The sequence below is a fragment of the Panicum virgatum genome, chromosome 1N (genome assembly GCF_016808335.1).
Source record: "Panicum virgatum strain AP13 chromosome 1N, P.virgatum_v5, whole genome shotgun sequence".
Taxonomy (NCBI): Eukaryota; Viridiplantae; Streptophyta; class Magnoliopsida; order Poales; family Poaceae; genus Panicum; species Panicum virgatum.
The window spans coordinates 6,413,301-6,484,557 of NC_053145.1; the positions used below are offsets into that span (position 1 = coordinate 6,413,301).

General features: G+C 45.2%; 3 protein-coding genes across 19 annotated transcripts; 1 reads left to right on the plus strand and 2 right to left on the minus strand.

Annotated features, from left to right (window-relative positions):
- Positions 1-8,368: 8,368 nt before the first annotated feature.
- On the minus strand, positions 8,369-19,754 carry LOC120653240 (serine/threonine-protein kinase EDR1-like). Its single transcript, XM_039931019.1, has 5 exons — positions 18,506-19,754; positions 18,345-18,422; positions 17,955-18,107; positions 10,458-10,769; positions 8,369-8,452 (listed from the first exon to the last, which is right to left on the minus strand). The coding sequence occupies exons 1-5, from the start codon at positions 19,118-19,120 to the stop codon at positions 8,369-8,371; spliced, it is 1,242 nt and encodes a 413-aa protein (XP_039786953.1). The 5' UTR covers positions 19,121-19,754.
- On the plus strand, positions 11,005-13,476 carry LOC120654855. Of its 13 annotated transcripts, none has more exons than XR_005667206.1 (6): positions 11,027-11,213; positions 11,306-11,345; positions 11,456-11,559; positions 11,639-11,730; positions 12,629-12,692; positions 13,219-13,476. XR_005667206.1 is itself a non-coding variant. In XM_039932534.1 (5 exons), the coding sequence occupies exons 1-5, from the start codon at positions 11,172-11,174 to the stop codon at positions 13,263-13,265; spliced, it is 300 nt and encodes a 99-aa protein (XP_039788468.1). In that variant the 5' UTR covers positions 11,025-11,171; the 3' UTR covers positions 13,266-13,476. The 13 variants fall into 13 exon arrangements, 4 of the variants coding, with proteins under 4 accessions (XP_039788468.1, XP_039788469.1, XP_039788467.1 ...); XR_005667203.1 differs by having other exon boundaries at positions 11,028-11,213; positions 13,126-13,476; XR_005667205.1 differs by having other exon boundaries at positions 11,029-11,213; positions 12,626-12,692.
- A 7,875-nt stretch (positions 19,755-27,629) lies between the features above and the next one.
- Positions 27,630-55,082, minus strand: LOC120654857. Of its 5 annotated transcripts, none has more exons than XM_039932541.1 (13): positions 54,692-55,082; positions 54,306-54,339; positions 54,102-54,218; positions 53,610-53,675; positions 30,080-30,202; positions 29,927-30,001; positions 29,773-29,857; positions 29,516-29,660; positions 29,250-29,325; positions 28,899-29,063; positions 28,613-28,788; positions 28,284-28,422; positions 27,630-28,179 (listed from the first exon to the last, which is right to left on the minus strand). In XM_039932541.1, exons 4-13 carry the CDS (start codon positions 53,628-53,630, stop codon positions 27,907-27,909), a joined length of 1,278 nt encoding a protein of 425 aa, XP_039788475.1. In that variant the 5' UTR covers positions 53,631-53,675; positions 54,102-54,218; positions 54,306-54,339; positions 54,692-55,082; the 3' UTR covers positions 27,630-27,906. The 5 variants fall into 5 exon arrangements, with proteins under 5 accessions (XP_039788475.1, XP_039788473.1, XP_039788472.1 ...); XM_039932539.1 differs by having other exon boundaries at positions 29,516-29,663; XM_039932538.1 differs by having other exon boundaries at positions 29,516-29,663; positions 54,102-54,172; positions 54,274-55,067.
- Positions 55,083-71,257: the final 16,175 nt, after the last annotated feature.

The following is a 71,257-nucleotide window of genomic DNA, read 5'->3' on the forward strand; positions in this document are numbered from 1 at the left end:
CTTCTTTGGTTTCTCCGCCTTCGCTAGATGTCCTCCACGTGGTCAGTAGCTCATCCCTTGGGGTAGGTCCGGTTTTGCGAAACCGGCAAACGGGCCCTGGTTTTGACGATGGAGCCAGAAAACGATCTTGGGCCCCGGTTTTGACGCTCGAACCGGGAAATGATAGTTGGGCCTCTACTTAGGGTGATTTTACAGCTCACAACACCATCCCGCACCTAAGGTCACACCTATGGGCAAGCCTAACTTGGGCCTCAACCCAAGCCACCTGCCGACCCACTTGGTAGGGATTTTGTCACGCCACGGTCACACTTGGGCGCCGCCTCTCAGTCCACTCGAGAGGGCTTTCCTCCAAGTCCATTCTGGAGGTGCTTGCTCATCCTTGGGCAAGTCTTCGGTGTTGGCAAGCGCTCATCACAGCCAGGACGAAAGACCAGACTCAGTACACTTGAGTCCCTCATGTTGTTTGCGGACTATCCGGTGTGGCTACAGTAGGAGCTGCGATGGCTCCTCCTCGTACGGTTATCCCCTCACCTTCGGTAGATCCTAACCGAAGGACTGCTTTGAGTACGGCAGGAGTAGAGTATTTCACACCGCTGCAAGAATTAGAGGGGTTTGTTCCTCCTTTTACCATGGTGTCTTACGGAAGTGGGACCATTCCACCGATCGGTTCAGGGGTGCCTAAGGGTCCTGTCCCAAATTCCACCTATGACCAGATTTGGTATGCACAAAACCCTAGTACATCTATTCCTAATGGTCCTAAGTCCGGTAGTTCTGCATCGGATATTAGGGAACAAATTTGGCAGGATTTAAGGGCAGCATTTAAGAAGAAAACGGGGATCAACATAACAAATGTAGCTAATTCTTATAAGAAACCTTATAATTGTGCGTTTGACATTCATATGTTTCCTCCGGGGTTTAGAGCACCGGATTTTGTCAAATTTTTCGGTGCGGACAATAAGAGTACTAGGGAGCATATTAGTCAATTTTTGGCACAATTAGGGGATTTATTTGGGACCGAAGCCTTTCGGATTCGGTTATTTTCTTTATCACTTACAGGAAGTGCGTTTGCTTGGTATTCCTCTTTGCCTCCCAACTCAATTAACTCATGGGATGAGATAGAGGCTAAATTTCATGATCATTTCTTTTCAGATGAATACGAGTTAGAATTCACCGATCTATCAAAGATCCAGCAAGGTCGGGAGGAATCGGTTCATGATTATCTTAAGAGATTTAGAGATACTAGAAACCGTTGCTTCCAATAAACTGCTTCCGATAGGGAATTGACCGGGTTAGCCCTTGAGGGATTAAGGCCTTATATTAAGGAAAAACTAGCGGGCACACGGTTTTGTTCTTTGTCTGTGTTACTTCAACAAGCTTTGGCTGTGGAAAGCTGAAGTAGAGAGGTTCAAAGGGCTGCTCGCCACAATGTGAATCTTGTGGAATATGATTCGGCTAGTTTCGATGATGATTCTAAGGATGTTTATGCAGCTCAATTCACCTGGTCCAATAATGATAAACCATTTACTTGTTCATCATTGAAGCCGGTTGTCAAGAATTGGCAAGAAGAAGTGAAATTTACATTTGATATTGCTAAATACGATAAAATATTTGATGAGTTGCTTAAGAATGGGAAAATTACATTATCACATATTATTCCTTCTCCTAATGATTTGAAAAGAAAGGCTTATTGTAAATGGCATAATTCTTATTCTCATGCAACTAATGATTGTAATGTTTTCCGTCGACAGGTACAATCGGCTGTCAATGAAGGCCGTTTAAGTTTTCCTGAGATGCAAGTTGATAAGCAGCCGTTCCCTATTAATACACTTGATTTGAGTGGCAAGAAAGTTCTGGTTCGGCCGGAAGTGGCCAATACAATCAAGGATAAAGCTTATCATCGGGGATTCCAGGGTACTCGATGAAAGTTCGAAAATTCTGCACAGGGAAGTGGTCTCGCAGTGCACTCCAGACGGGAAGGAGACATTGAAGATCACTAGCAGATTCTCAGGCGCTGGGGGGCAGCAGTCCCTGGTCACGCCGCCGGATAGTCCAGTGATCCGCACCGGACAGTCCGGCGGTTGCCACCAGATAGTCCGGCGCCCACCAGAGACCGACAAGGACATTCAAGCTGAGGCAACCGGAGGTCGGGAAGTGGAAGCATCAAGGCTACATGGGTCTTGGTAAGCAATACAGTTCCGGTCCTACATTCGAGCAACTTCTCAATAAATACATCAAGCAAAAGGCCGTCAACAAGGATCGGCCAATGAAACGCCCACGATCACCTCCAAAGAAGCAAATGCCGATCCACAATAAGAAGCCAACGGAAACGGCTCCTAGTGTGGTAAAGTTGGTTCCCCCAACAATGCCGCCAACTATGTGGGGACCGTAGCAGTAGTTTGTGCCAAATCCGGCTTGGAGCACCATGGTTATGTACCCGCCACAAATACATGATCCTGCTTATTATCAAAATTGGGGGGTGCAGCACTCTTCGGTCTTTGATCGGTTAGCTCCTCCACCTTATGACCGATTGGGCATGCCACAATCGGGTTCATGGATGCAAGATCAGCAGTTGTGCCAGAATTATCGGCACCAAGTGTCGACAAATCCGGCAGGGGGCATGGGGGGCAGCAACAGCTATCCAAGTTTGTGGTACCCCCGCCGCCTCAAAATTTACAAAATTTGCAGCAAAAGCCGGTCCAGCCATCACCTAGATCGGTTCAGGCGCCAGTATAACAAGATTCGGTAAGATCTACTACTGGTGATGTTATTAAAGTTGGGACTAATAATTTGGTTTTCAATGGTGATTATAAAGGACTGATGATTTTTGGCAAATCGGTCAATTCTGTGAATTCTGTGGCTTCTTCTCCAACTAAGACGGCCAATAAACATGAAGCAAGTAGCAGTAAGGCCGTCACTAAGCTACCACCAGATCTGAAGTACTCCATGCCTCGATGGTGCAAGGTTGTCAGTATCCCGATACGTATCGTGGTATCTTACGATACTACGATACTATTCAGGCTAAACGATACGTATCCCACCTAGTATCCTTTTCGGGTAGTATCTAAGTAGTATCCTTAGTATCCCGATACCGTATCGTAATATCCTTAGTATCCCGATACAAATGCGATACTATACGATACCAGAGCAGCAAGCTATATGTCTTTGTAGCATCAATTGTGGAGTTAGCTTGCGGACTACCAAGCAAGTGCGGGCGTCTGACAAAGCATCGTGTCGTTTGGTCATGGTCTCGTGGGACTAGTATATGGTATTTCAAACCACTATCAGCAGAGCAGTACGTCATTGAAGTCGAGAAAAAGGGTGGTTGGCTAATGGATGATGCTCTACTTCAAAAATGTTGTCCTTTTCAAACAAATATATCTCTATTTTTATGTTATAGTATTATTTTTCCTTTTTTAAAAGAAAAGGGGACAACATGCACAATTAATATGAACAAAATTAAAATTATCTTTAAAAAAGAAATCTCATAGTATCCCGATACTATGATACGATCCTACTATTCGATACTGTTCGGACAAAAACGATACTACCTAGTATCCCGATACTAACAACCTTGCGATGGTGTCCTTCCGGTTGACACATTCGCAAAAGAGGAAGTTGCAACGTTTGCGAGCAAAGGAGAAGAAGGCACAAGAGGCAGAAAGAATCTTTAATGAAACACATCCTATGCAGCCTCCAAGACAGTGGGTCCCAATGGCCGTTAAATCCTTGAACAAACGGCCAAGGGTTTAACAGTCCCCACACCAGACTGTCCGGCGCATGTCACCGGACTGTCCGGCGCACCGGACTATCCGGTAGCTCCTGACGGACTGTTCGGCAAGGAACAGAAGGAAGAGGTGCTGCTTTCTGGTGATTCTGAGGCAGTGCCTATGGCCACGGAAGAATCTGCTGCTGCTAATGGTGCTACTTCAGAGGAGGTGCTAGAAGAGGAGATGGTCGATTATGAAACTTCTCCCTAGCACACAGGTATGGATATCAATGTAATTATTTTTTCCGCCGATTATGATTATATCGGTGAGGATGAAGAGGATATGGCTCAGTTTAATTTTGGGCCCAAGGAAGCGAAGTTTGTAAAGCCGACAGAATCGGTTAATCATTTAAAGCCTCTATATGTTCGTGGTCATATCGATGGGGTTCCAATCTCGCGCATGTTGGTCGATGGAGGTGCGGTGGTTAATTTAATGTCATATTAGTTGTACAAGAAGCTTGGGAAGCTTGACTCCGAGCTGGTGAAGACCAACATGACCCTTAATGGTGTGGGGACAATAGCCCCATTGAGCCTAAAGGGTTTACTTTGATGGAACTCACCATTGGAAGCAAGACAATCGCTGATGCGTTCTTTGTTGCTGAAGTGGAAGGTAATTTTAGTTTAATCCTTGGTAGAGATTGGATTCATGCCAACAAGTGTGTGCCTTCTACATTGCATCAATTTTTAATCCAATGGGTGGGCGATGAAGTGGAGATTGTTCATGCTGATCCATCGACTTGCATTGCTGTTGCCGATGCTCATGTTATATGGGCACAAGATAATGCCAAGTGTTTGACGGGTCTTGATTTGTCGGATTATCAATTCATAAGTGTGACAAAGCAAGGTTTTGTACCCATTGAGCTAAAGCCGGTGGAGAATCGGCTAAGTAATATCATGTGACTTGATGGATACATATGCAGGGAGTACCAGCAGAAAAGACAGCAAAGCATGATGTTGTCCAGACCCGGCATGTACGCCGGACAGTCTGGTGCTACCCACCGGACGATCCGGTGCAGCGCCGGACAGTCCGGTGAGTTGCATCGGACCATCCGGCGATGATCAGGGAGCCTTCAATTGTAATTTTCTTTCTGATTTTTTTGTAATAGAAGAGTTTAGAGATATGGATAAGTTAGGATAGGGGTTACGTCGGCTGATCCTTTGGAGCAGGGAGACATTGGTAATGGAATTATTCCAAGGCCAACATTTGTAAACAAGACCCTGAAATCCGATTCTAGGAATAAATTGATCGGATTAATAAAAGAATATGCTGATTGTTTTGCTTGGAGTTATACTGAAATGTCTGGGTTAAGCTGTGATTTAGTTGAACATTGGTTGCCCATTAAGCCTGGTTTTCAGCCTTATAAGCAGAAACCACGACCATTCGATCCTGACATATATCCTCGTATCAAACATGAAATCCATCGGCTTTTGGAAGCCAATTTTATTTGCACTTTCAGGTATGCCGATTGGGTTTCTAACATTGTACCAGTGGAAAAGAAGGGGACCGATAAACTCCGGGTATGTATTGATTTTCTCAATCTTAATAAAGCTACACCTAAAAATGAGTATCCTATGCCTATAGCTGACATTTTGATTAATAATGCTTCTAGTCATAAAGTTATTAGTTTTCTTGATGGCAATGCCGGACACAATCAAATTTTTATGGCCGAACAAGATGTACCTAAAACGGCTTTTGATGTCCCGGTTTTGTTGGTTTATTTGAGTGGGTTGTAATGACTTTTGGGCTTAAAAATGCTGGTGCTACTTATCAAAGGGCTATGAATTTAATCTTTCATGAACTATTAGGAACTATCCTAGAAGTTTATATTGACGATATAGTTGTTAAATCGGTTGCTTTTGAATCTCATTTAGCCGATTTACGTAAAGCCTTTGAAAAGATGCGCCGGTATGGTTTAAAGATGAACACACGCAAATGTGCTTTTGGTGTGTCGGCTGGTAAGTTTTTAGGCTTCATCATTCATGAGCATGGCATAGGAGTTGATCCTAACCGAATAGAAGCTATTCGGAAGTTAGTAGCTCCGGCTTGTAAACTTGATAAGCAGAAGTTTCTGAGCAAGGTGAATTATTTAAGGCGGTTTATTTCTAACCTTGCTGGAAAGTTGAATGTTTTCACTCCTATTCTTCGGTTGAAGAACGATGCTGATTTCACTTGGGGGGCAGAACAGCAAAAGGCCTTTGAGGGGATCAAGGAGTATTTATCTTCGGCGCCAGTTCTCAAAGCTCCACGAGTTGGTTTCCCTTTTAGATTATATATTGCTGCTGAAGATGAAGTCATTGGTGCTGTTTTGACTCAAGAGACTGAAGGTAAGGAGCATGTTGTGACATATTTGAGTCGGAGACTTATTGATGCTGAAACGAGGTACACTTTGATTGAGAAATTATGTTTATGTTTATATTATGCGTGTACCAAGTTGAGGTATTACTTGTTATCTAGTTCTTGTACGATTGCTTGTCAAACCGATGTTATTAAATATATGTTGCATAATCCTATTATGAGTGATCGGATCGAAAAGTGGGCTTATGCATTGATAGAATATGATTTGGCTTATGAACCTTTGAAATCTATGAGAGACCAAATTGTTGCTGATTTCATAGTAGAACATCGGATTAATGACTCTTGTGAACTAGATGCAACTTACGTTACTTTTGTTCCATGGAAGCTATATTTTGATGGATCGGTTTGTTCCAAGGTATTGGTGTGGTACTTGTTTCTCCTGCAAATGCATGTTTTGATTTCTCAAGCCGATTAGAGTTTCATTGTACAAATAATCAAGCCGAATATGAAGCATTGTTGTTCGGCTTAGAATTGTTGCATTCCATGGGGATAAAACATGTGGTGGCTTTTGGTGATTCTTAATTAGTAGTCCAACAAGTTTCGGGAGAGTTTCAATGTTTTGATGGGGTTTTGAATTCATATCTCGAAAGGTGTTGGGACATTATTCGCTCATTTGATGAATTCAATATCTGTCATATTTTTAGAACTAGTAATTCTAGAGCAAATGATCTGGCATGGAAAGCATCTGGTTATCAGCAAACAAAGGGAGGTTTCATGTCTCTGAACAACCGATGCTTGATACAGTTTGTGCAGCAGCTTTGCGCACATCGGACAGTCCGGTGGGACTCACCGGACTATCCGGTGCTGCGCCGGACTGTCCGGTGGCCCACGCCGGACTGTCCGGTGTTACCAGCACCTGCACAGTTTTGACTCTGGATGCGGTCAGTTCTGGTGATTGGAGGTTGCCTTTTATCACTTATCTATGTGATCCTAGTGTCAGAACTGACATGAAGGTTCGGCAGATCGCATGCAGGTATGTTCTAATTGGTGATGATTTGTATCGCCGAACAATTGCTGGTGTTTTGCTCAAATGTCTAGGTCCCGATGATTCTGTGCTAGCTATGGCTGAAGTACATGAAGGGATTTGTGGTACTCATCAATCGGCTTTGAAGATGAAGTGGCTTTTGAGGAGAGCTGGGTTCTATTGGCCTAACATGATTGTTGATTGTTTTAAGTATTACAAGGGGTGCTAGATGTGTCAGAAGTTTGGTGATTTGCAGTTGGCTCCTGCAGCTAAGTTGCATCCCATCATCAAGCCTTGGCCGTTCCGAGGATGGGGTTTGAACTTCATTGGTGAGATTCATCCGTCGTCTTCTAAAGGGCATCGGTTCGTGCTTATGGCTACTGATTATTTTACTAAATGGACTGAAGCCTTTGCCTTGAAGAATATGATGCATAGTGAGGTAATTGAGTTTATTACTGAACATATTATTCATAGATTCGGTATTCTCCAAACTTTGACTACAGACCAAGGTGCTTCTTTTATGTCTAAAGAGGTACGTGATTTTGCCAAATTATACAAAGTTAAATTGCTCAATTCATCTCCTTATTATGCTCAGGCCAATGGTCAGGCCGAATCAAGTAATAAAGTAATTATCAATCTTATTAAGAAGAAGATCGCCGACCATCCTCGGTGTTGGCATGAGGTCTTGTCTGAAGCTTTGCGGGCTCATAGGATATCTAAACATAGTGCTACTAAAGTGTTTCCTTTTGAGCTTGTTTATGGTCAGGATGTTGTGCTACCTGTAGAGGTAAACTTGGATGCGTACAGGTGTGCTAAGCAAAATGATTTAAATGTCGGTGAATATCATGACTTGACGATGGACAATATTGATGAAATCACCGACAAGAGATTGATGGCTCTGAAGGAGATAGAGAAGGACAAGACCATGGTGGCGAAGGCATATAACAAGAAGGTCAGGGCCAAATCTTTCCGGATTAGAGAACTCGTGTGGAAGACGGTGCTACCACTGAAGACGAAGGACAGAAGATTTGGCAAGTGGTCTCCAAGCTGGGAAGGTCCATTCAGAATAGTAAGGGTAGTGCCTGGTAATTCATATATGTTAGAAGATTTGCAAGGTAAGCAACTGTCCAAAGCATTGAACGGTCGCTTCTTGAAAAAATAATACCCAAGCATGTGGCAAGATGCTTGAGAAAGGCCGATGTGTTGCATCGGGGGTTAATTAGCTTCGGAATTGTGTAGGCTATGAGATATCTGTTGATTCTCGAAGTTGTATCTGGTGCTTTCAGCTCATGACCTTCACTGAAACCAGGGGGCATATGTTGAGCACCAAATTGGGCAGGTGCCCGCCACCGGACTGCCCGGTGGCCTGAGGCGGATAGTTCGGTGTAGTCGAATCCGAGTCCAATCTCGCGGATTGTGCGGGATCTCGCGGTTTTCGACTTGTACAAGGGTGAAGACCACCCTCCCCTATAAATATGAAGGGGTTAGGCCGATTGACGCATCCACAATCGAATCAATCTATTACTTTTTATGCAAGTCTTTATCCCAAACCCTAATTCTCCTTTCAACCTCTAATTTCGCCTCTCGTCGACTCTACGCCGACTCGAGAAGCTCTAGGTGGCCTGCCGACGCTAGAGCAACCCCTAGCATCTAGCCTCCCTGACGGGGTCCTTCCCGAGGGGTTGGATCTAGGTCCTACCCGACTCCCTGCCGGCCATCGGACTATCCGGCGAGGGTGTAGCGAAAATGGCCTCTCATGCCATATTTCAATATAATGTTTTGGCGATTGATGACACACGCAACACTTGAACTAATGTGTTTGCTTAGATGATATACTCAGGCTTTTAGGTTCAAGTGATGACAAAGAGAAGAGAGGCGAAGCTAGGCCCGAAGGGCCGCCCCTACGGGGGTTCCGCTAAAAGAAATCAAGTCACCGGTTGAACCGACGCCAAGCAAATTACACACGTCGGTGCATTGACTTGAGCACGTCTGGGAGTTTTAGTATCACCGGTTAAACCGACGTAAGGCAAAATGTACTCATCGGTGCAATGACAGAGATGGCCTGCGGGCTAGGGTTTGGCACCGGATGAACCGACGATAGGAAGTTTGAATACGTCGGTGCAATGGCAGAAGCAGACCAAGAAAAATGCATACATCGGATGAACCGATGATGCACCGGTTAATGGCGTCGGTGCAGTTGTCCAGAGAGTTTGTTTTTCAAGGATCAGAGGACAGTTGCACTCACCGGTTAAGCCGACGCTAATATTACATACACCGGTCGATTGCGTCGGTTGATTGCCCGTACACGTAACGGCTAGTTTTCAGTGGGCAGTTTAGTATCACCGGTTAAACCGACGATGGCAATTTGGGGAGCATCGGATTAACCGGTGTTAAGCACATTTCTGGCAGCTTTTCTCCAGCGGCTATATTTGCTTGTGCTGCCTATATATACCCCCAAGGCCGCACCATTTGTGAGTGCTGGAGTTCAAGGAAGTATACAAGAGCTAAAGATCATCTCCAGCCACCATAGAGCTTCATTGTACATCATATAGGCTTAAGCACACTTGTGAGAGTGCTTAGTGCTTGTTTAGGCTTAGTTCTTGAGAGAACTAGCTTGAGAGAAAGTCTTGCTGCGGCAAGCAACTTGTGTACTCGTCGTGTGACCCTCCGACTTGGTGTGGAGTGGCAACGACACTTTGTGCGGGGAAGGAGGCCCCTACTTGGGTTAAAGCTCCAAGATAGTGAAGACGGTGCCGTGGTGACGCTTCGAGATAGACGGTGGCGGTGACCTCGTCTTTGTGACTTGGCGTCACTTAGCCTTTGCTTGTCGGGAGCCTTGGAGGCGTGGCAAGACGGTGATCAAGCGAAGAGACTCGGCATCCCACTTGTTCTTTGTGAGCAAGTGGCCGTGGACGTAGGGAGGGACTTTGGTGTCCTAACCGAACCACGTTAAATCGTGTGTCTTGGTGTCTTCACGGGAGTTTGCATATCCTCTCCCTTACCGCTTTACTTACCGCATTACGTTTCCGCATTTACTCTTTCTTGCTTACCTTTACTTTCCTAGTTAGTTTGATTAGGATTGGCTATAGGTTGCAAGTCTTTTGGGGTAAGTAGAGGGTAGCATAGATAAACCTTAGTCACAACTAGCATGTGTAGGACGTGTTAGGTTTATCTTATGCAATTAGATTGAGCCCTAGGATAGAAAAGCGATTAGCGACCCTATTTACCCCCTCCCCCTCTAGGGTCGGACACCCCGGTGATCCTTACAGAGGGCAGCAGGCCCTGCGGCGCCCCGTGTTGCGTGCGCGAGCCCCAGGGGCTTTGTGGTGATTGGTGCAAAACAGCACCAACACTACTGATTTGTAACTTACCTTGCAAATGGGACGAGATGGATCATTAACATTCACTAGCAAGTTGTCACATTTCAAATCAAAGTGGACAATGTCCTTGGAGTGTAAGTACTCCATTCCAATGGCTGCATCCATTGCAACCATTATCCGTTTGCGCCAATCAAGATGCTTGCCTTTTCGAAGGAGGACTTTCTTGAGGGATCCATTGACCATGAATTCTGTTACAGTAGCTAATGTTTCCCCAGGTCCATTATTTACAACTCCATAAAACGCCAGAATATTTGGGTGGTGAAGTTTCGAGATGATGGCTGCTACTCTCCAAAATTCTGCAATCTTCATGTTTGCACGTATTGTATTTCTTGTGATGGATAAAACAACACTCCATATCTTTGTTTTATTACCATTTAGTGAGAGTAATTTCTACATAGAATCTCTGATTATGAATCCTGTATCAAGATAATAACTCTCAGACCCCATACTAGCTGAGCTGTTTGGTTCGGTCCTTTTTGGCCCGTAACCACTCACGGAGCGATTCGATACCGTTGCCTGGCGTTTGGTTAGCCCATTCTATCGAATACGGGCCAGTTCTATCCCGTTCCGGCTCCTCAGCGGCGTCATCCGATCCGATACCCGACCCCGACATCGGCCTCCGCTCGTCCCCTCCCCGGCTCCCCCTCCCCTCGCGACCTCACGCGAACGGCGAACCTCGTGCTCGCAGCCTCTGCACGAGATGAGATGAGGTGGCCTCTGCGCCTCCGGCCTCTACGCTCCGCGCCGGTGAGCATCTCCCTCCCCATCCCCATCTGGCCCTCTCGCCTTCCCCTCTCTACTCTATCCTTGCTTCAAACCCTAACATGTTTAATCCGTAGCACCGGGGCTCCGAGTCTCCCCTTCTGTCGCATCTCTCCGGTGAGGACCTCCCTTCCATGTCTTCGTCTCCTTCTCCCTCTCCCACTCGTCTCTACCCCAATCATTTTTCTCCAAACCCTAACCCTTGCTTGATTTCTTGATTTTGAAAGGGCCTTGCTTGCTGATAGACAACTTCTTGATTTTGCTTGTCTTACCCGAAGCACCTGGACTCCATGTCCTGCTTCATTTTGCTCAACCAGTTCAAGCCGCCCAGGTAAGCCAAAAAATAAAATGCCCCTGAATATGTTTATTACAAACTTTTTCCTAATAACAAAGTGTTACTTCTTTGTCAGTTGTAGTCTATCCAGTGGTCTTGTCAAGAACTAGATGGTGTGGACTGTTTGTTTAATGTTTTTCATCCACTTTGCATCGCACATTTTATCAGGTATTCTGTTTTATATGTTTTCTACTATGGCTCTGCAGTCTGCTTGAGTGGATAATCTGATGGATTAGTAATTAACACTAACATTTAGAATTGAGAGTTGGTATATCCACGAGTGAATACAGAACACATATTCAGTATCTACAACCACCAAGGCAGCCAGTTTGATGTTTCACCTTGCAAGTTGTTGATGAATCGATGTTGTTTAGGTTACTTTAGACATTAATTAAATTAAAGAAGGTTAGGGTTGTCACGAAAAGAATCAAGGCGGCAGCAGCAGCCCGTGTGGCTGGCAGCAATAACGATGGCATATGGGATTTTTGGCGCAATGACTGGTGATCTATGTCTTACCTCATTCATCAATTCATTTGGGTGTATTACACTATGAGTATCAGCTGCTATACTGTCACTAAAACTAGAGAAATAGTCTACCTCAATGCTATGTGTTCTTTTTGTTTTGCTTTGAAAAGTAATAGCAATCTATATGCCTTACAAAGAGTCTTCAAGGTACTTGACTAGTATAGTTTTGCCCAATTAGTAATGTGTTGTCTTCATTTTTAAGGAACATGGATCAAGTCCTAAGGCCAAATGCTTCCATTACAACTATGAGCCATATTTAGTTCAACTCTGCTATTCAAATTTGGCTGTACAGTTTTGTTTCAATTTTACATGATAATATGCTGAGCTCTTGTTCTTATTGTTTCTACTTTTCAACTCAATAATGTATCTCAATACTCTGGTTTTCTTGCACAAATTTTTATTGTTTTACTTAGTCAGACAATGTTGTTAACTTGAGGCTCCAATATGCATATAGAGCCTTTTTTTTTCTCCTTTTGATAGTGATACTTCCCTCTGTTACATATGATCTGTACTCATGTTTTTATCTGGTTCTTTGCAGCAGGAGCATGACTGTCGACCACTTCTCCCCTCACCTGAACTGATGCACCTATGCTTTGATACCAAAGGTATGAAATTGTGGATTTCTTCCTCCCTCTCTTATCTCCCTCAGATCCACTTCTTGGTTGTTCCTTTCCATTTGTGTGGTCAACGCATAGAAAACAGGGTCAATCATGCCTCCCAGTTCTGAATGATTCCATATGAAATATCTAGTATGCAATAAGTGACACCCTACTTGATATCTATTAACTAAACATGACCATTGGTCGTTACAAAGTTCGCTAGTGACTGAAGTGAACACCCATTATTATTTCCAGAAAACCTGACCAAGAGGTAGAACTGTAAAGAGGCTATGTGCTTGTATATGCTCCTTAGTATGGCTGCAGTTTACTTTTCACTCACTAACATGCAGGGATGGTTTGAATTGTGGCTAACTGAATCCATGTAATATTCTGTATTTCTTTGCTTTCACTCATATTTGTATTTTTTTTCCTTCATTAGATAGCCTCAAAGAAAAAGGTGAGGGCTGTGTGTGTTGTTTGCTGCCTGCCATCAAAATTTTCACTTTTGACAAGTCAATGTTCTTTTGGGAAGCACTTGAAGGTCGAGAGATGGTGTTCTACGAAAATGTTGAAGTTTAAAGCATGGATAATGCCTTATGGAAGTGCACAACCCTAGCTATAAATTTGTTATCATTTATCGAATTTTGATTTGCAAAATAATGTAATTTTCTAGAAGGCCTCTCTTGCACATGCAAGTTTGTGAAGATTTTGAATTTTTTTTTGATTTTTTTCTCAAGAAAAGTTTATTGTGATTCATATGTAAAGCGTCATATGCTTGTCCTTTGTTGCTTGTGTAAGTGTGTTGCATACTGTGTTGCACAGTAGCTCAATAGCGTTTGTAGCAGTAGAAGCAGTGGCTCCCGCAGCTAATTTCGGTACGTACCAAACAGTGTAAAGGGCATGGATCGCATTTCTCGACCCAACCAAACAGAATCGGTTAATCATTGCGCTGCAAACGATAGCACCCGGAGCTGATTCCATTACCGTTCCCATTACCTTTCGTGAACCAAACAGCACCCTAATGTTTGCGGTCAAGCATAGCAGCTGAGGGCCTATTTGGTAGCAAAGTTTTTCAATACTGTAGTTTTCAAATTCTATGGTTTGTAGTTGTACATGACAAAAATACTATGGTTTTCCAATACTACAGTAAAAACGTGGTATCGGGTTTCTTAAAAGACATGTCCCTCCTCGCTCGAGAGCGATTCACGGTACTTCTCTCGCTCGGGAGCAATTCACGGGTACGGCCTTGCTGCTCGTCCGTTGACCTCTGAGCCGGGTGTAGCTGCTTTCCCGCAGACGCTTCAGAGTGAAGGAGCTCATGTTGCGGCACGCTGGCTGCTCAGCGCATGATTCGCGCGGTCGAGGTGGTAGAGAGGGAGAGGGCACTAGCTAGCGCTCCTGCCCACTGCTTGCCTCCTCCGACCAGCTGCTGCACCAGCTCGCTCAACAAATGGTGGGCCTCCAGTAAACATGGCCCCAACAGTCATGGACTCATGGACAAAGGTGGTGTTGCAAGCTGTATACCTTGACAGAAAAAAAGGGGACACTGGGTAGGCTGGTAGGGTCATGGACCGCTACGCCTGTAGGCAATCGATTGCCCATCTCCTCAGCCTCCTCAGTCCTCACCGCGGTGCACCATCCCATCGTAGTAGATCGCACGACGCGCGGCACGAGGAATTTAATCTATTATTGGCTCCCACTTTTATTTTGGTTTAACTTCCCACCATTAATATATAACCCACTTGTCTATCTCCCAAACTTTTTTAATTTTGTGTCAAAGCTGATTTACAGACCACTCCCTCTCTCTTTCCTCTTCGAGTGTGTTTAGTTGGTGAAAAAATTTGAGTTTTGCTACTGTAGCACATTTCGTTGTTACTTGACAAATAATATCCAATCATAAACTAATTAGATTTAAAAGATTCATCTCGTGCTAATCAGTTAGAATATGTAATTAGTTATTTTTTCCAACTGTATTTAATATTCCATGCATGTGTTAAAAAATTCGATGTAACAGATACTGTAGGAAATTTTTTTGGAACTAAACAGGACTGTCCTTTTCCTCCACCTCATTATTGAGCCTGCTTTTAACCCACCATAATAATACTTGCTCTCGCTCTCTCCCTCTGATGCCGAGGCTGCCTCTCTCTACTGGCGATCCCCCTGTAGAGGCGTGCGCTCCCTCCCTCTCTGTTATGATGCCGAGGCTGGGCTGTTCCATTGGAGCAGCCGGCGGACGTCGTGCTATCCCATCAGCGTCTACTGGCCCTCGCCCCGGCCGTGCGACGGCCGTGCGACGTCTATCTCCGCTCCCCCGTCCACTAGCTCTCCCCTCCCTCCACTGCCTGTTCAATCTCGCCTCAAAGCCCAAACCGTAGCAGCAGCTTGGTTTTGCTCTGTTCTTCCCTCTACTTCCTACGCCTTCCCAGACCAGAACATAGACAGTTGTGAGGTCGGCATCTTTCTTCTGCTTCCGTTCCTCTCTCCTGCCCTGTGGTGTCCTGATTTTCAATTTTTTATTCTGCCTAACCTGCTGTTTTTTGGGTCCTTGCCTTCGCCTAATCTGCAAGATTTCGATGTGGCTGCCTGTAGGTGCCGCGATTGCATCAGGAGACCTAGGAGGGTAAGGGTTAAATAGCAGTAGCCGGATTGAAGCCTTTCAAGATGGGTTCATCTCATCTTGTTTGATCCTGCTTTTTTTTCCCATCCACATGCAGTGTTTGATCCTGTTTTTTTTCCCATCCACATGCAGCAGCCCTTTACTGAGCGTGATTAGGATGTATCTCCCTTCATTTTTTTGGACAGGTTCAACTGAGGAGTGCACAAAAAAATGACCCCGTAGTGAATGAGGTTCTTATTTTCTCCTTCAATCAGTTTGTGGTTTATACCATTTCTTTTTACCCCCGTGGGTGCTCTGTTCCTTAGCTTAGTTACGTTATGGTGATTTTATATGTATGAGACATTTTTAGTTTCTGCCTGCAAAGTAGTTGTTCAGTCTATAGATTTAATACGAGGCGACCTTGCTTGTATGTATTATAAACTTTTACTTTCAAGACATTTTTTATATGTATGATTTTAGCATCGCAGATCTGGTATTATAAAGGGACAGTAACCATATTTTTGCAAAGAAGATAGATGCAGCTAGGCTACTCTTTATGTGAAGTATACGCATGTTGGACAGGGTTTAATATAGTTATTATGCCTTTTGCTGGTTACTATTTTTTTCATCTTGCAATGTGCCATTGGCATGTAATTAGTCTTACCCATACCTGTTTCTAGATGATTCAAAATTCAACCATGTACCCATAAAAGTATGCCTAATGCCCATACCTGCCTTTTGCTGGTTACTACATGCAATGTATTCAGCTGTTTTATAACTTGATGCCCAGCATCAATTAACTCTCTTTTGGTTTTGGATACTTTTATGGCTGCAAATTGTGTTATTTCCTACTTTCTCTTTAATATATTACTACTCACCTTTATTTGTATTAGCATTCTGAGCTACCTACTAAAATGTTTGGCAGCTACTAATGCTGATCCTCAGTTGTAACATATGGCTTGATAGAACCTATTGGCTGCACATTCCATTCAATCAACAGTAATGTCGCAGCTGTTAAGATATATATATATATATATATATATATATATATATATATATATATATATATATATATATATATATATATATATATATATATATATGCATGAGACAATTGCTATGTGTTTGCTTGTCGTTCAAAGCATTGCTGTACTAGATTCCTAATCTTTGAATAGCAATCTTTGTTACTACTATATTTAGTTGCTACGTACATTTATATATTTCTATCTGAAATTTTAAGCTATATTTACTTATATAGAGAGATGTTTTTATTAAGAAACAAGAAACTGATTATATTATATCGCGCGCATTATGTTCTAGTTTCTCAAAACCATACATCGTTTGGTTGCTCAGTATTTCACATGAGTCCTCTCCCTCTCTCTCGCCACGGCACTTCCATATGCAGGGTGATGGGAGCGCGCGAGCAGCATCGGACGGGGGCATGGCCGGCCGGGGGAGGGAGGAAGGGGCGCCGGGGGTTCTGGCCACGGGGGAAGGCGGCGCCGACGGGGGTTGGGGCGTCGTCAGCCGGATGCGGGTGCCATGGGCGCGGCCTGCCGGTCGCAGGAGGAGGGCGCCAGCGGAGGCGGACACCGCCTGGACGACGGGGCCGCGGACGCCGCCGGGACGACGGGGCCACCGTTGCCGCTGGGAGGATGGGGCCGCGGGCGCGGCCTGCCGTTCGTAGGAGGTGGCGCAGGCGGTGGCGGACGCCAGAGGACAAGGCCGCGCGGCCGGGGAGACGGGGCCGCGGCGGGAGTCAGGTCATCGCAGAGGAGCGGCAGGAGGTGGGAGCCGGCCGCCAACATCCATGCAGATGTGGCCGCGGAGCAAGGCGACGACGCGCGGTGGATCGGGATCGGGGAGGAGGCGAGCGGCGCCAGGAAGAGGCCGGCGACGAGCGGCGGGGCAGCGCCAGGGATTAGGCGGGCCATGCAAGCGCCGGGGCCGCACCGGAGCGAAGCAGGCGATGCGCGTGCGGCAGGGGTTGAGGAGGAGGTGGGCGGCACCGGTAGAAGGCCGGCGACGCATGGTGGCGTGGGGCCGGGGACGAGACGGGCGGGGCAGCGCCGGTAGGAGGCCGGCGGGGCGGCGCTCGCGAGGAGGCGGAGTGGAGCGGCGGAAGCAGAAGGCTGCCATGGCGTGCGGTGTCCAGACGGCAGGGAGGCGCGGGGAAGGAGACGTGCGCCTGGGATGGGATGCGAGGCGAAACAGTGCGAGAGGAGGAATTTCCAATACTCCAAAATTACTGTGGTATTGGCAATACTATGGTTTCAGATACAGAGTTTTGGATGGACCTTCCAAACACCTTTTGCCCAAAAATACCATAGTATTCCCCAATACCATAGTATTGCTCAAAAACTGTGAAAATACTGTGGTACCAAACAGGCCCTGAGTGTTTTTCTTGTATGGCCCGGCGTCCGGGTCCAATAATGTGCAGTTTAGGTTGTTTAGAGGAGAACTTTGCGGAATCAGTGATCTATAATCTTATTTCTCGGTTCAGATAATGAATCAGTACAGAGGTAGCTTAATGGTAACACGATACACTTGCAGAATCATGATGGTGTTTTGTTACCTAAGATTGCAAAGCTATAGGTTCTCTCCTAAAGTGACCATGGACCAGCCCCTTTGCTGCGACTTTAAAAAATGCTGATGAATTTATATAGGCTTACCAGCTTATCTGCTTGAGGTGATGGTAACATAAAACAACTATTCTTTATCTGTTTAATAGCAACATCGGTCCCCTTCCATCTTCCATGGAAAACTGTTCCGAATGCACCGGATCCCATCTCACGGAGATCTTCGAGGTCCTCGTTGCTTATTATCTGCCATATATATCATCAATTTCAGGAGTAAGTACTGCATAATTTTGTATTTAATGAGGGAATCTAGGAATGCCTTTGGATATTTCATGATAAATCCTATCTTTTGAAGGGACACATTGAATTTCGTATTAATCAGTTATCATTTTTACCATTTTCTATTTATCCTTGGTTGTTTTCCTACCAGTGGGTTTGAGCTTCAAGTGGCCATGTTAGAGAGTAAGAAAGGTCACTACAAACCTGGACATTACTTGTAAGTTCCCTGCCCACCGCTACATTATTCAGAAGACTTTGTTCACCGTTCTTGGTTTCATGTTCCTACCGGAAAAAAAAAATATATTGAGAAGTTATGCAGCAGGGTTTATTTTTTCTTTCAAATTAGCATATGAAAAGAGATGTGCAGTCATAAGCTCTGAGATCAATGGTGTGCTGTTATCCTTGGTTTCTTGTGCCAGAACTATGATATGAGGACTCTTCCTATCAGCACCAACTGACCGAGACTTGATTGTTTTTGATGATTGCTCATTGGGCCTTTCTTGTTGTCTCTCGCTCAAAGCACGAACTAGAGTATTTGGTTTCAGCTCAGATGTCTTGTCTGAAGATGTAAAAGAGCTAGAAAGTAATGTTTCACCGCTATCGCTGGTAGTAGGCTTCGATGAATGATCTTTCTTTTGAATGCTATTGCACATAATGGGAACTGCAGACTGTTGCTTCTTCGTGCTGTTGGTTGCAACTGACTTCTCCTGAATATGCAATTTTGAACTGATGCCTGCACCATCGTGGCATGACATAGGAGAAGCAGACTCCGGTCTATCTTCGGTCATCTCCATCTTATTCTGCAATTGGAAGTTGATGCTCTTCCTTAGTGGTTCTGCTGCTGCATGAGACATACCTTCTTCTTGGATGCTATGCCTTTCTGCTCTCATCTTGTTATTGTCAGAGCCGGCTTGTTGATTCGCTGTTTTCTGGGAGCCCCTTGATGAAGGTTCAGGTACTTCAAACACGGACCGATCCATATTTGGCGCTGGACTGTTGCTGTTTGAGCTCAATGATGATATATTCACGCTGCTGTTTTCTAGCGGTATCAGCAGGCCTTCCCTAGGTGATTCTTTTTTGCTGAGCTCCTACAGCTTGATGGCCCTTTTCCATCATGCTTGTAGTAGTTCGCTGCAGTTGTGGTTGATGCCTTGAAATGGCCTGACGACTACCACCTGGCTCCCGGTTACCTGCACACGCAGATTGGGATGGCACAGTTGGACCAAAGTGAACAGCTGTTACCTTCCTACTGGGGGTGGCAAGGTTGCCTTGGCTGTTTTGCGCCTTGTCTTTTTTGGCCATCCGTGTTAGGAAGCTTGGAGTCCACTTGATGCTTTTGGCGGTTCGACAATGATCCTTCGTGATGGCTTACCTTTGATGTGTAGCTAGTGAATCTTCCTCTTCCGTGCCTGCCAGAAGTCCATCCTCATCTAGATCATTGGTTGAGTTGCTGCCAAGGCTCTGCATTCTTGATGCCGGTGTAGGTCTGGTGAGGCCATTGACGAGGGCAATGAAATGTGCTTCCTTTTCTGCATCGGATGAGAGTGAGTGCGTGACAAGGAGGTGCGCATTGTGCTCATCGCTGTTAGCAGATAAAAGGTACTACATGGTCAGCCTCTCTCTGCTTGCTTCTAGCACTACACACTCATCGATCATATTCCGAAGGTCGTCGTCGGAAGCGATGGAGATGAGCATGCTCAGTTGCTCCCCGCGGAGATGGTACTTGATCGTGTGATCCCACCTGCCTGATCAGCTTCGTTGTCTTGCAGGTCAGCTCGCTCCATGACATGTCCCGGTTAATCTGAACCAGATGCCTCTCACCGCCCACGTACCGGAGCTCGCTGTCGCTTGGCCTTGGTAAGAACGTGCCTCCATAGCTGCAAAAGAACTTGGTACAGGTCTGCCGGGAGCTGCTTGCATGATCCTTGGCTGCTCCTGGTGCCACTGAATGGAGGATATGTTGGCAGCTGCTTTTGCGGTTTTTGTTCACGAATGTTGAACAGTTGCTCTCTCCAGTCCATATGGCCTGCTTTTGCCAACCGGAAATCCTTCTCGCCAACACTACGTCTGACGGTACGGTGTGCTGAAGTTGGTAGTTCAGTGCATGTCTTCGAACTGTCCTGCAGACAAAACTAGCTGGAACCTTCAATCCATAGGTCGACGACCTTCAATGGAGTCCTGTCCGGTCCATAACAGGAAGGAACACAGACCTTTTCTTTTGAGCGGTGAGTACAAAAAAGATGGCAACAAAGAATCAAAACCATCATAAAACAGAAAGGGAGCACATGAAGATTCATAAGCGCTTTTTTTCTGTAATTTTTCCAGGTTGGGAGTTTGGTGCCCAAAACAAACATGAAAGCTTTATAGAATTATTAGTACATGAATCAAAGTGGGAGAGCACGACGCAGCAAGAGAGCTGAAGAGAGGCTACTGACCTGTATGGGTTTCAGCTGACGGGCTGCCTGCAGAGCTCCGAGTTGAACATACATACGTAGTCAAGGTCTGTTTTGCTTCAGCTGTGTTCCTTTCTTTTCCTATAACTTTAAGCTGTGTTGAGGCAGGCAAGCAGGCCGGCTGCTAGATTAATATGGGCGGCGGCGGCGCAGAAGAGTGGACAGGAGTTGTTGGCTGACTCAGCTTTGAGTAGAGTACTAGAGCATATGCATTTGATTGATTGATTGGGTCGGCAGACTGTCGTTAATGAAAAGGATTATTCATTCGAACCGAAGCTGGAGTGCGTGCCTTGAGGTTCAGTTAGCACATGACCGGGGGCAACGGGCGGCTCATCTCTGTCAGGGTCACTGTCTGTGTGACGTGGCCAGGTGGACTTGTATGGTGACGGCAGTGGCCGGCGCCCACGGGCACATGCGCTGCGCTGGGCCTCCCGTCCAATGTGCGGCGGATTTTTTTTCAAACAAAAAAGTTGATGCAGTAAAAGTTGTACAAATATATTTCTCTCGCACGGTCCAAGTTACATTTTGCCAATTTAATTGGCAGGATTTCTCTTATTTTCATTTCAAGGGGCACTTCTCTTTTCTTTTCTATATTTACATTTGATTAAATACTAATTCTAACGCTTATATACACATATATGTATATGAGCTCAAATAGAATTGTTGAGCACTCTTGATTAAAATATTTCAGCTTCACAAAGACACTCTTGATTAAAACAATTTTTTTTCCAACCAGAAGAAAAATCATTATAGGCTTATAAGAGAAAAATGCTCCAAGGTAACCAAAAAAAGTTTTATATATAGAAACAAAAAAAATAAATTGGTAAAACCAAAAAAATATAAATGAACCAAAGAAAGAAAATAAGATACCAAGACCTAGAAATAAAGGGATACACGTAGCAAGCATTAGAATTATAAAACAAAATAAAGTAAATAAAAAACGGAAATTGATCCTCTCTAGACAATGATTAGAACGATGTATATAAAACATAAATTAAATAAATAATGATAGAAAGGGCCAAGGATTGGAATGAAGCGGAAGGAAAAAAAACAAAGGGAAAGGGAGAAAAAAAAGAGGAAATGTGCGTACGTTCGTGTTCCATGCGCCAAACAAACTATGCACACAGCAAGTTGGGCCTCCATGCTCCAGGTGACGGGTTTCAAGAACGTTTGGGCCGGCTGCAAGAAAGAAAATGCCCACTGCCGCAGCAGGCAGAGCACCGCCGCCGCCGCCGCCGCCCCCTCTCCCTCTCCCTCAAGCCCTAAACCCTCCCCACGCCATCCATGGCCGCCGTGCAATCAACGGCTCCGCCCGCCGCCGGCGCCCCGAACCCCAGCAAGCGCAAGAGGCCGCCACCCAAGGGAAACAAGAAGAAGAAGAAGATGACGCCCGCGCGCTCCGACCAGGACGACTCCGTCCGCCGCCGCCGCCGCAACAAGCCCAGCGCCAAGTTCCTCAAGCTGCTCCGGAAGCGGGCCCGCGACTACAACTCCGACGACGAGGAGGAGGAGGAGGATGACAGGCGGGAGGAGCACCCGCCGAGCCGCCGCCGCGATGACGACGACGAGGGCCTCTCCCACCACTCCGAGCAGGAGCAGGAGGACAAGGAGGAGGAGGAGGATGAGGAAGAGGGGCCATCCAGCTCGGGCGTCACCAGGTTCGAGGAAGGCTGCAGGGCGTTCCGCGTCGCCTTCCTCAAGATCATGGGCAAGAAGCTCCCCGACGACCCCCTGGTAAGGTTCATTTGTTCCGGATAGGTTTCTGCATTTCGTCCTTTGTTGTTACCTGCCATACGATACGACGGAGGAACAGCAGAGAAGGACACAGGAGAAGAAGAACAATTGTCATGTGGATCGTCTCTGCTAACATGTTCCCCTCAGGGCCCGATTATGTCGGCGCACAAGAAATTGGTCGCTGCCAAGTTAGCCTAAGAGGTGGAGGAGCGCAAGCCACAGTGGGAGATTCGCAAGGAGAAGCGAGTGGTATGCCTCCCACCTCCCATGTTTCATACTACTCTCCTTGAGACATGCCTATATATACTCTAATAAGCCATCAATTTGCTCGTCTGGGGAAATTTAGGCTGCAGAGAAGGGCCATGTCCTACCTAAAGACCACTTGGACAGCAAAGAGAAGGACCTCATCAAGATTGCAACCAAGGGGGGTAATGCTCTTTTCTAAATACCATTTTCTTTTGGGTTATGCATATTTCAGGCTACAGTTCCTCGCCGAATTCAATGTGTTGCTGACTAAAACTGTGCCTTTTTTTTTACATGATGATGAACTGTCCGGCTGCTGGTCGATCAGTTGTCCAGCTGTTCAATGCGGTGAGAACACAAATCTTATCTCAGTCTCGAAAGTACCTGTAGCTTTGCTAGTTGCTTTTCTTCATTGCTACAAGCTGGGCTGTCATTGCTAGTGACTTTTCTTCGTTGCAACAAACTGAGATGTTATTGGAATTGCCTTTTATTTCCAGGTGAGCAAGGCACAGAAACCTCGGAAAGATTTGAACCCATCAAGCACTAGAGACGCCAAAAGTATATATTTTAACCTTACCTAACTAGTATGCTATATAGCTGTTCTTCCTATACATCTCTGGACTCTGTGATTTACTCTGTTCATAGTTGTATTCTACATCTACAAGAACTCAAATGTTTCTGTGCCATCTAGAGGATTATGCATTTTTTGGAAACCATATAACATGTTTCTCACTATTCACTAACCTTCTGACAGTCTTAGTTATTTATGTTTATTTTTTGTATTTTAATTTGTGATGTTTTAATTACAGAAAACTAATGTCCATAGTTAGGTCTCATCTGGATTAAACTCATATCGGGTTGGTTTGTATTCTTGTTCTTTGAGCAGTATAGGACTATGATAGCTAGACTTACAAAAACCACAAAGTATTTATGATGAGAAGCCTTATAGAACCTGCTGCCATGTGAAGTGCAAGATTTCCCATGCAAATATTTAGGACTGCCACTTACTATCAAGAAGTTGACTAAGGAGCAACTTCAGCCAATAATTGACCGAATAGCAGACCAATTGCCGGGGTGGAAGGCGGACCTCATGACCCGGGCAGGGAGAGTGGTACAGGTTCAGTTTGTCCTGACAGCAATGCTGGTTTATGTGGCTATGGCGATGGAACTGCCGAACTGGGCAATAAAAGCCATCGATAAGATCAGAAGAGGTTTTCTCTGGCGAGGAAGGAAAGAAGCACGAGGTGGACATTGTTTAATTTCCTGGCCAAAAGTCTGCAGACATCTGGAGCTTGGGGGGCTGGGTATCTCGGATCTGAAAAGACTGAATTGTGCTTTGAGAGCACGTTGGCCATGGCTCAGGAAAACGGAACCAAACAAGCCTTGGGCAAATCTGCCTATCCAGGTCAGCAAAGATGTGGAGTGTCTCATTTCCATGGCTGTCATTACTGAAGTAGGAGATGGGACAAATACTTTGTTCTGGAAGGACAGGTGGTTAGACGGCCATAGCATACAAGAGCTTGCACCCAGGGTGTTTGCTTTAGTTTCCAATAGAAGGGCTAATAAGCGGACGGTGCGGGAGGCTCTAACCAATGAAAAATGGTTAGAAGATATCCAGGGTGCAATTTCGGTGGAAGGATTATTGGAATTCCTTGAGGTTTGGGACCTAATCAGTTTGGTTGAACTGCAAGTTGGGACTCCTGATAAACACATTTGGAGATTATCTAACTCAGGAGAATATTCTGCAAAATCAGCCTATGAGGTCCTATTCCAGGGTGCTGTTTACTTCAGACCTGCAGAGAGAATATGGAAGTCTCACGCTCCTCCCAAATGTCGTTTTTTCATGTGGCTGGTCGCCCACAATCGCTGCTGGACAGCCGACAGGCTAGCTCGACGAGGCCTCCCTCATCCAACCAGTTGTTTGTTGTGCGATCAAGAGGAAGAAAATATCCAACATTTGCTTGTCGGGTGTGTGTTTTCAAGACAATTCTGGTTCTCTCTCTTCCAGCGGTTTGGCCTCACCGCACTTGCCCCTCAGCCTCAAGACATTTGTTTTGATGATTGGTGGGAGAAAGTGGAAGCATCGGTCGCGAGGGATTTAAGGCAAGGTCTGAACTCTCTAGTCATTCTTGGAGCATGGAGCATTTGGAGACACCGAAACAACTGTGTTTTTAACGGGGCCAGCCCGAGTGTCGCTGCGGCCATCACACTGGCCTTTGAAGAAGCGCACCTGTGGAGCTTGGCAGGAGCCAGGGGCCTTACCCTACTTGCTATCCAGGGTGAGGGCTAGAGGTGTGGGTTGGTCGTAGTGTTTTTAGTTAACAGGTGATTATTAGCAAAGGTCTTAAGAGGTGTGTGGGGTGTGTTTTGGGTCTATGTATGACTCTTTTCTTCTTCTATCAATATAATGATACGCAGCTCTCCTGCGTGTTCGAGAAAAAAAAAAGGAAAAAAAATTCTATGAACGAAATTAGATGCACACTTGCTTGATCTCTCAAGAAAACACAAACTTAGAGGTGCTAACAATGACAGCATCTGCTGCATTTAATTGCAGTGCAGTATACTATGTTTTAATGGTGTATTGAATTTTGTTGTACACATTATGTTTAATTTAACGTGTTTCATTTTAAGATACACCAGCCACTCTGATCATATCCAAATATTCTGAATGGTTTCCTGATAATTCCTGGCAGTTATAGCAAAGGAAAGAAAAAGCACCTTCCTTGCGGAACTGGAGAAGCCATCTCATCAAGATAACAAGAACAAGGCATCTTTAAATTCCTCCAAGGTACCTGCTACAGTTTTTTTTCTTGGGTGACTCCTTATGTGCGCTATGTTGCTGATGGCTCACTGACATGTGAGCCAAGACATGTCCCATGCTTACAGAGAGTGGCATAATTGTAGAACATACACTTTAATTGCTTCTCTTCTTACTTAAAATCACATTCTTAGTTTAAAACTTTAATTGCTTCTGATGCTGAGATAAGTTCCCGTGTCTTCAGAAGTGAAGTTAGTGCTGGTGCACCTCAATGGCATATCTGCTATGCTTATTTTACATGGCAAACAGTTATGTTTGACACATTGCGTTCTAATGAAATTGATCAGCAGAATGGCTGCTCAAGCAGTAATCACATGCCATTTGCTAAAACACACCACCACTTTTTCCACATCTATATGTGTTGGCCGATGCCATGAAATTTATTGTATATTGACATTGATTTCAAGCGATAGCTATAGGGCACTTGTGCAATGGAAATCTTATTGTGGCTCGACATTAGTTTCAAGCAAATTTTATAGCGCCCTACCCATTCTACACTTGAATCTTGGCCCTTCGTATTGTGGATATCAAATAATCTCCCTTGTTTGTTGAGGCTTTGGATTGTTGCGATTAGGATTTTTGCCATGTGGCATTAGGAGCTCAGGATATGTTGAATACTTGAATGGCAGGATTATTACCAATCACAATATATCTTTATGGTGTATAATCAATTATCAATGAAATCATAGTTGTTAAAGCTGGATTATTTATCAAACTATTAACTGTCTAACTTGCTAGTTCATTGCTTGAACAAATCTGTCACAACAAGAGTAGCCGCACTTAAATCATTTTTTAAAAAGGTAATACTTAGCTGCTGGATGCCACTCGGCTTTTGTAATTTTTTGCTTAATAGTTAACTGGATGGGATGGCTGACTATAGCTGGCAGTCATAACCATTGGAGGAGGAACTGGTGTAGTAGCAGTAACCATGAGCACCATCTTCTCTGTTCTGTGCTTCTCGATCTCTCCCTGGAAAAGGCGACATGGCTAGGGCTTTTTATTTGACTTCACTTTACCAAAACCACCCAGGTGGTCGTGCACCTTGTTCAACAGCCTCGAATTGAACTGTTAAATTAAAATTTTAGTTGTGGATTAATTCTGGTTTAGGGCACCCTAGATCTGGTGTTAAGTTTGGACATGGTTTGCTTTTAGAAAATATGATAGAAACATTTGTTGTTTGCCATGTGGAAGTCTCTATCTTTTTTGCTAGAACTATAGATGTCAGGCGAAAATTTTGGTTTCACATATTGTAGTCACATTGTGTGGTTATTCTTAGCCTAATGAGAGTCTGAGCAGCAGCAGAATTTAGCTACTAGCTTATGCAATATTCGCATTCTAAGTGACTTAACCTTAATACCTTAGCTTTATCTCGTAAGTCATACTTGATCTGCCTTTTCTAGCATACTGGCAAAGATGAAGATGAACCAGCATGGGCGCCTCTGCGTGACACATACATGCTTGGTTCTAAATTGAAGGACTGGGATAAAATGAAGGTAATTTCTCCTGATTTATATTTTCTGTTGGCATTGGTGCAGCCAGCACTGGTTATTCAACTATGTGCAATTAATTTGCCTCTCTTTCTATTTTTTTAATCTGATCAGCTTTTTTATGCTATTTGAGTAGGATTCTGCTGCGGAGAATGAGGAAACAAAGATTCCTTTAAGCGAATCATCTGACGAGGAGTAGGGGCGGCGCATAATCTGGTTTAGTGGAATCAGCGCTTATCCCATGCTGGATAATGTTATCCTCCCGTTGCTTGTAAAGCGAGTTGAGACGGGTTCTGGACATTCAAAGAGCACTTGTATTCAAATTATGAATGAAATCACACTCCCATTCATTTGGGGAATTTTTGCTGCATTGCATTTGTTCTAAATATGGGCTGCAAATCTGTAAAAAAAAAAACATAACTCACACTTGTAAATCACAAAAACTACAACATGAAGCAATCAGGATTCGGGAGCCTGTTCACTAGGGCCTACTGTTCACACTTGTAGTATACTGCAAACTACTAGATAGTTATTCATGCTCTGTGCTCCTGTTCGCTGATGAGAGTTTTACTGATCTGAAATGTTCACAATATATGATGCTAGATACTCGGTATAACTCGTCACTTACCTGAATTTCACATGAGATATGCGGATATGCCTCTATCAGATGAATCAGGAGGTCATAAATTCATAAAACAAGCCTTCAGAAAACCTACTGCAATCAGATTAGAAATATATGATGATACCACAACACTAATTATGCTTTGGAGTTCAGTACCTTAGCATATATACTTAAAGTTTATTGATAACTGGTTCTATTACAGAACTAGGCAAAGGCAATATACCAAGACGAGGACTGCAAAAAAAAAAAGTCCGTTCAGTTCATCACTCCAGCTAACACAGCAATGGCAGGATCTAGACCTGCAGTTCATAGTGTCATACGCATACAGGACAGTAGCTGCCTTCGGCGTGCGAATTTCCACGCTTCGGGTTCCTCACTTGGACAAGCCGCCGTTGGAGTGATCCCATGGTCAGACATCGACGCCGGCGCCGGCGCAGCTCGTCACCTCGCTGGTCATCCGGTTGTCGAAGCTCTCGAGGCTAAGGCTCTGCAGCGACGAGTTCTGGACCTGCACCGTGGGGGACAACCCCGTGAAGCATCTGTCGTCCGCGGGTACCTCCAGGACGGGCAGCACGTCAGGAACCCTGCACTGCTGTGGGTTCAGGACCGGTGATGAGAGCCCAAGGCTGCCTAGCCCACACGACAGCGCGCCACAGGCCACCACGTCCTCCGCCAGCTTCACCTGCACAACATGGACGAAATGATTTCAGATCGAGAAGTTAACAGAATGATCACCACGGTTCTCCAATGAATGATCTGATAATTTATACGATAGACAATGATCACCTTGGCCCTGACATCTGATTTCAGCTTCCGGTTGTCTCTGACTGTGACTGCAGTGGTGAGTTGCTGATTGGCGTCTGTCAGCTGCTCAACATGGTCAACCTGCTCCGAACACTGATCAGACTCACGGTATGACACCATCCTATAATTTGAAGTAAAAATTGTAGGTTACTTAGTCTCTCATTTTTGCTCAACATTCACTGGAGACAAAAAAGAATGAAAGGAAGGAAGAAATAAAATCGATGCTACATTATGCTAGTACAAATAATTATAGAATGCCAATAGCGAATAAGAGAAAAGGCTGGAAAATATTGTCCATATTCTAAACGTACCGTTGCATTCTCTTCACGTCCTGTGGGTTTGTACCTTGTTCGAAAGGAGCACCCTCGAATTTGGTATCATAATCTAAACTACTCGTGCCCCTCAAAGTTTGGCTCCTTTTCAGAGATATCTTGGATGATGATGCTGGACTTGCCAGCGCGCCACGGGCCACCATGTCCACCGCCAGCTTCACCAGCACGACATGGACGAAACCATTTCAGATCGAGAAGTTAACGGAATGATCACCACGGTTTTGCAACGAATGCTATGATAATTTATACGATAAACAATGATCACCTTGACTCTGAGGGCCCTGACATCTGATTTCAGGATCCTGTTGTCTGTGACTGTGACTGAGGTGGTGAGTTGCTGATTGGCGTCTGTCAGCTGCTCAACCTGGTCAACCTGCTCCGAAGGACCCTTCCGCCTCAAATAAGAGGTTCTAGACCTCTTCGGATTTTCCTATATTCATATCAAACCACATCTAAATGGTTAAAATGCTAGAACATCTTGTAATTTGTGATGGACGGAGTAAGTCGGAATGAAACTCAAGGAAATTTACCACAATTATGCTGATTTTTTTGGTTCAAATGAGCGTCTATGGAAGCTCAACAATTGCACTAGCACCATGAGAATTGCAGTGTTTACCTGTGTCTCAAGGTCAGCCAAGTGGGCTTGCTTCCTCTTCCTCGAACACTGATCAGACTCACGGTTTGACATCATCCTGTAATTTGAAGCAAAAATTGTAGGTTACTTAGTCCCTCATTTGTGCTCAACATTCACTGGAGACAAAAAGAATGAAAGAAAGGAAGAAATAAAATCGATCATACATTCTGCTAGTACAAATGATTATAGAATGCCAATAGTGAATTAAGAGAAAAGGCTGGAAAACATTGTCCATATTCTGAACGTACCGTCGCATTCTCTTCACGTCCTGTGGGTTTGTACTTTGTTCAAAAGGAGCACCCTCGAATTTGGTATCATAATCTGAACCACTCGTGCCCCCCAAAGTTTGGCTCTTTTTCAGAGATATATTGGTAGATGATGTTGGACTTGCCACTGCTTACAAATGATTTAATTGGTGTGAGGTGGCTAGAACAGTGAAATACTGCTTTGAACTATCTATTGCCTATTGAATCATTAGCGAATAGGCTGTTTGGAATACACATACCACAGATTGCTGATTGGGACTCCATTGTCGTGGAGACTGCAGGATGCCTCACATTGTGGTTAGGAATGCTTCCGTTGCGGGTTTTCTGCTCAGATAAATCAAATCAATCTCGGCAATCGCTTATGTTAATATACTTATCACATGTGCAACTTACTCTTGGGCTGACAAGGATCCATAAGTAGATGCATATCTGCACGGTGGAAATGACAAGCCCAACGATATTTGGCACCTTCAATTTTAATCACAATTAGGGGGTAATTCTAAAAAAAAGGTGATTCTAAAAGAAAGCCCTCGGATTGAAAGTTACCACAATTGCTGTGTCCACGCAGAAGGCAAAAGACTGAGCGACCTTCAAACAACAAGTTAACAACCTGAAGACCGGGACTACGAAGTTGACGGTCTGCACAGTGTGGTTCTTTAACGCGTTTATCTAAAAAGACACGAACAGCAAATTAAGAACAAAAGGGTAGACTACCCGCACTCGTTACGGGATCCATCCCGCTACCCATGCATGCAGGAATGTATAGAGTAAAAACTGCTGCAGCCGTTAATTCTAAGGTTTTTTACTTGGGCTGGGCCGTAGGAGAATGACTTTTGGTCATACTAGTTAACATGCACGCGCGTATAAAGAAAAAAATTTGTAGCCCAAATAATCCATAAAAGAATATTTATAGAAGAGGAATGACAATATCTATTTGAGAAGTCAGCTATATATAATTGAGTTCCATGTAGTTAATAAGTTATATGAAAATTTACAATAAAAATATTTGTCTAGGGAGTGATTTTGCCTCTCTTAAAATTCAGCGAATTCGGCACAAAAGGAGAACGAAATGATAGTGATAATCATTGATCACTTTCACTTTGACAGAACAAAATTTTCAACATTGAGGGGAACATGCTAGAAAAAGCAGTTGCCCACATATAAGATAGTAGCAATTCAGTATCAACAAATATCTTTTCTTATTAGTAAACAACATAAATTCCAATTGAAAATGAGAACACAACGAATACAAGTAGACATTACTTTGCAAAAGCTGTAATACCACGACCTTGTGTGCTTCTTTGCTTATCTATCTACCATATTCCTAGGTGCGATTTCTGGTTTAGAAACATGCATGGGAGCATGTCAGACTTGAAATAGATTGGCAACTATGTTTAAGCCATGGGCCAGCAGGTTGCCCATTCTTGATATGTGAGCAAGAAACATTTCCTAATTTTCCTCGGCCTATTATCACTAAAGGATTACATATTACTTCAACTCTATTTTAATAAAAAATGTTCCCTATTGCCATTTATACACTCGCTTTTCACCACAGCTAGAAGCAACATGAATACTTTAATGTTTTATTAAACCACTATTCATTTCTACTAAAAAAGTGTGCAGATCAAATTTATTATTGTTTTCACTTGAAAATTCCAACCAATTATAGCCAATGTTTAAATCATAATCACAAAAGATCGTATTAGTTATTATAAAGAAAAATTACATAATAAAATAAATAGTCCTGTGATTATAAAGAAATATCCTGTGATTATAAAGAAATAACACAATTTAAAAAGCACAATTATGTTACCATGGAAATCTTGATTGTAATCAGGCTTGGCATCTGTGTTGCAGAGCTACCTAGAAATGAAAAAAAAAAAGCTAGAACCAGACCACATTGTTTTAAGTTTCATATATCAAGTTCTTGCCACATAAAAGTGAAACTTTTGTTCACTCATTGGCTCTAAAATACGTAAAAGAGTACATGAGAAATAGTTACAAATGATTTACTGAACTTGAGAGATATGGGGCTTGTGGGTTCATTTGTATCAACTGCCAACCCAAAAAGTTGAAAATAATATGCATTCGCTAATATTATGGGAACTATAGCAGACAAATACTCGAACCTGGTCATCAACTGGATAAATCACAAACAAAAATAAATAACTCATACAAAAAGAGGGAGGGATTCGTTACCTGCTATCGAATGAGTGAGATAGCATAGAGGGAGGTTTAAAAACCCTGAATTTTTGACCCGTAACTAAATTTACCAGCACCCACAAAAAAACCTGAAATTTCACTGAGAAATTGAACCATGGCAGAGGCCGATCCCGTCGCACACTCGTATGACCGCACGGGCGAGGATGCGGCGGAGAGAGAGGAGAGGGAGCGGAGAGGCTCCGGGCAGCGAGGTGAAGTCGACGGGGAGGCAGCGCAGATCCGGGGGCGGCGGCGCGGGTCCGGGGGCGGCGAGGTGAAGTCGACGAGGCGGCGGCGAGGTGAAGTCGACGAGGCGGCGGCGCGGATTCGGGGCGGAGACGGCGAGCGGAAGGGGAGGAGGCTGTGGCGGTGGCGGCGCGCGCGGCTTCCGGGCGGGGAATCGCTTGTAAAAGTATAGAATGTCGCTCGTAAAGTATAGTGTAGATAGAAATATTATTACCACGTTATACAGGCTTGTGGCGTACTTAGCTGTGGCTACCGCCGATGCAACACCTCCAATGTAAGGAAAACATTTTAAACCTGCTAATGCTGCAGCACACATCGCCGTTAGGATAGCCATTGTATCAATCAGCAACATGACATAGCCACACGTCGGATAGCTGGCACCCGAATCAATATGGCAACACAGTATGATGCATGCAGTGTTGAGCATGCAACATTCATGCTGACCGAGAGGAGAGCAGGTGCGGATTTAGGGGGGGGGGGGGGGGGGGCTCTAGCCCCCCTACTGCCCAAAACCTCAACTGAAATCAAAGGAGAAAAGTGAGAAGAAAAGAAAAAAAATGAAGAGAAAGAGAGAAAATGAGTGGAGATGAGAATGAGGAAGAACCAAGCCCTCCTAAATTTGTAATCTGCGTCCGCCACTGGAGGAGAGCAAACCCCTTATCTCCTCCAGCTCTCAAATCTTTGGTGGCATAAGAAGCCAACAATGAGTAATTCAGAAAACCAAAAACGTAGGGCAGGATGGTTACGATCTTGACTGTGCTTCTCCAAGCCCTCCGAACATTTACCCTACGCTCATAGATTAATTTACCATTAATTGGTTTAAAACTAGAACAAAAAATGGCGCAAAGATCCTCATAAAGATGCAAATGGGGATTTAATTTTAGACTCACATGTGTGATAAGGTCAAAAACAACGTCATGATGTTAACTGCAAAGTTTGACAAGAGTGATTTGTCAAAAACCTTTATAAAATGTAACTAGCTACAATGTATAGGATGGATGAACTATACCTGAGATGACCATCCTTCCCTGGAGCAACTCCATTCTACAATGAGTCAGTAGCTACAGTGGTGAGAGGTGTCACTGTGGAGAAGTGATGGATAGAAAGCCTAAAGTGACCACGTAATATAATGCATAGATCATTCTACTTTAGGTTCTTTGCTATACTGATATACTACACACATGAGGCATCAATGCATGCATGATCAATTCTTGGATACTTGGCAAAGCCATCACATGGTGGCCAAAATTTCTCCTTGCCAAAACTACTGCAAGTGCAACCCACCGCCACCTATTGCCATTCAATGTGGGTCGGAAGTGTCCGGCTCATCGTGGCCTCCGAGATTGCACTGTTGCACATGCTGCGCGATTATGCGAGACCACTTAGGTAGCTAGCATCGCGAAAGTACGAGCTCCCAGTCCCATGCTCCCAGCCGGCAGAAAAAGGCTCATCGCCGCCGGGGAGAATTCAGGAAATAGCACAGATGTGGAACGGTGTTCAGTGAATAGCACCTGCATCCTGGCAATTCAGAGAACAGCACTGGTTTACCAAATGGATTTTGAGAACAGCACTGCATCTACGTTTCCTCTTCTTTCGATGTTTTATGCACATACAAATGGACAAAACTATCCCTACTGCATTTCAAGGCCTCCTTCGCATTCATATAGAACAACACAAATAAATAGACATATATGAGTTCCATTTTACTCCCTCCGTCTCAATTTATAGGTCGTTTGATTTTTTTCGCATTAAGTTTGACTAATTCTTCTTATTCAAAATATTTGTAAGAATGTGAAAACTTTCAATTCATAGCTAAAGACTTCAAGTATATTATATGCTAAACTAAATCATAATGAAAATAAATAATAATTGTGAAGCTTTTTAAATAAGACGAGCCGATCAAACTTAGTGTCGAAAAATTCAAATATGATTTAATACTCAAATCCCTCGAGGTCAGTCTGGTGGTATTTTGTTAGGTATTAACCTCCAAGTGTTTTCTATAGGAGCAGTAGTTGTGGGAGATTTTCATATCAAGATCCAATTAAAAAATAAAGAGGGTGGTTTTGAGTGGGTACTTATTGCTACTTACGGGGCGGCACAGGAGGACTTGAAAGAAGCTTATCTCACTGAGCTAGTGCAATTTTGTAGCTTAGAGGTAAAACCTTTATTGATAAGGGGAGATTTCAATATTATTAGAAAACCTTCAGAGAAGAATAATGACAGGTACAATGCTAAGTGGCCTTTTCTTTTCAATGCTTGCATTGAGAGCCTAGATTTGAGAGAGTTGGCTTTTTTCTGGACGTCAATTCACATGGGCGAACTCTTTAGAATCTCCAACTTTTGAGAGACTAGCGTAGATGTACGTTCAACACGCACGTAGTATGGAATGACCGGCCGAGTAATTGAAGAAGGAGAAAAAAAAGAAAGGAATTAAAAAAGAGACAAATGATTGATGTCCTTCCTTTCTCATTAATTCTAATATAAGGAAAGTACCCAGTGGGTATGGGTACAAATTGAGGTGAGAAAATAAATCACTTTAGGGTGAAAACATTTTCCTTCTATCAGTTTTATACCCTTTTCCGCCTTTTCCAACCTGTGTAGTGGGGCCAACGTGAGGGGTACGGTGGGACCATTGTAGGTAAATTTTTTTCCTAAAACTCGCTCTTTTATAGTGTAGATTAGATAGAGTGCTAGTTAGCACTAACTGGGAACTTAAATTCCATCTTGCAACGGTTCATGCTTTAACTAGAGATATATCTGACCACACACCACTTCTTTTAGACTCTGGAACTCATGCTATTTGAGGTAACCAACGCCTAGAGATGGCAATGGGTACCCGAAACCCGAAAACCCGATGGGTTTTACCCGATATCGATGCGGGTATGGGAGCATTCTTTCACCCGTGGGTGTGTTAACGGGCAAGAACATGTACCCGTCGGGTATGGCGGGTGCGGGTACGGCTGAGCGCTACCCATACCCGTCTACCCGCGGGTAACTTATACCCGCCCCAATATTAACGACCTAGTAAGAATCCGTACAATTTGGCCCAAAAACTATCCTAGGCCTCTTGTTAGTGTTGACTTGGCTTTTATGATGAACTAATGGTATATTATGTGATGAACTTATTTGGTATTGATCTACCATTCCAATTACATTTTGTGAATTATGATGTCTGTTGGCGGGTGGCTAATGGGCATGGGTTACCCGACGGGTAAAATTACCCTGACGGGTGCGGGTGTGGGTAAAATATCCTACTCGCGAGCGGGTGTGGGTTTTTTATCAGGTAAAATTTTGTTTCGCGGATGCGGGTATGGGGTGGCACTACCCGGCGGGTACGTACCCGTTGCCATCTCTACCAACGCCCCTTCCAATTTGAACTATCATGGTTGTTAAATGAAGGGTTTGCTGAAAAAGTTTCAGAGGTATGGAATAGCGAGACAAGGGGCGCCAATTCTTTGCAAAGATGGCAATCTAAAATAAGGCGTACTAGGCAGTATTTGAGGGGTGGGCACAAAATTTAAGAGGAAAAACAAAAAAGGAGAAAGCTGCTATCAGAGTCTTGATTGACTCCTTTGATACTAAAGCTGAGCACACTGTGCTCTCCCAATTTGAGCAGGATACTCTCTCTTGCTTAAGGAACAGAATTGCTCATTTGCTGAGGCAGGAAGAAATAGCTTGGTTTCAACGATCGAAGACTAAAAATCATTTAGAAGGTGACAATAACACTAAGTATTTCCAGCTAATCGCTAGCGGCAAGCATAGAAAAACTCGTATTTTCCGGTTAGAAGGAAACAACAAGATCATAAAAGATGAGACTGAGTTAAGAGACCGTATCACCTCTTATACCAAAATTTGTTTGGTCCTTCGGAGAAAATAACTTTTCGATGATGGAACATTGAGTAGATGATATTCCACAGGTCTCTACTCTAGAGAATCTTATCCTGACATCTCCTTTTACGGAGGAGGAATTAAAGCAGGCCATTTTTCAAATGAAGCATAACAAAGTACCGGGTCCGGATGGTTTCCCAGCTGAATTCTATCAAGTTTTTTGGGAATTCATAAAGGGTGATTTGATGGCCTTATTCCATGACTTTCATTCGGGAAATTTACCTCTGTTCAACCTCAATTTTGGGATCATTACCTTGCTCCCTAAGTGCCAAGAGGCAGTTAAAATCGAGCAGTATAGACCAATCTGCCTTCTAAATGTGAGTTTTAAGATTTTCACAAAAGTTGCAACTAATAGAATAAATAAGGTTGCACAAAAGGTTACACGCCCATCTCAAACTTCCTTCTTACCAGGTAGATTAATTTTAGAAGGTGCAACGGTTCTCCATGAGACATTACACGAAATGCATAGAAAAAAATTGAGTGGGGTCATTTTTAAGGTAGATTTTGAGAAGCCATATGATAAAGTAAAGTGGTCTTTCCTGCAACAAACCCTTAGAATGAAAGGATTCTCACCTTTGTGGTGCCGATGGGTCCAACATTTTATCTCTAGGTGTAGTGTGGCAGTGAAAGTAAATAGTGAAATTGGTCGCTATTTCCAGACAAAGAAAGGTCTAAGACAAGGTGACCCTCTTTCTCCCATTCTTTTCAATCTTGTGGTGGATATGTTGGCCATTTTCATCGCTAGAGCAAAAGCAGATGAGCAACTCCAAGGACTCATTCCCCATTTGATAGACGATGGACTTTCAATCCTCCAATATGCAGATGATACAATCCTTTTTTTCAAGATGATCTAGTGCAAGCAAAAAAATTTAAAGATCTTGCTTTGCGTCTTTGAACAACTTTCAGGGCTAAAAATTAACTTTCACAAAAGTGAGCTTTATTGTTTTGGAAAAGCAAATGATCGTGTAGACCAATATTCACAAATTTTGGGTTGTGGTGTTGGTAAATACCCGTTTAAGTACTTGGGTTTACCAATGAATTTTCGAAAATTAAATAACAAGGATTGGAGAACGGTCGAGGAACGTTTCGAAAAGAAACTGAGTGGTTGGAAAGGAAAACTTTTATCGTATGGTGGGAGATTAGTGTTGATAATTCTGTTTTGAGCAGTCTAGCTATGCATATGATGTCTTTCTTTGAGATACCAAAAGGCATTCTTAAGGAATTAGATTTCTATAGATTTAGATTCTTTTGGCAAGGTGACAATCATAGGAGAAAATATAGACTAACAAAATGGGGTCTTCTATGTCTTCCAAAGGATCAAGGGTGCTTAGGAATCCTAAATTTAGAAGCACAGAATGCATGTTTGCTTAGTAAATGGTTATACAAATTAATTAATGAAGATGAGATTTGGCAACAACTTCTTAGAAAGAAGTATTTAAAAAATAAGACCATTGGTGAGGTTTTTTTTTGAAACCGGGAGACTCACATTTTTTGTCTGGATTAATGAAAGTAAAAGACCAGTTTATAGACCTTTCTACTTTTCAAGTTCACAATGGCTTACAAACAAGATTTTGGGAGGACAAGTGGTCAGGGAACTTTACTCTCAAAGAACAATACCCATCTTTATTCAATATTGCTAGAAAAAAACATAGTTCAGTTGCTCATGTCCTTAGCACAAGTCCTCTTAATATTTCTTTTAGAAGGGCTTTGGTGGGTGATAAACTCATTAAGTGGAATGAGTTGGTGGCGAGGGTTGCTTATGTCCAATTAGATGGACACCATGATAAAGCTATTTTGAGCCTTACTAAACATGGATAGTTCACTGTTAAGTCTTTGTATAATTTCTTAGTGAACCAAAGCGCCTTACCCCTTAATAAAAAATTATGGAAGTTGAAGCTGCCTTTAAAAATTAAAATATTTGTTTGGTTCTTAATGAAAGGTGTAATCTTAACAAAAGACAATCTTAAGAAATGCAATTGGAATGGAGATGATGGTTGTTGTTTTTGCAACAATAAGGAGACAATCCAACATTTATTTTTTGATTGTCATGTAGCAAGTTTTGTTTGGAGAATTGTTCTCGTTGCTTTTGGTTTAACGCCCCCCTCTAACGTAAGTTGTTTTGTTAGTACTTGGTTTGAACAAGTAGACTCAAACATGTGCCCTTTACTTTGTGTAGGTGTAAGCGCAATTGTATGGTCCATCTGGATGTGCAGAAATTATTGCATTTTTGACAGAAAGAGATTATATTCTTATTTGCAGGTTATTTTCAGGGGCACATACTGGATAAGGTTCTGGAGTCTTCTTCAAAAGGAGGATGGCAGAAACCATTTAAAATGGGCATGCCGCTTGCTAGAGACTGTGGCTTTCGAGGTGTTCGCGAAGAATGGTTGGCTGTCATCTAGAAGGCTTTGTGTTTGAGATTACCTTTTCATTATATGTTTTTTTTTAAGAATTTGCTCTAGACTCGTTGCTGTTTTGGTTAAGTGCATAACTTATGTAGAGACCGGAATAAAAATTTCTTTTTCTTAAAAAAAAATTAGCACCTCTAATATGGCCAGCAAAGCATGGACGCAAAGATGGATGCAGGAGCATGAAGTCTAATTCTTCAGATTACCACCACATGCAGTGTGGTCTGATGGAGCATGGACACGAAAATGGCAGCAGGGAACGTTGGATAAACCACTGAAATAGGGGTTACCATAGAGCATCCTTCAATTTGGTTGTATCTTCTATTGCTGTAATAAACTCAGAAATGGGGGGAATGTATGAATATGAAAACCTGCTGATTCTGAATCTGTGCCATAATGTACAAAACAACTAATCATGTCAATATTACTTCTTTCTCTAATAAAAACAATGCCCAGTTGAACAATTTCCCCAAAAGTGGATACCTTCAAATGACTCGGTAATTAAGTCTTTTTATGCAGATAAATTGATACCACACGCCAACAAGCATCTCATAATGGTATGCTTAACCATAGCTTTGTTTGGTCTTCTATGCTAATGCAGGAGAAATGCACACTGAGAATTGTAGGGTTCCTATACAATATAAAATAATGTTCTACCCAGGTAGTTTTTGAAAAGAGATGCATAGATAGACCATATTGAAATGGAAACATTGAACCCTATATTATTATTTTTCAACAGTTTGAGAGCTGTAAGGCTAATAGGTGTCTAACCTCGTGCCCTTGTGTTTGATGTTGAAGAGGCTGTGAAGACTCTCAAGTACCGGTTCTACCATGATGGCATGGTCCAGACTCCTCATAATTACACATGTCAGCTTCCACTTCACATCAGACACAGGGTGATTTTGATAATTACTATTATAAGACAAGGTCACACTCATACATTGCCATAGATGTTCTTGCAACCACACATGACCATTACAATACAATATAGGTTTATTGTGCCATGAGGTTGCACATATCAGTGGACTAGACCATATAAGGTTCATTACTAGCTACACATGCATGCCAGACCAAGGTTCTTACAACCACACATGCACATTACATAGATTAGTTCACTATGAAGGATCGGACCGACGCCTAAGAGGGGGGAGGGGGGTGAATTAGGATTTCTAAAAATTAAGGCTCTCAAAAACTACAACTACTAAGCAAAACCTATGCAAGATAAAACTAGCTATGTGCACTAAGGTTTTGCTAAGTGTTGCTAACTCTACCGTGGCCAAGTCTTGCAACCTAGTTCCACCTAGAATCTAACCTATCAAGCTAGTCTAGGAATGTAAGCACACAATTGCAAGGAAGTAAATGTGGAAGCTAAAGAGATGAGTAGAGCGAATGCAAACTCCCGTTGACGATGTTGGCGATGGCACACGAAGGAGACTTGGAGATTTTTTTACCAAGGTTCGGGGAGACTCGCACGTCTTAACCCCCTGCTCCTCGTTGGTGCCCCTCGTAAGGCTTTGCTCTCGCGTAGTCCTCAAAGGAATACGACCTCACCCTTAGCAAGGGTGGAGGATGGCAAAGTGACCTCCGCAAAGGTCAAGCAACCCGGTCGGGTAACTCCGGATATCCCCGATGCACACCCACGCAACTCTTTGCTCTCGTGTAGTCCGCGCAAGGACTACGGCCTCACCCTCGCAAGGGTAGAGGATGGCAATGGAGCTGGGGTCTTCCGCGAGCCTTCTCACGGATGCTCTCCGCCGTCTCCACTATGGTGAGCTTCGGACAAAACACCGAGGGCCTCCCTCCCTCTCACAAGGTAAGGTGGCGGCCACTCCACACTCTGGATGGTCTCGCAAGACTACAAGCCGCACACTTACAATAGCGACGTGCACGCAGGCACGGGGTAAAAACAATAGGCCTAAGCAAAGATGCAATGAAGCTCTAGCTATGCCGGGATGTGTCTATAAGCTCATATGGTGGTTAGGCTCTCAAATATGTGTATTTGACTCTTTGGATGGATCAAGGTGGTGTCTCAACACTTGTGATAGCTCAGGAGTCTCCAACCACAATGTGGAGGCTGGCCAAGGGCGTATAAATAGGCCAAGCCTCAAAACTAGCCGTTGGGAGAAAGCTGCAACTTTTCTTTGTTACCACTGGACAGTCTGGTGCGTGTAAATTGCTTTTCGGCTGAGTCGACCGTTGGCTCTGAAATTTGACCGTTGCAGACCACCGGACCGTACGGTGCGTGTTGACACCCGTGGTCTTCATGTTGCAAAGTCCCCTGTCTAGAACGTTCGGTGGGAACACCGGACCGTCCGGTGCGTTCAAATGCTCGGGCACGGTCGTTGAATCTTCCTTCTGCCTAGAACGTCCGGTGTTGACCACCGGACCGTACAGCATGTAAATCGCACCGGGTCTTGAATCTTCAACTCCGGGCTTCTTCTTCTCACTGGATTGTCCAGTGTGCACCACCAGACCGTCTGGTGCGTGCAAAAAATCCGGCCCGCTGACCAATCAGCGGGACTGCCGATTCAGGGCTTCATGGTTTTCGTCCTTGATGTCTTGGATTTTCCCTTGTGATCTTTAAGCCATCTTTTGAGGTGTTTGTACCCCAAGTCCATCTCTTGCATCCTGGGACTTAAACAAAAACACTTAGCACACACTTTAGTTCCAAATGGTGCGTGTTGTCACTTCAACCACCAAAATCATATTAGGGAACTAAGCACGAGGCTTAGGACCCATTTTCCTTACAATCTCCCCATTTTTGGGTGATTGATGACAACACGGCCAAGCAAGCAATAAAAAGATACCAATTGAAGAACAATTGAAAAACATGAACATATTACTTGCTAGGATGCAATGCAAAGGCAAGATCAAAGGATGCTAATTGAAATATGCAATGATACCAATTGACACTTCATTCCACCAAAGATTGGAAGAATTTGCTCATGTCTTGCCCTTGCCGAAATCTTGTCCCCTCTTGTGATCAATGGACATAAGGCTCCCCCTTACTCCAAAACCGCTTCCCTCTTTTTCTTGGACCTTGCCTTGATCTTGATCTTTATTTCTTTCCCTTGTTCTTGATCATGCGGCAATCCCCTTTTGGTTCTCTTTGATCTTTCTTCCCAGTTTATGTTCAACTCCTTGCATGCTTGCTTGGGTCCATAATTTCTCCCCCTTTGGAATCAAACACCAGAAAGGAAAGCACTAAAATCACAATGGAGAGTCCCACATACTATGATCCTCAAGATATGAAAGTCGAATGGATCACAATACATGAGACTCGCATAACATAGGCTAAACTCCCCCTAAAAGTGTGTACATAAGATGGTGGACAAACCATATGCACAATTGGCCATTTTAAGACACAAGGGAGCTTAAACTATATTATGCAATGAGGTAGCTATAAATAAAGATACCAAATGAATGTGTTGCCACATTGAAGCCCATTTTCCTTAACTTTGTGCATACCTCCGGGGACATAGGTGAGACTACATACATGATAAACTTGAAAATAATGTTAGTCTTCAAGTAACACAAACCATATGATAGGCTCCCCCTAAAAGTGTGCATACATGCTTTGAATTGCTTGTGAGAGACATGCACTTAGACATTTAAGTCCAATTAGAGGAGCTCACCCTATGATTTGGACTTAGGCACAAAGGATGAGAAATTAAACTAGTGCCAACTTCCTAAACTAAGAAACCATGTAGGTTGCTCATGGGTTAGAGTGAGACACAAGCAACCTACCATAAGATAGCCGAGGCATGCATCACTTGAATTTAAATATGCTCATGCAAAGCCTAGGCAAGAAAAGCAACTAGATGCTAAAAGGAAATGCATGAAAACAAGGCAAACCTAGTTACCAACACACATGAAGAACTTGGCTATGAGATGAGCTTCATCACTTGGCTTTCTAACTTGTGAACTTATATCCAAATGTAGCCAAGTCTCCAAGTCCTCTTTAGCCCTTGTGGCTCTACATCGCCTTTTGAGTGACGGTCTTCTTTTGATTTCCCTCTCTCTTCTTGGCCCCTTGACCAAGTTTGACTCAAACACTTATTTAAAACCCTTTAAATGCTCTTGCATGAAATACAAAAAGTTGTTTATTATGTAATTGTATACAAGTTTGTTAACTAGGGTTTTGTCTAGATCATTCTGGATTTGAAGTTATAATGGCCAACACAAGAACGATCTCAGGGAATCTAGATTTTGTTGCCTTTATTAACCTAATGTGTAAAATCACATTATATGAAATGTTCATGACATGGTGTAATTAAGCTAATGATGCAAAGTTGATGTACTTGAGATGCCAGGGGCATCACAACCCACCCCCCTTAAAGAAATCTCGTCCCGAGATTTGAGCGAGGTTAGGTTTACGACTTAAGGCAATAAGGTAACCGGTCTTCACACCATAGTTCATGATCCTTTCCTCTGGTGTAGCCGCACCAACTCATCTTTAATAGCTTTGTTAGCCTAAGTTTGGCAGGTATTAACTTCTTCGCGCGAAGTGAGCGCAACAAGTCATTTATGATGGATGGTAGGGTCTTACTACTGTGTAGCTCAAGTGATACCTATAAAAGAACGAAGGAACAAGTTATAAATGAGATGGCTAGGGAGAACGTCAATGGTTCGATGAACAATAACCAAGAGTTACTCTCTGACTTTGACACCAAAATTGTAAGTGTAGTAGAAATGTGACTTATCAAAACAAGAGAGTACAAGTACACGATCGAACTTTAGCCGAGCAGAACTTTCGAGATTCACAATGGAAAAATCAATGAATGTGTTTTGGGGAGACACACTCCCTTACTTTGACGGGGACTATGTCCATATCTAAGATAATAGTTTAGGAGGTTTTCATGAGTAGAGTGTGGGGGAAATATAATATATCCCGCCCTTGAGCAGGTGATGAAGAATGGAGAGGTAGGCCATATTCACCTAGACAAAGTGACGACCTGTATGATTTCTTAGGATTAGTTAGGATTGACCAAGAAAGTCAAGGTACTTGCCCCTTGGAAAAGTTTTGCATACCCCATGGAAGGGAGACTTCGGAAAAAGAAGCGGTAGATGGTGCGAGCTTATCTTGTGAAACGGTAGCAAGGTAAGTAAGCCCACCTTTGAGGATAATTTAAAGAAAGAGTAAGTAGCTCAAGGATAGCATGATGAGGGCACCAACTTAGAATGAAATGCTAGTGCAGGGAATGATTCCTTCTGAAGTTCAAAAAATTTTTAGTAGATAAAGTTCAATATGTAGAAAGGAAGTATTCGAGAAAGGTAGTGGAAACGAAGTTGGTTATCCCCACAAATCAGAGAAAACGAGGTCAGTAGAGCAATGAAAGAATGTGAACAAGCAGTGGGATTGAAGTGGTCACCCACATGAATTAGGAAGGACAAGGTCAAACAAGGCAATGAAAGGATGTGAACAAGTGGTGGACATATAATTGATTATCCAAATGAATCAAGAGAGACAAGGCCAAACAAGGCAATGAAATTGGATATGAATGTTCCCCAATTAAAGTGTTGTCACTTTCGCATGTCTTAATGCCAGCGTGAGCCCAGGGGTTTAACCGGTGTCGGTCGTACACACAGCACCCCAGGTTCCATCGAGGCACCCAAGACTGCAACTGAGACATCACAACAAGAGCGGTTCAACCATACCTATTTATAGAAGTATGAACGACACCAGGTCATGTTAAGAAAACAACTGTAAGTTTGATGTAACATATGAGCTTCGAGTATACAAACCTTCAAGCACGAATGATATGAATCAACAAAGCGAGGACATAGCCAAAACATCGACGACAACACAAGACTCATAATGAAGATACAGACTAGAAAGGTTGAAATCTGTATGGAGCATTATAATTTTGATGACACAAAAAGCTTCAAGGATTGGAAGTACCTAAATTTTTAGAGTTGATCTCAATCAGTTAAGAATGTGACGGCATAGTGAACTAGGTGAGTCATAATTCCAGTTAATAAAAGCCTAAGCTAAACGTTGTTATCGTACCAAACGATCTCCTATTTTGTTTTGCCTAGCCGTAAAGTTCAAACATCTAAGGTTCCAGGTTTCGATCCAAGGACCTGTTGGACCTGTGGGTTATGGGCCCACCACGCTTCCACTGCGCATGTCGGTTTGACTGAAGAAAACTTCTCCTGCTTTAGTGTGAGGTGTTGAGCAAATTTGTTTTGGACGCCTTCGGTATTGCAAAGGCTCTTGCATCAGTCTCGTACGTGGGCCTACCGGATCCTACGGAGTCAACAACTAATTGTCAACTTGTATAAACGCTTTTGACTTAACCTTCGGGTTTGACGAATCCCTTTGATGGAATCATCCTAGGTCGTAGAGGTTCATCCGAATTCGCATCTGTGGAGTACTCTTCAGCTTGGTCTCCCTTCTAACACTTTTCTGGTAACATTTTTGAGTGAGGGCAATAAGGCTGAGGTCAGTGGTGACTCGGCTTCCACAACAATGCGAATGACCTAGTGTTAGCGCCAGAATTTAGCCGATCTGGTTAATTGGCCTCGATCGGCTATGATGGTAAAACGGACCATCTAAGGGATGACGGTGTATGATTGTTATGGGCCAAAAGGCCAATGTATTCTTGAGGGACTCGGCCTGCGAGCAGAGTCCTGGTAGGATTAGGTCAGTTAGGTTTTTTAGAATTTGTTTAGGAAAGGATGGGCTTGCCATCTAAGTCTATAGGACTATAAATATGTATCTATAACCATGAAATAAAGTTGACAACACACGTTCATCAAGCAACAGCTGTCTCCACTTTTCCTCGGCGCATCGCCACCCCTAAGCGATTAGGGTTTTTCAAGGTATATCGCCATGTTACTCTATTGATTTCTCATGTAGAGATTGTTAGGGCTTCACGGCAATTTGCCGTTGGTGAATCTTGTACTAAGCTTTGTTGTTGGCAAGATTTACTAGTTATAACGTACAATGATGAGATGCATCTATACTCTGCTTTTCTCGTTATATATCGATTCATGTACGATCCGATCCGTCTCATTTTATTAGTGTTGTCTTCTATATTAATAATCTCTGCATGGTCTAGATCGCGTGTTCTTGCTGTTATATGAACTTTCACGAGTTTGCTTAAGATGATCCTATAGGCGTGCTAGCTTGTATCTGGCCCTTCTTTATAGGATGATCCTATATTCATGTTCTCATGTTTATCTGGCCCTATGATCGTTAGGATGTTCCTATACTCGCATGTCACGTTTATTTGGCCTTTGGACGGTTGTGATCGTAATTATGACATGAGTCCATTAGATCTTTTCTTTACAGATTTGTTTTATTTCGATAGCATTGATAAGATCTAGGTAAGCAGATCGAGTTCATTATGCCTTTATTACAAGTTCATATTATATTTAATGGAATTCTTACCGGATAAGCCTATGACAAATCGGCACATGCCGATGGCGAAGATCCGATGCATGAGGCTAGCCGATCCGAGCGATCTGGCTGAGATCTAACGTTTTCCTCGTTTTGTTTATGCTTGTAGGAGAACAGGAGATAATCTTCACCACAGCAACATTGTTGGCGTCTCTTAGCCTTAACAAGTTTTACTCCGCAAGCGCACAGAGACCGATGTAGCCTTTCACTCGGAGTATTCTGAGTATCGTAAATTTCCACAGGAAAGCGGCAGGCGAGAGAGTATAATTGGATGAACTCAAATCGAATGATCCATAAACTTAAATAAATATACCAGCTAGTAGATAGACACGGGTTAGTGTGATAAAGATAGGTGTATGGTGGGAAAGTACAACAAACTACCTAAAGTATACGTAGAAAGGTATAGTTGCCTGGGAGGACAACGAGTGAGATAAAGTTCACAAACTCTATTCTATTCGGCTGCAAAGACTATGTCGTGGTTAACTAAAGAAACTCAAGTAAACAAGTCAGGGTCTCACGTCGAGTGAAATTCCGGCGCCCTTGAGGAGTTAGGGGTAGATAGTTGACCACCGAAGAAGGACCCGGCTATCACCTACGGGCCTACCGAACGAACGGGCCTGGGATACACAGGCACACCACACGCTGTCACCGAGTAGGGCTACCAAGCTAATCTGCGTGGATAGGCTGGCACGCTATAAACGTACTCGAGCGGAGCTCGAGTAATAATAGATCGTCCTTGATCAGAGGAGAGGACCTAACCAGAGCCTGGCATACAGGTTGGATTATAGCACCGGCAAGAATAACAGGACTTGACTAACTAAGATAACCACAGCCTAAGCCTAGCAAGTATGCAAAGAAAAGTACACCACACTTGCAAGAGATAGAAGTAAAGTAAAGTATAAATATATTATACTGAAGATAAGAGTACAAAGATACAAGAACTTTACTGTAGACTCAGAAGTATCTCTGAGAACTCCGAGGCAAAGCTCGACTCACTCTAACTCCCAGGACTATCCTAACTACTTAAGTATGGAAAGAGGACTCTCTAAGGTAGAATGAAGCACTTCATTTTCTCTACACCTTTACAAATGAGCTCCAAGGTCCTATTTATAGTCCAAACTTGAGAGGGGGTATTTATAGTTGAAGTAGGTCGGTTGGGGGTGGAAGTCGGTGGCCGGGCGGCCATGTGGGTGGTCGGCCGGCCGTCCATTTTGCCGACTTTGCCCATCCGACGGTTGATCTTGCCTCTCCAAGTCGGTTGACGGTTGAAACGGTTGATGCACGTGGGAAATGTGTCTGGAGGATGGCCGGCCAGCCATTGAGGTTGGCCGGGCGGCCACGTGTTCTCCTCTGGTTCGCTGCATGTCTTTTCCCCTGGATTGTGCTATCACCGGTGGTCTTTCGGCCCTTGGATGCATTGGATACTTGGTTGGATGGTAGGATTTACTTTGCCTTGTGCTTCTTTGCATGTCGGATCAATTTTGTGTCATTTGGACACCGAAGGGTGGCCGGCCGGCCATCGAGGGTGGTCGGCTGACCAGCCACCAGTGCTGAGGGGTGGCCGGCCGGCCAGTCAGATGGCCGGGTGGCCAATAAGGTGGCCGGCCGGCCATGTCCCATGGCCGGGCGGCCAACTGTCGGAGCCAACAACACTCAGCAAGAACGTGTGCCACTGCCCGGTACTCAGCCTCAGCACTGGAACGAGAAACTGTAGTCTGGCGTTTAGAGGACCAAGACACCAGATTATCTCCAAGATAGACACAGTAGCCTGAGGTGGATCGTCGAGAATCAGGACATCTAGCCCAATCAGCATCAGAATATGCTGTGAGTGTGTCGACAGAGCCAACTCCCAAAAAAAGACCAACGTCTAGAGTGCCCATGACATAACGCAAAATCCGCTTGACGAGTGCAAGATGTGGTTCCCTCGGATCATGCATAAACAAGCAGACTTGCTGAACAGCATAGGCCAAATCAGGACGAGTCAAAGTGAGATACTGCAGTGCACCAACAATACTCCTGTACTCTGAAGCATCCGCAACCGGAGGACCATCTGTAGCAGACAGCTTGGAGCTATCAACTGGCGTCAAGGTAGAGTGGCACTCACTCATATCGGTGCGTTGTAGCAGATCCGAGGCGTACTGTCGCTGGGAAAAAAAATAAACCCTCTGAAGTACGGGTGACAGAAATCCCCAGAAAGTGATGTAGATCACCCAGATCAGTCATAGCAAACTCTGCATGAAAGGCGACCAATAATGGAGAGAAGCAAATCTGTCGACGAAGCAGAGAGAACAATGTCATCGACATAGAGGAGCAGGTAAGCAGTGCTGGCGCCATCCTTGTAAACAAACAAGGAAGTGTCGGAGACTGACGGAACAAACCCCAACTAACGAATGTATGTAGCGAATCGCTGGTACCATGCCCGAGGAGCCTGCTTCAACCCATAAAGCGACTTCCGCAGAAGACAAACATAATCTGGATGTGAAGGATCAGCAAAACCAGGAGGCTGCTGGCAGTACACTGTCTCATCAAGATGTCCATACAGAAAGGCATTCTTCACATCGAGCTAACGAATAGGACAATGACGAGATACAGCAAGGCTAAGAACAGTGCGAATGGTGGCAGGCTTGACCACAGGACTGAAAGTCTCATCATAATCTATGCCATGCTACTGAGAAAAATCCACGGACAACCCATTTAGCTTTATGACGTGCAAGAGAACCATCTGAATGAAACTTATGCTTGAAAATCCACTTGCCAGTTACCACATTAGCTCCAGGAGGCCGAGGAACAAGGCGCCAAGTACCATTATCAACCAGAGCCTGAAACTCATCTGCCATAGCTGCTCGCCAATTAGGATCCGCAAGTGCACTGCGATAATTGGCCGGAATGGGAGAAGCAACAACAGGATCAGCAGACAAATTCTTGTAACTAACTAGCTGAATTGTACCAGACTGGAGTCGAGTAATGCGGCGAAGAACCGGCAGTGGAGGAGAACCACTCATCGGACGTCGAGGAGGCTCTAGTGGAGGAAGCTCGCTAGGGGGAGCTTTTGAAGACCGCGCCGGAAGAGGACCAAGGTAGTGGCCCTGAAGCTCCGGTAGAGGAAGCTCGCGAAGAGGGCAAATAGGCTACGAGGACACCGTAGCAGCAGCTAGTCGGCGGCTGTACACTCGATTGAAGCGGCCAGGAACAGCTATAGTAGTAGTCGGGCAGCGGGTGTAAACTTCACCGAAGCGCCCGCTAGGCGCAGCACCACGAGACACCCAATGAGCAGCACCAGGAGGCACTCCAGGAGCAGGAGCAGCAGCACCAGGCGCTCCAGAAGAAGGAGCAGCAGCACCTGGCACTCCAGGCATCTCAGAAAGAGCACCAGCAGGCGCACCAGAAGCAGCATCAGGCGCTCTAGGAGGCGCAGGTGGATCAGCTGCTGCTGCTGGCGCAGGAAGTGGGCTGGAATCAGTCTCGCCCGTAGAAGAAGACGCCGAAGGACCGGACGGGGGCACGAAACCACACCCGGCCGGAGATGAAGAGGCCGAGGGCCCTAGTGGGGGTTGAACACCGCTCCCACCAGGTACCGAGCACGGTTGCTCAACGTCTATGGAAGACGGAGCAGCCGCAGGAGAGCCACCAGCTGCATGATTAGTAAACAAAGGTGCAATATCCAAGTCGCGACCGAGTAAGAAATCAAAGGAGCCGGTGGTGGGTGGATGAGTCTCACGAGCGAAAGGAAAGGTGGACTCATCAAACACAACGTGTCTAGATATAATGATGCGACGCGTTGTAAGATCAAAACAACGATAACCCTTATGATTAGGCGGATATCCCAAAAAGACACATGCGGTAGAGCGTGGAGCGAGCTTGTGTGAAGAGGTGGCCTGTAGGTTAGGATAACACAAGCAACCGAAGACACGCAAGTGATCATAAGAGGGATAAGCGTTATATAGGCGAAAATAGGGAATCGCGTTACTAATGGAGGAGGAGGGGTGCCAGTTAAGCAGCTAAGTGGCTGTTGCTAGTGCCTCAACCCAATACTTGGGCGGCATAGAGGCATGGATGAGGAGGGTTCGCACTGAATTGTTAAGAGTTCGAAGGATGCATTTGGCCTTGCCATTCCGTGGAGAGGTATAAGGGCATGAGAGGTGAAAGACAAAAACATTGGCGCGGAGGGTGGTGTGCATGGCATGGTTAACAAATTCAGTCCCATTATCGGCTTGAAAGCACTTAACGGGAAGGCCGAACTGAGTGCGAGCATAAGCAATAAAATCAACGATATGCTGATGTACATCGGATTTGTGCTTAAGCGGGAACATCCAACAATAGTGTGAAAAATCATCCAGCAAAACCAAGTAGTAGGAACAACCAGAAATACTAGTAACCGACGAGGTCCAGACATCACAGTGAACTATCTCAAAAGGTGAAGTAGTGTGTGAAGTAGAAGCAGCAAACGGAAGACGCGCGTGCTTGCCAAGCTGACATGCATGACAAAGCGAGCGATCTACTTTATTACATGAAACTAAGTTGTTCTGATGACCAAGGCGATGGTGCCACAACGAAGAAGAGGCGGCAAGCATGGCTTGTGCAGCTGCGGGGGCGACTGATGGGATGGTGTAGAGGTCGCTGGTACTATCGCAACGAAGGATCACTCGTCCCGTCCAGATGTCCTTAACAGAAAAACCAGAGGCATCAAACTCAACGGAACAACAGTTATCGCGAGTGAATTGGCGAACTGAAAGTAAGTTGCGAATTATGGATGGAACAATAAGCACGTTGTTCAGAATAAATCTAGACGTATCTGTGGCTAGAACGGAAGAACCTCGGGACGTGACAGGGATATGTGCACCATTGACTACGGTAATCGAAGAGGAAGCATCTGGGAGGCGAGAGAGAAGTATACCTTCCGAGGAGTGCATGTGAGTAGAACCTCCAGTATCCATCACCCATGCATTGCCTTCAAGCGCCATCTGCTGGAGAGCGGCGACCAGGCCAGCTTGATGCCACGAAGGGGACTGAGTTGGTGCCTGAGGGGAGGTGATCGCCGCGTGAGCCTGAGGAGGGGCGCCCAAAATGCCTTGACCGCCGCGCTGGAATTGTGCGTCATTGCTGCTGCCTTGCGCACCCTGAAAAGAAGCCCATGGGTTGATGCAGACCCAAGGACCGCTAGGATTAGGTGTGCGAGGCGACTGCTGCTGTTGGCCACCGTTGGAGCGTCTGCCCCTCCTGCGACGCTGCTGCTGCTGACCGCCCTGCTGAGGTGGGCGCTGCTGCTGCTGCTAGGGTGGTCGCTGCTACGTGGCGGAGGTGGAAGATGATGCAGATTGGCAGGAGGAGCCACATCCAGACGAGGAGGAGGCGATCATGGCAGAGGAGGCAGCCACCTTTGACTGATTTGCTAGGCGGAGCTCCTGGAGGGCAAGCCGATCTACACCTTGGAGAAGGTCATGGTCGCGTCTCCTGCGATGATCTCTCCAGTGGTGCTGTAGCGAGAGTCAGCCCCAGCGAGAAGGGCGAGAACCATCTCAGAATCGGCAACAAGCTTGTCGACATCGCGAAGAGCATCAGCGGCCTTCTTGAGGGCTTGGCATACTCGTGGACGGACATATCCCCTTGATTTATTGCGTGGGACGCATGACTCAAGAAGATGGCACGAGGAGCTTTGTTCGTTTGGAAGTGGTTGGAGATGGCGACCCAAAGATCTCGTGCTGTCTGGTTGGCGGCCATGGTGAAGTCGAGGACGTCCTCGGTGACGGAGCCATAGAGCCAGCTACGGACGGCACAGTCGGCCTCGTTCCATGCATCAGTGCGCGGATCAGGGGGAGGGCGCTGTTGATGTGGCTGAGGAGGCCGAACTTGCCGCACATGGCCTCGAAGAAGCTGCTCCATTTGGTATAGGTGGAGGAGCGGAGTTCCAGTTTGATCGGGACGTGCGCCTGGACAGAGACGGCGGCGTACGCAGCCATGGAGATCGGCGGCGGCTGGGTGTCGTCGACGAAGAGGGAGGAGATGCCGTCGAGGAGAGAGTCACTATCGTCGAGGGTGTCACTGTCGTTGGTGACACAGGACATCAACAGATTGTTACAGATGCAATCTGTTGATGCTGCTGCAGCCGACCAGGGAGGGCGGCGTAGGGAGGAGGAGCGACCAGGGAGGCGGCGCAGGGAGGAGGAGCCGACCAGGGAGGCGGCGCAGGGGTGAGGAGGAGGTGTCGCAGCCTAGGGTTGGCGGCGGCAGGTGGTGGGTGGGCAGGCAGGGGTTGCCGCGCAAGTTAGGGCAGCGGAGGGGGGAGGGGGCACGGCCGGCCTAGGGTTTGGCCCGGATTCGTGATATCATATAGAGAATTGGGAAACACCACACACCCAAAGGAGGGGGTGACTTCTATTATATATTGCCGTATGGCTTGGAGTACAAGTAAACTCAATACAAGGAAATACAACAATATATCTCTAATACTAGTGATAGAACAACCTCCCTAATCCTGCCACATAATATGAATTCGAGATGTAATAGACGCTTGTGCAGATTGATTACAAGCTGTGAAAACAGATACTAGAGAAATGAACAATGCACATTTTTAGGGGGGGCATTGATTTATCTGAATTTGCATTGCTGAGGTATAAGAAAAATTAAAACTTCCTTTCTCTCACATGATTATTTACTGGATCCCAAATATATTGTACATACAGGTCAAGCTTATTAATTAATTTGAATTAATTTTTTATTCAAAAAAATCATTGCATGTGCAGCTCTCGAACAATTACACCATGTTATATATATATGACTGCACCATCGAGTAGTTCTTCAAAAAAAATTGATACAAGCTAAGTGTGCACTATGATATGCCCACATAAAATAAAATGATCTAAAATTTCAAGGGTGCTCTAGATGACACCAAAATTCAGACTTTGACCACAGGTTCCTCTGCAACTTGGAAAGATTTATTTTTAACCGGGCATATATCTAATATACTATCATATCCTGATTATGCTCTAAGACAAGGGAAATTATACAAACGAAAACATGGTAAAAAAAATTTGTGAAGGCAATTGTGCATACAATCAATCTACAATGAATTAAGAACGTGTCATGGTTAAGTCTTGTTAGAAAAATGTCTCATCATTTCTCTTTATAGTTTATACTCAAGTAAAAATTATACATAGATGTATAGTTTGTTTTAAAGAAATACAAAATGGAGGCATTAATTTGCAGGGTGGTGAAAGGGCTCTGTTATGTGATCACATCATTCGATCCATCAGAATGACTGGAGTTATTATTATCAAACCATATAGTTACTAAAACACACGATTAGCCAACAGAATGACTGCCAAACAACTGATCAGAAAAAGAAAGTTGAACGAGAGAAAATTTACCCCTCTCCACTCTCGAGTCGAAAGGAACTACACATGTCCAGTAGTAACTTTTCTAAAGCATCCATCAACTCGAATCATATCACATCGTCCTAGACTCCTAGTAAAGAAAATAGCTTTTACTACGTGTCATACATTAATATCTCCACGCAAATTTATATTGATCAAAGGCTTTGCTTCTAGCCAGGTAAACTCCAATGGAATTCGGATGGATAAATACCAACACTTGTTTCTATGTATGTGCGCCTATCTCATCATGAAAAGATATTCTCCTGAATGTATTCGGCCAGGTTCAGTTAACATAGCTAGCTAGGACGCATATGACATATCAAACAGCGGATACAAGGATGTAACTTTGCTGTAGTTTAGTCAAACTTGATTTTTTTTCCCTCCCCGAGCAAGGCTTCATTGTTATCCATGAACTTCTTAGCTAAGACCATATATCATCATGCATGTCAGGGGCCACAACAAAGAGATACCAAATGCAATCTATAGCACAACACACATCTCACAAGGAACCACCAAAGTAATTAACTAACATAAGGAGGCTAAGCTCGTGGAAATACCTTAGTTATCTGGATATTCATAACGCCTTCTCAGTCCATTTCCTACCTTATCATGATGCTCTTGTTCTGAGAAAAATAAAGATGCTGGTCAATGGATCATTCATGAGTAGCAGAACAGCAGTAAGGACCACAAGCAAGATGCACACCCAACCAAAGAAACTCTCATGACAACAAATACAGAAAGAATCACAAGATATGAGAGGCCAAAAGAAAAGGCAACAAACACAAGGGACGAAACACTTCTGCGCCCCACGTCAGTCACTGCAACACAGAAGATACCGCGCTCCCCTTTCACAGCGAGCAAGCCTGTTGAGAGAGAGAGAGAGAGAGAGAGGGGCCAAAGGGTGTATGCACGACAGCACGAGAGAGCCCAAAGGGTGTATGCACGACAGCACGAGAGAGCCCAAAGGGTGTATGCACGACTGCAAGCTAAAGATCTGGCAGAATGGTTCTTCAAAAAAAAACGATCTGGCAGAAACAAAGAGAGGGCACCTTCCTCCTTCCATGCCAAATATAGCTCGTCTCCTTGCCTCCTCCATGATCCATTTTTGACCCAACAAGAACTTGATCAACCCCAACACATGACCAACCACCTGCACACCTAAGAACCTGAAAAGAACAGGAAACCATGAAGAGAGAGAGAGGATGCAGATAAAATCCTCACAGTGTTGCAGTGTACTGGCAGCATCCCCATACTTCAGGTCCCTAAGGCAACGGTGCTACTGCAAATCTGCAAGAGGCCAAGAAAACGGAAAAAGGATAAGAAAAACAAGCAAGGAAGCCAATCATATATTCCGGTACTACAAGCCTACAACAGTCCATCCTTATCACAATACCACCAGCATCCATATCATTATCCTTGGTAGCAGTTCCCAATACAACTTGACTGAAAAGACTAGAACAATAGAAGGAGAAATCAAGTGTGTGTGAAGATCTAGGGGATAAGGAAGTGGTAGGGTAAAGTAGGAGAAAAACCATGGTCCTAGAGGCATGTCTGCTCTATTTGAGTGGTCGAGTTTTCCCCCACAAATAAGGCATAGACTGACAGAAAGAGGAGTGAGCACGCGGTGAGGACAACATACATATTATGTTGTTCATCACGCCGTGTGCTCACTCTCTTCTGTCAATCTCTCCAGAGCCTTTCCGCACCTAGAAGCGCCTGCCTTACTTCGTGACTTTCCACAAATCAGCTTTAACACCTTTAAATCCAAGCAAACGAAGATGCAAACCAGGAAAGTGAAGAGTGAAAAAAACCAAATAAACCATCCAAGCACAACAGGAAAGAACCAGAAAGAAAGGGCGTTTGTTCTCCTTGGATCCGGTGAGCACTCGCCGTACAGAAATTGAAAGGAGAGGCGGTGAGAGAAACAGCCATCTATGCGTATCTCTCTCTCTATCCTACCTCCCTGTGGTTCTTGATATTGGTTTTGGAGCAGAGGAAATGGATGGGATGGGTGGTCGTACCTTGCCTCCCAGTGCTGAAGCCTCGCAAGATTTAAGTAGTACTGCTGGTGCTAGTACCCTGCCCCTGCCAAGTAGCAGTTCCAATCAGCAACAGTTAACACTGCACTCCTTTTGCTTACGGATTATTATTTTATTATTGAGAGGACAAGGCGGCAATACCCAGCAAAGTTAAAAAAAAAAATACAGTAGCTAGCATCCTCCAACGAGATTTCCTCAATTTGATATCGTCGGGATCCCAGTTTATCTCTCGTTGAACAGCTTGTACACAGCTGGGGGAGGCGCATATGCCCATCTTTTTGAGAGGGAAATCAGAATCATATACACGCGGGTAGAGAGAGAGAGAGAGAGTGAAATCAGGCTAAATAAGCACGTACAGTTAGCGGTGACTGACGACAGAAGTTCTGAGTGCAGATGAAGATGCGGCGAGTCTCTTCCTGATCCCACCTGAAATCGCCCCTTTGAAGCGCCGCACCGATCTCTGTCTGGACCTACCAATAGTTGGTGAAATATCTTATAATCCATCTGCTCTCGCCAGCCTAGCTTCCATGTTTTTATTTTCCTTTCCAGCCAACCTATCAGCTGATTGTTCAATACCAAGGCATCCGTGTGGGTGTTATTTTCATGGATTTGATTTCATGGTTTGTCTCTCACTTGTCTTTACTAGCGCCTCCTTGCTCTGCACAGGGTGGATGGAAGCTCACCGCAGTTGTCCTACGCCCAAGCATTGATGATGGTTATCTCCGCCTGTCGCTGGCTGTTGCCAGTTTCCTCTCCTTGTTCCTTTGAAGGAAATGTCGCCCTCAACTGTCCTACATCCAAGAGCAATGTGGTTAATAGACGGTAATCGAAGTAACAAGGCCTTTCACCGCTGGTATATCGTACCCGAATTCTGTAATAACACAGCAAGAGGAGCAATCAGCTACACTATCGAATTTTCTAGCAAAAACTAAGGGTGTGTTTAGTTAGTGAAAAAAATTGGGTTTTGGCACTGTAGCACATTTCGTTATTACTTAACAAATAATACCCAATTATGGACTAATTAGGCTTAAAAGATTCATCTCGTGCTAATCAGTTAGACTGTGTAATTAGTTATATTTTTTTAACTGTATTTAATGCTTCATGCATGTGTCCGAAGATTCGATGTGATAGGTATTGTACAAACTTTTTTTGCAACTAAACAGGGCCTAACTACAAATAGATCCAAATTATAGTTCACTCTAGTTTTCTTCTACATTAAACTTTTCTAATTTTAACCAATTTATAGAAAAAATATATTAACATCTACAATGCTAAATAAATACATTATCAAGATATATTTTATGGTATATTTAATGAAAATAATTTGACGTCGCAGATGTTAGTACTTTTTCTATAAACTTGGCCAAAATTGGATAAATTTGATTTAGACCAAAACCAAATCAAACTATAATTGACTTGGAGTGAGGAGTATATATATAGTAAATAATTGGAGGTGTAGAGTTTATCAGCAATGTGATCTCAGCAGAAAACATATCATACAATGAATTTATATCAAATAAAAAGTGCCAGACTGCCGGTGCTGGTCCACTATAGCTGTATACCTACCTGCAGGAGCACAGCATCGCAGCCCATGAGCTGCAAATATTCATCAATACCACCCAGTGACCCAGATATTTATAATTTGCTCGCATAAATTGATTTTACAAAGGCAGAAAGAGCTTTTCTTTAGAAACACAAATACACGTGAAATTTGTGACATGGTAATTGTATAAGTGAGCTTCTTTGTTAAAAGCCTTCAAATACCATCATATTTTAAGATAGCATTTAATTAGAATATGTGATGCTCAAAGACATAGATATCCCACAATTAATGTCTCTTACTGACTAATAAATTCTTTTTGTCTCATTTTGTCACTAAATATGCTATTCAAAATAAGGCACGGCAGAAAACCATTATAACCACATATTAAATTGAATATCATGAAATTAGTTAGAAATGAACAATTGAAGTTAGTTAGAAATAAACAATTGAATGTCGTGATTTCGAGTGTCCATCACCTGTCTTTCTTTTGAGGAACGAGAGTACTCTATCCTGCCTGTGATGAGTGAATTGTCAACCGTGCGGTGTGATCGTGCGCTTGGTCTTCGGATTGCAGGTACACGGGCGTCGAGTGTCGGCGGGGAGCTGCCGTGGAGGTGCTGTGGCCGATGGACCGTGCGGTGGACGGCGGTGAAGGGCAGCCGGGACCGGAGCTCGGACCGGGCGGCAGCTGTGGCGTCCACTCCTGGATCGAGGGCGCAAGCGGCGACGGAAGGCGGGTTTCTTGGTTTGCGCCACAAAACCAAGGAGGCGGACGGCGGTTGAAGACGCCAAGTCATGGAGGCGACGGGCGTCGGTCTCGGGACTGACGGAGGCGACGGGCGTCGACGGAGTCTAGGGCCTCGCTGCGGGCGAGGAGGTGACGGGCGTCGGGCGGCGTCTAGGGCCGTCAGGAGGCCGAGGCGGGAACGGCGTCTAGGGCCACGGCGTGGAGGCGGGAATCTTCCCGCGCGTGAGGTTTTGGCGGTTTTCTCAAAACTGGCCACCTACCCGGGTTTCGCGGACCCTCCAAAACCGCGGACCGGATCTTCGTCGACGTGGCGGCATCGCAGCAAAGACTTCGAGTCGAAGAAAGAAGCTCCGCCGTCGATCGAGAGTGTACAACGGGCTGCTGCAGACCCGACCGGTCTGACCGGTCCCCTGGACCGGTCTTACCGGTCTGGCCGCAGCAGCCGGGTATAAATACCCCCACCAGCCCGTGGGTGGGTGAGTCTCTTGAGTCTTTTGTTTTCTCTGAGTTTTTCCTTCTCCCAGCCTCTGCTCTAGGTTAGGGCCAAGGACTCCAACGCAAAGAGAGTTTAGATTATAGCTATTCTCTTCAATCTAGTGGGTGGATGATGGGCGGATGGCTCTAGCCTTTTTGTATAGGTGAATTCCTCGGTGATTAATGGATGAAATTTGTTTGAGATTCACTTGTGTGTATTGAGCATCTCGTCCTCCCCTTCTCTCTTGCGTTTTCGGTTTAATTCTCCTCTTTTGGTGTGTTTCTTGTGTGGAGGAGATCAACCCTTGAATTCGTGGTTTGATGGACTCTTTGTGACGATTCTAATCCTTCTAGCCATGTGCTAAACCTACTGGAATCGAGAGTTCTCACGAATTGGCGATTTCGTGTTCTTGAGAAAACCCCAATCCTCTTTGATCTTTCCTCGATTTCTCTCGATCCGTGAATCTTTTGGGTGAGATCCTTTGGGGATATGTTCACGGGGTAGTTACGAAGCTTTCCTCCAAGTTTCGTTGGATTTGGACTTTGTTTGCTCGAGATTTGACATTTGGAGCTTTGTTGGCGGGCTGACTGGGAGAGACCGGTCTGACCGGTCTGCAGTTTGAAATTCCCAGCCCGACCGGTCAGACCGGTCCAGTACACCGGTCAGACCGGTCTATGTGTGCTGTGCTGCAATTTGTGAAGTTTCACTCGCTTTGCTTCCGCGCCGCAACCTGGGTCTTCTGCTTCGAGATAGCTGGTCCATAGCTATTCTCGCTGACCTGGGTTGGAGGGCTTGCGGTGATTTTGGGACGTAGGCCGACGATTCGAATTTCGAAGAAATTTTGATCGGCTCCCATTCATCCCCCTCTGGTCGCCAGTTTTGGTCCCTCGTCTTTCAAAAGGAAGTGTACATCACCTATTTTATTTAAATTGAATAATTCAACCTACTTCACGAGTTCCAAGTTATACTTCATAACTTTTGCTATGTACCTAGATATATATTATATCTATTCATCAAGATATAGACTATATCTAGATACATAGAAAATACTAATTACTAACAATAAAAAAAAGTAGGTGGTCCCGTATTCCCGTCCAAAACATGTGACTGTTTTGGACTGAACAAATGTTGTATTAAGTGCATTCAACCTTCTATATTTTATCTCCTACTTCCTCCCGACACAATACTATATTTTGACCACAGTGTTGCACTTTTGTAATAGATTATGGTATGATATCGATATTGGATATTTTTTATAGAATGGAAGTATTTCTCAAATAAACTTGTTTTAAAGATTCCAAACTATATTTCAAAAACAATAACTGATATGCAGGTTTTAAACATTTTTCATAAGGTAGAGGATTTTTTATTAGGAGTAATAACTAACATAAAAATACAAATATTCACAAAGAAAAGTGGTACTATCATGGATAAGAACAATTTATATATTTTCCTGCATAACTAACTAAAAATTGTTGGTAAAAGAATTTATCCTAATGAAATGATATACACCTTATAATTTCAAAGGGAGTATAGTATTGACCAGTTGAAAACGAACTTTTTTTTTGTATGAAACATCAAGTAAACTTTATTGAATGTATGCAGGGTGTTTCTGCAAAAAAAAATGTATGTAGGGTAATTGCTAATGTCCATTGCAGTGACAACTGCAAGAGATAACCTACAGCAGAGCAAGATGAATAGACCATCAAAGAAAAGAGAAAGCAGGATCGCGCTTGAAAATCTTCCACCCAATGAATTCTTTAATTAAATAATCAGTCGCTGCTACTAGCATGAGACTAAGGAGCATCGTACCAAAGGAGGACCTGTCGCGATGGGATGGAAGACGTTATCCATTACTCGTACAGGTACCTTTTCCCATCATCCGATACTGCTCTCCTCCGATGGCATGCTGCAGCAGCCAGCAGCCACTTTGTTTCACTACCATCCACATGACAATGTCGCGAAAGAAGAGAAGCGTGCGTCCTCGTCATCCCCTTTCAAGTAAAAAAGAATTCAGTGAGAGCAAAGAATTTCTCCTCTCTTCTTTTCATTTCGTCCAATGCGTCTGCGTTTAGTTTTCAGAAAGGGGGTCGGTCCTGTGGGGTGGACCGGATAGCAATAATAGTTAACAACTGACCGTGTCGGGCATTTCTCTCATCGCTGTGTCGACCAATGGTTGGTCCTCCTCACGTGGGCCCCACGGCCGTGGGTGTGGGGCAGTTCCGAGGTGGCTGCCTCTGAGTGGCCACAGGCGGCTGCCCCGCCGGCCGGTGTCCCGGAGAGTTGGAGTTGGAGGCTGGATCTCGAGTAGTCTCCTGGAGTCCTGGTCCTGCCGAGTGGGTACTGGGTAGTGGGTACTGCTGGAGTGCTGGGCACCACGGATGGCGGGTAGCGTAGGCGCAGTACAGCACCGTTTTTTGCGCTAGAATTGTTACATCCATGCCCCTCAAGAATGATCTATTGACAAATCCCCCATCTGCAGGTGTTTCAGCATCTTGAGTGAGGGACCGAAACTGGCGACCAGAGGGGGGTGAATGGGAGCCGATCAAAACTTCTCTCGGAATTGATCCGTCGGCCTATATCCCAAAATCACCACAAGCCCTCAAGAGTTCTAGGTGAAGTTTGGTATAGCTGTGGAAGAGCAAAACCAACACAAAACACCCCTAGAACGTGCGAGAGAAAACACGGAAGCGAACGAGAAAATCTGCAGACCTGACAGACTCGGACCGGTCAGACCGCTCGCTCAGACCGGTAGGGCTGGAGCTGAAGTCACAGACCAGTCAGACCGGTTTCAGAAACCGGTCAGACCGGTCGCTCCCAGAAAGCCCGCAAACAAAGCTTCAAATGGTGAATCTCGAGCAAACGAAGTCCAAATCCAACGAAACTTGGAGGATAGCTTCGCATCTACCCCGTGAATATATCCCCAAAAGATCTTTCCCAAAAGATTAATAGATCGTGAGGATTCAAGGGAAGATCAAAGAGGATTGGGGTTTTCTCAAGAACCCAAAAACTCCAATTCGTGAGAACTCTCGATTCCAGTAGATTTAGCACTAGACTAGAAGGATTAGAATCGTCACAAAAAGTCCATCAAATCACGAATTCAAGGGTTTGTCTCCTCCGAACACAAAACACACCAAAAGAGGAGAATTGAACCCCAAAACGCAAGAGAGGAAGGAGAGGACGAAAACTCAGCACACAAGGGTGAATCTCAAGACAATTTGATTCATAAATCACAGAGGAATTCACCTATACAAGGCTAGAGCCATCCACCCATCATCCACCCTCTAGATTTGAGTGATTAGCTATAACCTAACCCTTTTTTGCATTGGAGACCTTGGCCCTGACCTAGAGCATGAGGAAGGAGAATGAGTAAACAGAAAAGGACTCAAGAGACTCAAAACCCACGACCTGAAGAAGGGGCGACTTAAATACCCGGCTGTCGCGGCCGGACCGGTCAGACCGATCCATGGGACCGGTCAGACCGGTCGGGTCTGCAGCAGCCCGCTGTACAGACTCAATCGACGGCGGAGTTTCTTTCTTCGACTCGAAGTTTTTGCTGCGATGCTGCCACGTCGACGAAGTTCTGGTCCGCGGTTTTGGAGGGTCCGCGAAACCCGGGCAGATGGTCGGTTTTGAGAAAACCGCCAAAACTCCTCGCGCGGGAAGATTCCCACCTCCACGTCGTGGCCCTAGACGCTGTTCCCGCCTCGGCCTTCTAACGGCCCTAGACGCCGCCCGACGCCCGTCACCTCCTCGCCCGCAACGAGGCCCTAGACGCCGTCGACGCCCGTCGCCTCCGCCAGTCCCGAGACCAACGCCCGTGCCTCCACGACTTGGCGTCTTCAACCGCCGTCCACCTGCTTGGTTTTGTGGCGCAAACCATTAAACGCGCCTTTAGTCGCCGCTTGCGTCCTCGATCCAGGAGTGGACGCCACAGCTGCCGCCCGGCCCGAGCCCCTCCACGGCAACTCTCCGTCGACACTCAACGCCCGTGTACCTGCAATCCAAAGACCAAGCGCACGATCACACCGCACGGTTGACAATTCACTCATCACAGGCAGGTTAGAGTACTCAACATTCCTCAATCTCCCCCTTGATGAGTATATTGTCAACACACCACCAGAAACCAGAGAAGTGATAAAATAGAACCAAGAAAGTGAAGAACTCAAGCAAGTGACTAAAAACTCATAAAGTCAAGAATAGTCACTTACTCAAGCACAGATCGATTCCCTAAGACAAGGGCAACGGCTCGACGCAATCGATCAAAAGCCAAAACATGACTCCTCAAAGACAGAGGTAACGCTCGACGCAGTCATGCTCAAAGTGGAGAAAAAATCAGGAGCCAAACAAAGCAGAAACTCCCAAAGCAAAGCTTTTCCCACAAGTTTTTTCAAAAATCAAACAAGTCTCCCCCTTGTCCGATCACTTCTCCCAAAATTCTCCCCCTTGTTGGCACAAGCACACATCAAGCCTAAAAAGACCTAAAACTCCCCCTGAAACTGAGACTCCCCCTGAACAGATGCTATGCAATGAATGCAATGCAGGAGGTGTAAGTGAAAGCATTCAGAGATACAAAGATATGAGCAACATCTAGTCACAAGCGCGTGTGCATCCATAAACAAGACATGCATCTAGCTCAACAGGGTATATCAAATCAGTCTAGAGCTAGGCAAGTTCAGTTTAGGAGAAACAAAAGCATCACCCAAGATCTAGCACTAACAAGTAGGGAATGGAAAGCAGTGCTAATCATACTCATACAGGTGATCCAAACTCAGCCAAAACAAGTTGCAAACATTCATTTTTCGATCAAATTTATATCAAGCAAATCTTAATGCCAGGGGTTGAAAGCTTGTCATGCTTCACTTAGCAACGAGGCCAAGCCTATGCCAAAAGACAATCAGAAGCTTAAAGCACTCGTTTCAGTCATGCACAGCCTTGCCCGGATTCTCACAAGTGCAAAGTGAGCCGTCCCGAAAGCTCGATCAGTGCGACAAGCAATCCAACCTAGATCTTTTTAATCCATTTCAAGAGCAGTTCAAGCAATTTTATCAGATTTAGATCATTTCAAGTATGAATTGCTGAACGAAAGGCTACACTACCATGAATAAGATAGCAAAGCATATCAACACGCCCTAACATGCTAGTAGCCAAGATAGGGTGATCATGTTTTCAGATTTTTCAAATCAAAATAGCTTAACTCAGATGATGTCATATACACAGTGGAGCAAGCTATACATGATCAAATTTATCAACTCACACTAGCAGGCACTAGAAGATCATAGCAATGTATACAAGAATGCTAGTGCAAGTGAGACAATGCAAAATGCAAACATATACAATGCATATGCACAATGCAACTACCAAACCTAGAAAACAAAGAGAAGCAAATAAAACCTACAAAGCTAACCAGAGAAAAGTCAGCGATCAAAAGGGGTAACAAACTCCAAACTCCCCTCGCAAGCGAGCAAAGGTGTCCTGCTCTAGCGGTTTGGTGAGGATATCTGCGGTTTGCCTCTCTGAAAGGACATGGATCAAGTCTATGTGTCCTCTCTCATGGTTATCTCGCAGGGAATGGAATCTGATATCTATGTGTTTGGTTCTGGAGTGTAGGACATGGTTCTTTGCAATGCTAATGGCTGACATGTTGTCTACAAAGATGAGAACCCTACCAAAACACAATCCATAATCCTGCAAGGTTTGTTTCATCCATAGGATCTGGGAGCAGCAGCTAGCAGCGGCAACATACTCAGCTTCTGTGGAGAAAAGTGCTACGCTAGCCTGCTTGCAAGAGGACCAAGACACCAAAGATAAACCGAGAACTGTATGTCCGGCCGCGTTGCCGTCAGGTACAGGAGGGAGCCGATCATGCTCCTATACTCCTTCTGGTCCACCGCCTCGCCGTCCAAGTCCTCATCAAGTGCCGTCGATGTGCTGATCGGAGTCGGCTGAGGAGACAAGTCACTCATGTCGAACTTCCGCAGTAAGTCCTTGGTGTACTTGGCTTGATGGACGAACGTGCCCTGGGAAGTTTGCTTGATCTGCAGCCCGAGGAAGAACTGCAGCTCACCCATCATGCTCATCTCGAACTCCCTGGACATCTGCTCAGAAAACTTGGAAACAAGAGCATGAGAAGAGCTACCAAAGATAATATCATCTACGTATATCTGAACTAATAGAAAGTCAGTGCCAGACCGCATGAGGAACAAAGTTTTATCCACACATCCCATTTTAAAGCCCTGAGCCAGCAAAAAGGTTTTCAGTCTATCATACCAAGCTCTAGGTGCCTGTTTCATACCGTAAAGAGCTTTCTGAAGTTTATAAACATGGTTTGGAAACTTGGGATTTTCGAAACCAGGGGGTTGCTTCACATAAACCTCTTCTTCAATAAAACCATTCAAGAAGACAGATTTAACATCAATTTGGAAAACTTTAAAACCCTTGGAAGCAGCAAATGCAAGAAAGATTCGAATAGCTTCCAAATGAGCAACAGGGGCAAAAGTCTCCTCAAAATCAATACCCTCTTTTTGGCAAAACCCCTGGGCAACAAGACGAGCCATGTTTCGAACAACCAAACCATCCTCACCCTGCTTGTTTTTGAAAACCCACTTTGTTCCGATGGGATTACAAGTAGGTGGAGGCTCGACTAAAACCCAAACTTGATTTCTTTCAAAATTTTCAAGTTCCTCATGCATGGCATTGACCTAATTAGAATCAGAAAGAGCGTGTCCAATATCTTTGGGCTCAAAAGAGGCAACAAACGCTGAATGAGCAAAGCCAGCGATACTTGTTACCTTGGACCTGGTGACTCGCTCGTTGAGATCACCTAGCATCTGTTGAGGTGGATGATGACGCTGAATGTGTCGAGGTGCTTCCCGCGTCGAAGTCGCCTCCTCCTCAACCAAATCTGGTGTCTCCTCAGGTGCAACTGGTGAAGCCTGAGTCACCTGCTCGATCGGCCCCCGGGAAGTAGACGTAGTCGGGTCAGGGCCGTCGTCATCCTCCGAGCTCGTGGCAGAGACGGCTGGGTCCACAGCACGCATGGTAGCCACAGCGTCGCCCTCCGCAGCTTCTTCCTCCTCATCTTCAAAGATGGAGGTGCCGAGCTCATCATCCCTTGCAACTTCAAAGACAGAAGAATTGCACGGTGCAGTCTCGTCGAAAGTGACTTCACAAGTCTCTCTGATGATGTTAGTATCAATAATTAGCACACGGAAAGCTCTGGAGTGAGAAGCATAACCGAGAAAAATGCCGTCAGACGAGCGAGATTCAAACTTATCAAGATTTCCATCTTTCAGCACAAAGCACCGGCAACCGAAAACTCTGAGATGGTCAACACAGGGCTGGCGTCCAAATCGCAACTCATAAGAAGTCCTGTGCATGAAAGCACATAAGAAAATGCGGTTGGACACATAACAAGCGGTGTTAACCGCCTCAGCCCAGTATTTGCGAGGAGTCCTATGCTCATCGAGCATCGTCCTCGCCATCTCAACCAGCGTCCGATTCTTCCGCTCTACAACTCCATTCTACTATGAAGTGTAAGAAGAAGAATACTGGTGTTCAAGCCCTTGATCACTGCAAAAGGCGTCAAAACGAGCATCTTTGAATTCTATGCCATTATCACTGCGAATCGCTCGCATGGCCTGGGGTAGCTCGTTTTTCAACCTCAAGATCAAGTCTCGAACCAACTCAAAAGCCTCATCCTTGGTTCTCATGAAAAAGACCCAAGAATAGCGAGAAAAATCGTCCACGATCACAAGAACGTACCATTTCCCACCAACAAACATCAACCGAGAAGGACCAACTGTTTCCATGTGAAGCAACTCTCCAGGGTGAGAGGTCATCACCTGATTAATAGGCGGATGAGAAGCGGCAAACAAGGTCCTTTTCAAACTTCAATTTGGGCAATCCTCGGATCAGACCAAATGAGCTCAGTCTCAACAACAAGTCAAAGCTCAAATGTCCAAGTCTCCTATGCCACTTCCACATATCAGAAGAAGGACCAGCCAACAAGCAACGAGAAGGGCCAAGAGGAGTTCCAGAGAAGTCAACCAAGAAAACCCGATCGCGAGGTGTAATCCGACAAACCAAATCTCCTCTGGAATCAAGAACACGCGAACAGCCCTCCTTGAAGCGAACCTCAAACCCCTCATCAAGAAGTTGCGAAACAGAAAGCAAATTGAACCCAAGGTTCGAAACCAAAGCAACCTCTCTCAGGGTAAAGCGATCAGAAACTCGAACAGCGCCAAGTCCACGTACCTTTCCTCTTCCATTATCCCCGAACACAATGTACTCCTTTGAGCGCATCGATGTGAGGCTGGAGAACCATTTGTCATTCCTGGTCATGTGGCGCGAACAACCGGAGTCCATGATCCACTTGTTCTCCAAGCCTCCAACATGCACATCAGTAGTGAGACAAAGGGTGAGTAAATGTCTCAACACTGGGGTTAGCAAAGTGAGAAGCAAACCAGTGTCGAGCCATTTGCTCTACAGAAGGGTTAGCAAAAAAAGACAAAGTGTATCCCCCGTCCCGTCTACCGCGTGACTGACGAACACCACCGCGAGGAAAGCTTGGAGCCTCAAAACCTCCTCCAAAGCCTCGGTCCTGTGGTCCATAGCCGTACTGAAAACGACCAGGAGCACGACCGGCAAAGCGACCACCCGCTGGAGCACGGTAAGCACCACCGTCTCCCTGACCTCCACCTACACGGCGCGCCCTAGCATCTTGCCTACCACCACGCCGAGAAGGACCATGCACCCGAGCAGAGAAGGACCATGCACCCGAGCAGAGTACATGTCTGTGTTCCGTCTCTCCTGCTCTCGCCTCACAGCCCGCTTCCTCCTAAAGCAAAACTCCTCCAGGTGACCTTCCCTGTCACAGAACTCGCAGTGGTACCTCACCTCACGCTTGGGAGGTGGAGGCCTAGCTTGCGGACGGGGAGGAGCAGCCCCCTTCTTCTAGGCAACCTGGGCTGCGGCAGCAGGGAGCGTGTCGAGGGGATTCCTCAGCTCATTGGGCTTTGGAACCCAAACCTACTTCTGCAGAGGTGCTTTCGGTGGTTCTTTAAGCACACCATCCGCGGGGTCAACAAGCGAAGGCTGCGTGCTCGTGCTAGCAGTGTTTCCAGCAGCCTTGCCAATCTTACCATACAACCTGTCAAAGTCCGACTTCGTGTATGTGTAACCGACCCCAAACCCATCACCACGCTTGAATTGCTTAATCATCATGCCCAACTGCGGCTCACTGCTAGAAACCCAACTCAGAATCGCCCTAAGATAGGTATTCTCATTCTCCAAGTTGGCTTTCTCTACCGCAAGACTATCCAGATCAGCAATCAAACCAGGGCAAACAGAGCAGTCAATAGGTGGCTAGACTCTACGACCTTAGTCTTCCCAAAAGACTTGATCAAAGTGTTCTTCTCATCTAGCTCCGACCTAAGCGTGGGACAAAGCTTACAAGCACCAAGCAAAACTGGCTTAGACTTCATCTCCCCTAGCTCGCACATAACAGTAGCAAACTTGGACTGCAACGAAGCTAGATCGGACTTAAAGATAGGACACTCATCGCATTCAAGCACATCGCTAACAATTGGAGCGTTCTTAACCAGTTCTAGTTCATGCTTGGCCTTAGCGAGCTCATGAGACACGTCTGAAAGCGAAGTCTTAGCAACATCTAAGTTCGCGACGTTCTCATCATGCTTGGCACGGAGAGCAAGAAGATCGTTCATGTGAGATATGCAGCCAGCGCACTCATCCTCACTAGATTTCTCCCTAGCACAAGCCAGCTCAGCCCTAAGCTTTCTACGCTCTCTAGCTGCTTCCTTAAGCAGCCTCTTCTGGTTGTCGAGATCGGCGTACAACTCCCTAACCTCCATATCAAGCAGGTCGATTGTGGAGTTTACCTCTGAATCGCTCTCGGATACAGGAGAAGAGTCGATGTGCGTCGGTGTAGCATGTCCACCCGAAGATGCACCAGCACCATCGGCTTCGCCCGCCATGGTGCAGAAACCCTTGCGCCGACCGGCCGCCAAGCACAAGCCGATGAAGCCGGTGGCTTCCTTGTCCCGCTTCTTCTTCTTCTTGTCGTCGTCGTCGGAGGTCGGTGAAGAAGAGCAGTCGGTGTCGGAGCTCTTGTCGAGGTCGCTGAGCTGCGCCAGAAAGGTCTTCTCCCGCTTCTTGGCCTTGTACTGGAAGTGCTTCTCGAGCGACTCCTTGTCGAAGCGTCCTCCCCAGTCACGACTGCGGTGCTTGTGACGCTGACGCTCCTTTTTGGAGCCTCCCTCGTCGCGGTCGCGGTGGCGGTAGTAGTCGAAGTGGTTGTTCTGGCCACCGTCGGACTTCTTGGGGCAATCGGCGATGAAGTGGTTCAGGTCGCCGCAGTTGTAGCACCTGGGGTTCTTCTTCCTCTGCCTGTTGTGGTAGACGCGCTGGAACTTGCTGATGAGGAGGCACAAGTCGTCGTCGCGCCAGCGTCTCCAGCTGCTCATCTGAAACAGAAGGCAAAGAGGCAAGAGAAAAGCCAAGAGCAGAGTTAGCGTTAGAGCTCGATCCACCTGGGCCAGTCACAAGAGCGATGCTCTTGGAAGGAGGGGCACCATTGAGCTTGGCTCGTGTCTGGTTATCCACCTCCGTGGCCTTGAGTTTGCTGAAAAGCTCATTCACGGTCAGAGTCTCATAGCCAGCAGACTCAATGATCGTGTTCACCTTGAGATCCCACATAGAGCGGTCAAGTGCGTAGAGCAGCTTGAGGGCCTTCTCATGCTCTATGTACTCAAGGGAATCAGCAGATCTGTTCGCATTGACTTTGCTCACAATCGATTGAAACCGACTGAACATATCGCCAATGCTCTCACCCGGCCCCTGTGTGAAGTTCTCATATTCACGCCGGTGAGTCTCGAACAGTCTGGCCTTCACCTGAGGTGTGCCCTTGTGGTAGTTCTCAAGGCACGTCCAAACTTTGTGGGCTTCTTGAAAACCCTGGACGCGTGAGAACTCCGCACGAGAAACGCCAGCGAACAAGGCATTGACAGCCGTGGCGTTAGCCTCGTGCTCGGACACCTGAAGTGGTGTGGTCCGAACGACAAGCACCTCGTAAGCCTGGTTCTTGGTGATCTCCCAAACCTCGGCTCCCATACTCTGCAAGAAGGCTCGCATACGCACCTTCCAATAAGCATAGTCCTCGCCGGTAAACACGGGGATCTTACCAAGACTCGTCATGGTCGCCAAGTGGTTTTCGAACCGGTTAAAATACTGAAAACCTCAACTAAGCTCTGATATCAATTGAGGGACCGAAACTGGCGACCATAGGGGGGTGAATGGGAGCCGATCAAAACTTCTCTCGGAATTGATCCGTCGGCCTATATCCCAAAATCACCACAAGCCCTCAAGAGTTCTAGGTGAAGTTTGGTATAGCTATGAAAGAGCTAAACCAACACAAAACACCCCTAGAACGTGCGAGAGAAAACACGGAAGCGAACGAGAAAATCTGCAGACCTGGCAGACTCGGACCAGTCAGACCGCTCGCTCCGACCGGTCAGACCGGTTTCAGAAACCGGTCAGACCGGTCACTCCCAAAAAGCCGCAAAGAAAGCTTCAAATGGTGAATCTCGAGCAAAGAAAGTCCAAATCCAACGAAACTTGGAGGATAACTTTGCATCTACCCCGTGAACATATCCCCAAAAGATCTTTCCCAAAAGATTAATAGATCGTGAGGATTCAAGGGAAGATCAAAGAGGATTGGGGTTTTCTCAAGAACCCAAAAACTCCAATTCGTGAGAACTCTCGATTCTAGTAGATTTAGCACTAGACTAGAAGTATTAGAATCGTCACAAAGAGTCCATCAAATCACGAATTCAAGGGTTTGTCTCCTCCGAACACAAAACACACCAAAAGATGAGAATTGAACCCCAAAACGTAAGAGAGGAAGGGGAGGATGAAAACTCAGCACACAAGGGTGAATCTCAAGACAATTTGATTCATAAATCACAGAGGAATTCACCTATACAAGGCTAGAGCCATCCGCCCATCATCCACCATCTAGATTTGAGTGATTAGCTATAACCTAACCCTCTTTTGCATTGGAGACCTTGGCCCTGACCTAGAGCACGAGTAAGGAGAAGGAGTAAACAGAAAAGGACTCAAGAGACTCAAAACCCCGAACTGGAGAAGGGGCGACTTAAATACCCGGCTGCCGCAGCCAGACCGGTCGGGTCTGCAGCAGCCCGCTATACAGACTCAATCAACTACGGAGTTTCTTTCTTCGACTCGAAGTTTTTGCTGCGATGCCGCCACGTCGACGAAGTTCCGGTCCGCGGTTTTGGAGGGTCCGCGAAACCCGGGCAGATGGTCAGTTTTGAGAAAACCGTCAAAACTCCTCGCGCGGAAAGATTTCCGCCTCCACGCCGTGGCCCTAGACGCCGTTCCCGCCTCGGCCTTCTGATGGCCCTAGACGCCGCCCGACGCCCGTCACCTCCTCGCCCGCAGTGAGGCCCTAGACGCCGTCGACGCCCGTCACCTCTGTCAGTCCCGAGACCGACGCCCGTGCCTCCACGACTTCGCGTCTTCAACCGTCGTCCGCCTGCTTGGTTTTGTGGCGTAAACCAAGAAACACGCCTTCCGTCGCCGCTTGCGTCCTCGATCCAGGAGTGGACGCCACAGCTGCCGCCCGGCCCGAGCTCCTCCACGGCAACTCTCCGTCGACCCTCGACGCCCGTGTACCTGCAATCCAAAGATCAAGCGCACGATCACACCGCACGGTTGACAATTCACTCATCACATGCAGGGTAGAGTACTCAACATTCCTCATGCAGGAGTATAGATTCTTCCCTGAAAAACAACAGCAGCATGTTTATCAGCTCACAATCCACATGTAACTTCGTTCTAGGAGTATTTTCAAAGGCTCATCAGAAGTTAGCAATCGTCGGAGAAATTGTTCTATAGCACACAGTTTCTTGGTTCTGACCACAATTTGTTTCGGCATTGCAGCACACACATGGCTTGTTCGTATCTCGTGGTGGAAGTCCCATCAGGCTATCACTATCGGCACCGTGATCCATTTCCAATTTCCCAGAGCAATCATGGAGCATAAGGTTCAAATACTTTGAGTGGAATCGTGAATATAAGATTCCAAAACTGAATTGATCCCATGTCGACATCCCAAAACAATTGGGGAACAATCGACAGATCACTTTAAAATGTCCGTGCTAATAAAAAAACTGAATGAATATGCTTGTTCAGACTTTTGCTAGCTAGCTACAGACACTCTGGGAAACCCGTGTTTGCCAAGTGCCTAGTGGTTTGCTAAGTGCATTCCATCGGGCACTCGGCAAACAACAACTTTGCCTAGTGTAAACAATAAAACACTCGGTAAAATGTCAAGTTTGCCGAGTGTCACACTCAAACAC

Bases quoted from the DNA above. Each gene is read 5' to 3' on its own strand.
- LOC120654855 (XM_039932532.1), top strand. From the start codon at position 11,172: ATGAGGTGGCCTCTGCGCCTCCGGCCTCTACGCTCCGCGCCG. The intron at 11,214-11,305 runs GTGAGCATCTCC...TTTAATCCGTAG, and splicing joins GGCCTCTACGCTCCGCGCCG to CACCGGGGCTCCGAGTCTCC. The intron at 11,346-11,455 runs GTGAGGACCTCC...TGATTTTGAAAG, and splicing joins CCTTCTGTCGCATCTCTCCG to GGCCTTGCTTGCTGATAGAC.
- LOC120653240 (XM_039931019.1), bottom strand. From the start codon at position 19,120: ATGGATCGGTCCGTGTTTGAAGTACCTGAACCTTCATCAAGGGGCTCC. The intron at 10,770-17,954 runs GTAAGCCTATAT...GCAAACATGAAG, and splicing joins CACCTCAAGCAGATAAGCTG to ATTGCAGAATTTTGGAGAGT. The intron at 8,453-10,457 runs GTAAGTTACAAA...TATCCGCCTCAG, and splicing joins CATCTCGTCCCATTTGCAAG to GCCACCGGGCAGTCCGGTGG.
- LOC120654857 (XM_039932536.1), bottom strand. From the start codon at position 31,379: ATGCCAAGCCTGATTACAATCAAGATTTCCATG. The intron at 28,423-28,612 runs GTACGTTTAGAA...TTCAAATTATAG, and splicing joins GACGTGAAGAGAATGCAACG to GATGGTGTCATACCGTGAGT. The intron at 28,180-28,283 runs GTGATCATTGTC...CATGTTGTGCAG, and splicing joins AATCAGATGTCAGGGCCAAG to GTGAAGCTGGCGGAGGACGT.